This window comes from Sturnus vulgaris, chromosome Z (assembly GCF_052056855.1).
Source record: "Sturnus vulgaris isolate bStuVul1 chromosome Z, bStuVul1.hap1, whole genome shotgun sequence".
In the NCBI taxonomy this organism is placed as follows: Eukaryota; Metazoa; Chordata; class Aves; order Passeriformes; family Sturnidae; genus Sturnus; species Sturnus vulgaris.
This window is the reverse complement of record NC_142283.1, coordinates 22,500,372-22,561,319: the sequence shown is the minus strand read 5'-3', so window position 1 is coordinate 22,561,319 and position 60,948 is coordinate 22,500,372. Positions and strand designations below refer to the sequence as shown.

General features: G+C 36.9%; 1 protein-coding gene across 3 annotated transcripts; it reads left to right on the top strand.

Moving 5' to 3' along the window:
- Window positions 1-813: 813 nt before the first annotated feature.
- CEP120 (centrosomal protein 120) lies at window positions 814-37,718 on the top strand. 3 transcript variants are annotated; one of them, XM_088156047.1, is made up of 21 exons: window positions 827-984; window positions 2,132-2,288; window positions 3,221-3,335; window positions 4,206-4,347; window positions 6,431-6,579; window positions 7,670-7,867; window positions 9,865-10,092; window positions 10,382-10,553; window positions 11,592-11,702; window positions 12,919-13,096; window positions 13,719-13,868; window positions 14,689-14,871; window positions 16,533-16,629; window positions 16,719-16,871; window positions 17,507-17,596; window positions 18,001-18,093; window positions 19,681-19,842; window positions 23,348-23,470; window positions 24,888-24,986; window positions 34,671-34,816; window positions 35,500-37,718. In XM_088156047.1, exons 1-21 carry the CDS (start codon window positions 933-935, stop codon window positions 35,735-35,737), a joined length of 3,036 nt encoding a protein of 1,011 aa, XP_088012173.1. In that variant the 5' UTR covers window positions 827-932; the 3' UTR covers window positions 35,738-37,718. The 3 variants fall into 3 exon arrangements, with proteins under 3 accessions (XP_088012174.1, XP_088012173.1, XP_014729888.2); XM_014874402.2 differs by having other exon boundaries at window positions 10,346-10,553; XM_088156048.1 differs by lacking the exons at window positions 34,671-34,816; window positions 35,500-37,718 and adding an exon at window positions 33,248-33,461 and having other exon boundaries at window positions 814-984; window positions 10,346-10,553.
- Window positions 37,719-60,948: the final 23,230 nt, after the last annotated feature.

The window sequence follows — 60,948 nt, the reverse complement described above, 5'->3', positions numbered from 1 at the left end:
TTGGGAAGCCAAATTCACACTATTTTGTGATATTGCTGCTTTACTGATTATTACTTCGTATGGAAGACAATACTCTAAAAAATTAGGTATGGAGGACAAAGCTGCATTTCACTACAACTACATTTAAATTCTTCTGCTCTGACGCTCATCACAGCGGGGAAAATAAAAAGTAAAGAAACTTCGCCACTTTGATAGAAGGCACGTCTTTGAAGCATTCCTCCACTGGCAATGCAAAGTGCTTGTGAAAAACCTTTTTATACTTTTATTTATGAGGTTTTCCACTACAGTTCCACGCCCCTGTCGGACATTCCAAGCCACAGCACAACCTCTGCCTCTGTAGCCGTGGGCCCGTGCCGGGGCGGTACCGGGGCGGTGCCGGGCCCAGGAGAGGCGGTGCCGGGGCGGTGCCGGGGTCCAGGAGGGGCGGTGCCGGGCCCATGAGTGGCGGTGCCGGGGCGGTACCGGCCCCAGGAGGGGCGGTGCCGGGGTCCGTGAGGGGCGGTGCGGGGCGGTGCCGGCCCCAGGAGGGGCGAGGCCGGGCCCAGGAGGGGCGAGGCCGGGCCCAGGAGGGGCGGTGCCGGGGTCCGTGAGGGGCGGCGCGGGGCGGTGCCGGGGTCCGTGAGGGGCAGTGCGGGGCGGTGCCGGCCCCAGGAGGGGCGAGGCCGGGCCCAGGAGGGGCGGTGCCGGGGTCCGTGAGGGGCGGTGCGGGGCGGTGCCGGCCCCAGGAGGGGCGAGGCCGGCGGCGGAAGCGGCGGGGCCGGCGTTGCCGGGCGGAAGCGGCGGCGGTTGGTGTTTAAAGGTTCCGCGGCGGCAAAAGGGCGGCGAGTGGCGGCAGGGCCGGCGGAGTAGCCCCAGGGTTCCCGGTTCCCTCCGCTCCGCCTGGGGAGCGGCCGCGCTTCCCGGCCCTGGCAGCGCACTGCCGGAGCGGGGAGATGGTCTCCAGAGCCGCAGATCGGCTGCTGATCGTCGTCTCCGTGCTGGAAGGTAACCGGGAGGGGCGGGAGGGTCGCGGCCTCTCGGCTGCTGAGTGTCCCCTGTTCTGAGGGGAAGATGAGGGCTGATCGCTACCTCCGAGGAGTTTCCTCTGGTGGCGTGAGCGGGGTAAGCCGAGCAGCCTTGAGTAAACCGATTTTGTTAATAAAGCTTTGGACGTATGTATCTTAAGGCCAGGGTTGGCTACCCTCCCGTAGGTTTTCGAGGTATTTACGCAATGTATGGCTTTAAATAAATGAGAAAAGTAGCTACCTTTCCCTGAGGAATTAGGTTTTGTTGTTTTGTTCGGGGCTTTTTTCAGTAGTATTCCGTTGTTTCTATCCCGTCGTAACAATCCACTCTAAGTTTTTTTCTGGTAGTGTTGACTCAAAGGTGTATCTAGTTATTGGTCTTGAATTCCTGCAGGTTTTCGTTTCTGTGGTCTAATTTGTGTGTGAGTTGTTTGTCGGAATGTCTTTTTCTGTTTTAGGGTATTTTGAAGATCCGTGGGGGTTTGGTTTGTTGTGGCTGAATGCTTTCTCTTTCTCAAGTAAATCCTGTTATCTCTCTATCCATTTATGTGGTTTCCAGAGGAGCTTTTAAATAAGATCCTGGTGTCTGATATGCCTGTAGTATCCTCTCCCCACAATGTGATATAAATAAATTTTTTCTTCTCTTTGTCGTTTCAAATCAAAATATTGGATGATCCTGAACCAGGACCAGTCCTATACAGTTTTAGGCAGTCTCCTAATCTGGGAATGATTTTTATTTTTTCAGCAAGTAGCAGGAAAAACACCTTTCACTACTTTTATAAGATCATGTTTTTCTATTTTCATGTCGGACAGTCATAACAGCTTCACTTAAAGTAAAGTGAAACTTTCTTCTGCTTGCTCCCTTACCTATTGCCAATCATAGATTTCTCAAATAATTTTAATTGCTTACTACTTTGTTCTTTGTTACTTAACTCCCTGTCTCTTCAAAAATAGTCTGTTTCATGTTACATTCTTTTGTATTTCTGCATAATGCAAACACTTTTTCTTTTAAGAACAGAGCAGGGAAGGTGATATGGGAAATTAATTTCACATAACTGATTTATGGCATAAATCTGAGCTCTTGTATCTCTTTTAGTGATGATGCATGCAATGCCACATTTTTGCAGGTCGCTGTTTCCCAAAACGACCCAAGCACGTGCTTGTAGTTGAAGCCCGGTTAGATGGTGAACAGTTAGCTACTGACCCTGTGGAGCATACTGACCAGCCAGAATTTGCTACAGAATTGGCCTGGGAACTTGATAGGAAAGCACTTCATCAGCACAGGTGATGTTAAAACGTGAAGTCTAACTTGCCGATAAAACTTAATTTTGTTGTCTTTACCGTTAGTAAAATGCAGTTTGTGTTGCTGCAGTCTGAATTGGTTTTTAGAACCTTTCTTTTACTTTTGTCTACTATAATGTTGTGAAAAAATGTACTAATGTACGAAAAAAGGTAGTATGTGGCAAGATAAGTGATGTTTAAAAATTCTAAAGGGTATGTTTTTACCCTACTAAAAAACACTCCGCAGGCTCTTAGAGCAAATTAATAGCGCTATAATTAAAATATTGCAGCCAAGCTTTCTTATGTGCACTATGCCACAAAATTAACTTAATTTCAAATCTGAAAAGCCTTTGTAAATAGTTTTTGAATATGTCAAGTAGGTAAGCTGAGAAATTTAATATTTCCATAACTGACATTTAGTTTTACGTGTCTTACGACTTGCAGGTTGTAATATTATGACCATATTACCAAAGAAGATAAAAAGAGTATATTGTTTTTATTTGACAAAGATGCCTGCATTTGCCATGTGCTAGATGTCTTATCTGTGCCTTGAAGTAGTCAGGTGCTTTGCCGAAAAAACTTCTCCACAAGTGCTGCTTTTAAGATGCCACTACAAGTGAAATTCAAGTTTTGTGTGAGGCGCGGTGCTTATTTCTTTTATGTGCATGAGGTATTTATTTGTAGCTAATGTATTTTTAATAGCACTTGAGATTCCGAGACACCAACACACTCTTCTTAAAAAATTGAATCACATGTTTGTTCCCTCACTTAATGATAACTTTTTATATGTTCAATATAAATTCAGTTTCTGACTTAATGTAACTAGTTATATAACAAGTATATCATTGGCTTGATGGAAACTTAGGAACGATCTTTGAGAACTATTTTCAGAGATACATTTTATATTTAATATGTCAACTGAATTACTTTTTCAGGCTTCAGCGTACACCTATCAAACTCCAGTGTTTTGCATTGGATCCTGTATCTTCAACTAAAGAGAATATAGGCTATATTGTACTGGATTTAAGGGCTGCACATGAAAAGAAACAGGTATATTATGGGGTATTAAAGATTTAAAAATTTGTTTTGACAACAATGTTATTACAGATAACCTAATTTGAATTAAAGTATAGACTAAATTTTTGAGTCCCGTTTTGGAGCATGACTAAGCTGTATGGGGGATTTTGTTTCTTTTCGTAAGAGGAGAGACATCGTGACTCTGAGAACATGTGCAAATAAAAAAATACTGTTGGTACTAATCTTGCTTACTTCTGAATTGGATAATGGGATCACTAGCAACATTTTAATCTACACAATCTCATTATTTAATCAACTGGAAGATTTTATCTAAGCAATACATGTGGAACAATTGAATTGAATTGAGTCTCCATCATCAAATCAGCTCTTAAGTTGTTTTTTTCCAGTGGGCCTCCATGGAAGGAGATTGTTAGGTGGTCATTTCTAGCCCCTTAATACAGCATAGAGTAAGCACAATATAATTGTTTATATAAATCTAATTAGCTAACACCTTGTATCAAGCTTGATCAAAACATAACTTTGATATGGGTCGTATTTTGACATCTCTCTTCTAGAGAATTTTCAACTGCATACTGTGCAGTTGAGGACTTGAAGGTTTTCTGAATAAAGATTCATGGTATATTTCTCTATCTAACTTTTGCACTAAGTCAGTAGAAAAAAAACAGTATGTTCAGCTGGTTATCCAGTAACCGTTCTATAGAATATTTTATTACAATAGTGTGCTAAATAGACCAAATTTTTAGAAATAAAAACTAAAATGTATTTATGTAGATGATGAAGTATAAGTGCTAGATTAAGACTGAGTTTTCTGTAATAGTAGTATACTATTTTTTTTCTGTAGTTAATGCTTTTGAGTCTTATTTTTGTTTTTTTACTATGTAGGCACCTAAATGGTATCCTTTGCTTAGTAACAAGTACCCTAAGTTTAAACCTGAAATACAGATTGGTGTTACATTGGAGGCAGATTCAAAAGCACTAGCTGATGATTTTAAAGCAAAGGAGGCACCCCCTAGGGAAGGGAAGGGTAAGTAACATGAAATCACTCACTTTGAATTAAAAATCTTCCTGTGCCAGATGAGATATCACTTGTTGCAAATGTGTTGCTTTAAGTCTCATGAGAATTTTAATTTCACAGCAATTCCAGTGCAAATCCTTTACAACTGATTAATGTACCTTGTGGTAGTAAGTTTTTCAAGAATTCTTTACTGTGGTAATTGTGTGACTTTTAGGGGACAAGTAGCAAACCACCTGGTATTTAAAATGAAAATCAGGGGCTCATAGTTAAGTCCCTTGGGTATTTAACTTGTATTTGTGGGCTTTGGAAAGTTATGAAAGAAATAGAAAAAGAACTTCTTTATAGAAGGTAAAGTTTCAGTAGTTTGGGCTTGTAGTAAAATGTCTCATTTGTTGGGTAGGCTTGCTTCTTTTTTGGTGGGTTCTTCTTCTAATCTTTAGATATTTAAATGATGTACTATTGTTAACTTTTTTTGTAGTTACATCTGCTTACTCTTGGGACTCATTCCAGTTCTGGATTCTCTTGTTCATTTTTCTCAAAAGAAATCAGTGAAATGTGTCAAAAATCTATTGGAACTCAAATGTTTATACTAGTATGTACCTTTATGTGCTGTGCCTTCAAATCACTTTTTCATATGTGTTTCTTTTTTTTTTAATGCAAGTTAGTAGTTGTTAAAAAAACGAAAACAAGGTCTTTTAGAAACTTGATTTAAAGAGCACCAAAACAAAAACATACTTCCATCTTGCCGTGATCTCTCTCACCCAAATGCCTATCTACTTAACTTTTGAAAAATTGGTCTTTTGGTACAACTAGTGGATTTTCTCGTGCATACCTTACAATGCTTTGTGTTCTTGCTCTGAAGGTACCTTTCCCCTAATTCTAAATCTAGCATCTATCTGCTGGCTGTGATTTTGTAAAAGCAGAGTGGTCTGTGGCGCTGTTTTACAAGCTTCTGGCCCAGAATTCACTGACTTGGCTGCATTTCAAGATTGGTTAAGACAGAATTTAAGTTTCAGTGTAAAATAGCTTACTACATTCCTTCAGGTTTACAGCAAAATACAGGGAATTTTCCATATTGTAAAATCTGTTAGGGAGGCAAAGAGCTACAGTAAATGATTCCTTAGTCTGCATTTCCTATGTGGTCTTTTTGTCTGCAAGTTCTCCTATTCCTCATGACACTGCAAAACATAAAAGACCTTTCTGCCTTTACTCGTCACTGTTTCCCATTTCATTTTTTCTGTTGAATAATTACTACAAACAAGTTTGCCAGCTTTTTCATTTCTTTTATGTCAAAATTAGTCAATATCATATGTATGTAATGGGAAAAACAAACTTCTGGGTTTTCACAGTTGTGAAGGTTGTGTTCCAGGGATTGGGTATGACAAAGCTGGATTACCCACTTCTAGTCTAGTCAGTTACTTTTCCATTTAGTATTCTTATACCCTTTTTTTCTTTACTGGCTTAAGTTGTCTAAAGCTTCTGGTATTTGAAACGGACCTTTTTTGCTCACAAAATGCTAATGTGAGGGTGTAACCTGAGGGCTGAGTGTGTTGAATTACTGGCACTACAGAACAGAAACTAGCAAGCCAGAATACAGTGTTTTATGCATTGAGGACTTCTGATGAAATATCTTTAAATGAAACATTCTAAAGATCAGTGGTATGGCACACCATACTTGTTCCAATAGATTGTGATATGCAGTTACTGTCCTGCATTTCCTTTAATGAGCACAGTAAAGAAAAAACATAATATATCTAACCTAGTGAAATAAACTTCTAGTCATTATAATGCTTCTCATTGTAACACAAAATTAAAATAGGAACTAGAATTCTGTCTAGCACGGTGTTCAACATAACAGTTGTGTGAATAGAAGTTAATTTCAGAATTTTTGTAGCTGTTCCGAAGTGTACCTAGGGACTTTTATGTGTTTTGCAAAGCTTTGGTACCGGACATCAAGGTCTTTATTTTTAATTTTTCTTCCCACGTATAATTTCCATGTGTAATGCTTAAAAATAAAATTGCAATTATATATCAGCTTGCTGCAGCAATTATAAAGACCACTAGTTACTAATGTTTATTTCTTCTCTCTTAGTACTCACCCTTTTTCCTGGACTAGACGCTAAAAGTATTGTGCCTGTCTTGAATGAAGAAGAGGGCTATCATCAAATTGGACCAGGAGAGTATTGCAGAGATCACTTTGTCTTGTCTGTAACCATTGCGTTTGCCACGCAGTTGGAACAGGTCTGTTTCCTTGCTTTGTGTAGTTTTTAACAAGTATTGTCCCATGTTAGTATTTTCACACTCTCATTCCTCATTTCTAATTAGTTTTTTTTATTCTTTTCAAAGTTTATTCCAAGAAATAATGTTGTCCCATAGTGAATTTGTATTCATTTTAAAACTTTATCAAGTCCTTAACATGTCAGACTGCAGATGAAATATAATTCTTTTGAAGTGCTAAAGCTGTACTTACTTTAAATTATACGTTCTTACGAAGTGCATAGTTCTCTGCTACAATGTAGTGAAAAAGTTTGTGTATGGATAATACCATCTTCAGCGTGGTGCCTATGCACTGGGGTTCAAACAAGGTAAAATAGTTTTCAAGCATGTAAGACAGTGTTCATATATTGCCTGAGGGAAGGACTTATTAGCTTGGATGAAGTGCTATGCTAATAACTGTTTCAGTTTTAGACCTCAGCTGCTGTGTTTATGCTGTACTAACAGCATGGTTTTAATTGGTCTAGAACTCACAGTGTATGATAAACTCTCTTCAGTCTTGTAATCTTTCTTTTTTTTTCCAGGAAAATAATTTTCCATATCAGAACTGTAGGACCTTGAGAAGTAAAATTTATCGTGATCATTCTGGGGTGGCTCATGCATTTTAGGCATTGAACTCGCAGTTGCCTGCAGGATGAAGTAGATGTTCATTGTTTTGGACTTTTATTCAATCACATAAATTATATAATAGTATCTAATCTGCATTATTTATATTGGAAATACTTTATGAAGGCACAGCTTATTTCTGAGTATTTGTGCAGTACGTGATGTTACTAAACACATGTCAGTTAGAACCCTTGGTGTTAACAAGTCTTAAAGGTAATCGAGAATATTTTGGAAGTTTTTGTTACACTTTTAAATTAGAGCTTGTTTTTTTACTTCAAAAAAAGTAAAACATTTCTAATTTGCGTATCAATAGAATAAGTTGTATGTGGAGTGCAAGCTAGGATTTAGGTCAGCTGGTCACTTTAGGCTCTAATTTCCAAACTAGTGCTTCAGAATTGCTCTTTCAGAAGGAAAGAGATAGATACATTATTGTCTTCTGCATCTCTTTCAGTTAGTTCCTAGTACTATGAAGCTCCCTGATCGGCAACCTGAATTTTTTTTCTACTACTCATTACTGGGAAATGATGTCACAAATGAACCTTTTACTGATTTAATTAATCCGAACTTCGAGCCAGAAAGAGCTTCAGTTCGCATACGTAGTACGGTAGAAATTCTTCAAGTTTATTTTTGTGCGCAGTCAAAATTGCAGGTAAGCTGTAATTTCAAATGTGAATGAAAATAAATAATTCAAATTAAAGAAATAGAGTATGTCTCAGGCTGTATCTGTGAAGCATTTCTGTTTCCAAAGCTAAGATTGTATTAGAGTATTTTGGCTCAAATATAAGTTGATTCTCTTGCTGTGGGGGAAACCATAGCAGCAAGTTTCCTAGCTCAGGTGGAGTGCTGTCTTTTTAATTAGTTGCTATTACAGCAAGCTGGTTTACATGTAGTGATAAAAGGTGTTGCTGAAATACGATCTCAAAGAGTTAATGTGCTGCTCTCGAGCTCTGAGCTTTGGGGCCTAGGCTGCAATCAGACCATCTGCAACCCAGAGTCCTGCTTTGTGCTACCTGTGGTAATCCCATGCCAGCTGCTCAGGTCACTCTTGCCTAAGTTCTAAAATCACTGTCCTCAGCACTCTTTGTGAATGATAAGGGAGGTCTGTCTTTTTTCCCTGCTCTGTAGCCAAATGCTGTTTCTAAGTACACTACAGATAGTTTTGGCTGTTACAGGACATTGCTTATCTTTAGCCTTGCCTTTAAGTGGGGGACGTGGTTTAGTGGTGGGTTAGCAGTGTTAGGTTAACAGCTGGACTCAGCAGTCTTAAAGGTCTTTTCCAAACAAAATCAATCTGTGATTCTAAATATCGAGTAGTACTTAGAGTCTTTATGACAATCTGTGCATGGCTCAAACTAATTACAAAACAAGAGTCTGCTTCATTGAGTGAGGGTGTAGTAGTTTCTGATAATGTAGCTGGTAAATAAGACAGTTATGCAAGTAATTTGTGAGTCTAGAACCTTTTAAAGTTAAAAAAAATTACTTTATACACCTCATTATAGGGTTTTTATGCAGGGTGATTTAAGAATGCTTTTGTTTAAATCTTGTATTGTTCAGGGGGTTTTTTGCTTCAACTTTAAATATTTTTTGGAGCAACATATGCACAGGTGTGTTTGGAATTTATTCTTACTTTACAGTCTTAAAACAGTGTGTTTAATACAGAGTATATGATATATACGTGCATATATGGAGAACTATACATGTTTGCATCATGTGTAAAGATCAACTTTTTGAACTAAAGTTCTTATGCGGTCAGATCCAAATTTTGATTTACAATTTTCTTTCTTTGACTTCTCATTCAGCATCTTAAATCTTCAGATATAGGATCAGAGCACTGTGTTCTGATTCTTAATTTTAGCATTTTTCCAAAAATGAAGACTTTGGTTGTAAAAAGTGCTAGTTGCCAGACTAGGGTGTGTGTATAGATGTATTTTTATGGATGTGCATGTGTATATATATACACCTAATTATGTATACCGACAGCTCACACCTTTCAGCAGTTTTCCTTAAGTGCAATAAATATTAAGGATAAGGAATTACAGTGTTCTGATCTGCTGAATCTGAAGTGACTCTTATTTGGGAAAAAGCAAGTTAGTATTTAAGTTTCAAATAGTAACTGAGGAAAATAGATTACCTTAGTATGTCTTGGTTTTTTTAAGATCCATCTTTCCCTTGCATGTATAAATATTAAGCTGTGTAAGGAAAAAACAGTTCAGTCAAGTTTTCAAATAATCATATTTGCCAGGAATTAAAATCACAGTTACTTAATTCCAAAAATCCTTGCTACCTAAGTGGTGTCTAAATATATGCCCAAAGCCTTCAAGTAACGTTTTTCATTACATGCAGTCATGCGTTTTATATGCCTATACATTAAGGACAAGAATCTGAAGCCACAGAGTACTGAATTTATCCTACAGAAGGAATGATGTGACAGGTCCTCAGAAGGGCAGTGATTTGCTGCTGCCCTGTCAGTGAGCAAATCCCACCTGCTCAAAATGACATTTCACAGCTGTTCTTATTCTCAGCGTGCAGGGACTAGGTTAGGGATGATAACTTGTTGTACGTATGCTACCTTTAGTGGAGGGTGCACACATAGTTCCAGTGCAAATCACACATGCCAGTTACTTTCTAGCGCCTTTGTGTGTGCAGATCCATCTTTGCTGTGGGGACCACTCTCTTGGAAGCACTGAAGTTCCCCTGTCTGGACTACTAAAGAAAGGACGTGTAGAGATTGACCAACACCCTGTGGCAATAGAAGGACCATTTGTTCTTGTTCCACCGAATAGAGCTAAACAAGAACTGTCACAACTGCCTTTAGATCTGGCTCCTACAGTTGGGGTATCTGTAATTCTTCAAAGGGAGAGCTTGACTACCCAGGTATGTCTTACCCATTCATTGCTGGTTTAGACACTGTTGCACAATTTCACATCAAAGAATTATTAGTGTTTATTAATCATATTTGACTGGTTTTTTGTGTTAAAAAAACCCTGAAAGAATTAATTGCTTTATATGAATAATCTTTCTGTCAGCATTTTTCTATGTGTGAAAAATAATCTCATACTATGAAATGTCATAGATAGAATTTTTCAGTGCAAGCTGTGATTAATAAGAAAAATATAATTTAATTTAGCCTTTGATTCCCTTAAATGCTGCAACTGAACCCAAGCTGCCACAGGAGAAAGAACTTTCTCCTGTTAGTGGAAAAGCAGACAGCCAGCAGCAGACATCTCAGAATGTTCCATCTCAAGCTGACAAGTCTTCTTCAAAAGAAGATGTAGCAACAGAAAGTGAAGTGGAAAGTCTTAAGTTTGAAAAAGGCACAAAACCAAGGAAAAAGGGTATGTGGTATATAATTTTTTGCCCAGTTGCCAACTGTGGTCTTGAATCATGTACTACTCCTTTCTAGTATATTCATGAAGTAGTACTCATTTCTGGTGACAAATTTCAAGCAAGTCAGAATTATTTGCATAAAACAAATAACAGAAGGGGGATAAATGTTATGATTTGAACATGATCGTTGTTAAATACACTTGCAAGAGCCATATTAGGGATTTGGGGGAGTGTAGATTACAAGTGATGGGGGTGCTCATCAGCTTGAAAAATTCTAACAAAAGTTTTTGGAATTTCCTGAATTGTGAATGAGGTGATTTAGTGTAATGCCTTTGAAGAAACTGAACTTGCTCAATGAGATGAAATAGTCTAATGTTAACTTATTCAATAGAAAAGCAGGGCTAATACAGGATTTTTAAGTTCTCTAAGGGATTTACTATGTGGGTAATAATTTGTGAAGAGAAATGTTCGTATAGTGCAGATTCCTGGACAAAGTCAAGCAACTGGGTCATTTTGTTTGTTTTTACATGATCCTTTTGTTTGGACTTGGTAGCCCAAGCCCTAGGAAGACTTGTTTCTGATTTGAGAACTGGGTAGTGGAAAAGTGGAAGATGAGCAGAGATAAGAAATACCATAACAAAACAAATATCAAAAAATGTTGTTTTGCTAAGTGTTGCTGGACATGAATCTTCTTAAGAGATGGTTTATGAATAAAGTGGATTTTTTTTTTTTCTAATGATATTTGTATTGCTGGTCTTTTGAGATTTGTCCTAAAGATGCACAGTTCTGTAGAGGGAAATCTGTGTCCTAGAATGGGTTTTGTCTGCTAATTCAGCCAAATTTTCTTTTCATCTTAATTGATCTTTTCTAAGCAAGGATTAAGTCCTTTATATGGAATGTAAAAAAGAAAGTATTGTTAATCCAGCAGCTGGTTTGAATCTCTGGTTAGGAAATCCATGATTGTGCTTTTTTATTAATAGTAGTAGTAATTTTATAATTCTGTTTTGGTAAGATGTAAAACATGTCACTTCACATTTGTCTTTCAGGGCTGGTGGCTGGCTCCCCTCAAGAGATTAACAAACAGTCTTTTGAGGAGCTTCCAGCTTTGAAATCGCAGAGCAAAGCAAAATCACCTCCGTTAGATCTGCAAAATCCCAGTAAGGCAAAATTTATTGAATTTACTACATTAAATGAAATTTGACTGTGGTACCAACAGTAAGCTGTATGTACTTTTTGTTTTGTGATGACCGTAAAATTCCACTCAGCCACTTCTTTGCACCAAGCAATCTACTGACATTTTGCCTGAATCACTTAAAATTAATTCATATGTTGTGTTAACTAGCTGATGTTGAAATATTACGGCGTTTTTCTTTTTTGTAATGTTAATGGAAAAAAACAGAAAAGGGAGGAAAGAATAAAATCAATGCTAGTAATGATGTATTTCTTTAAAAATTACAAAAGTGGAAACGTTTTAAATAATTATGAAGGAAGTATCAGAACAAGTAGCACTCATAAAAGGCAGTTGAGTTTTTATCTGACACTTTCATTCTCTCTTGTTGTAGGGGCTTTGTAGCCCAAATAGCCCTTAAAGACTTGAAAAATGTTCAAGATATTTTGTTTAAGACCACCTTTTGGTGACCTGTCTGTGGAACTTGTAGTTTGATGTTTTACTCTCTGAAGGCAGTATTGGGTCTCACTGTAAGGATGTGAGAAGCCTGGATGCAACTGAGCAGCTGCTTCTGCTTCCTAAATTATAAAATGAATGCCGCAGTGTGTGGGTTCTGTGACAGAAGCAGATGTGCTTTGCACATTTTAGTTTGCTTCAACAGCTAAACCTCATCTTGGGCCAAGGGTGATGCTGCATTGCATACGCACTGTAATTGACCTGTTAATCTGTCTTTGTAATTCTCTCAAAGAAGTTAGTTAATTTTAAAAAACCCTGAATTGCTAAAAATATTTTTTCTTATGCATTTTTTTCTTACGTTCATGCCCTCGGCTATGAACAATTAATATAAACTGAAGTCTTACAGCATCTTTCTGAAGAATTTAATGTCTTTGTTCTTGGTGTAAACTTTTTCAGTGAGTTAAACCTACATAGTTTCAGAGATTAATAAAGAAAGGAAAAATATTACAATCCTATAAGAAGATTTAAAGTATATTGGGTTTTTGGTGTTTTTTCTTGGAGGCAGTAACTTACAGTAGGAGTGGTTATTTTTCACAGTATTCATTTATTTTGAGAGGAATAGAAATCTCTTAGGGAAGCCTAAACCTATCTACTTGCATTTAAAATGTGACACTAATCTTTGATATATTTTGTTATTCTGGGCAGAACAAGTTTAAGAAATGCACATGAATTCTCTTTTGTGTTTTCAGCTGATAGTGGTCTAGTAGCAGTATCTCAGTCCAACCCTGTGGGTGTGTCCAGTTCTCCTGAGCCTGTGTCAACACAGAAAATTGTCATTCCAGCAGCCTCTCACCATTTTTGCTTTTCAATAGACTTAAGAAGTATACGTGGTCTGGAAGTTGGTTTTCCAATAAATTGCATGTTAAGGTACAATTTATTTTTGTTGTTCTTGGTAAATACAAAGCCTTCATAATCTGAATGATTGTTGGCATTATGCTTCTCCACTTCTTCATGCTTTTTATGTACTATGATTTTCAGTAACATCACTCTTTAAGTGAAGAGAAAAATTACTTTTCTTGTTACTTTCTGGCTGCATTTTCAGCTAATGAATTAAGTGATTCTTTTTTTTTCTCCTGCTCTCCTCTAGTTATTGCATGTTAGTCTAGTCTGAACTGTAAGTATAGTTACAGATGTTCTCAAGTAATAATCTACACGTGAATATAAATTTTTCTGTTTGTCTGCTCTGTTATATAAAAATTGCAGAGTTCTAGTAAAATATGAGTTCATCTGGTTGTGAACATACAGGTTATTGAAACTTGTTTTGTCAAAGCAACAGCCAATATAAAGAACCTGGATCATTCCTGAAGTAAATGAAAACATGAATACATGAGAGCTAAGTTCTGTTGCTCTACGAACAAGTATAAATTTCTAAAACTTGAATAAAATTTGTGCTTTAGTAAATGGTGTCTAAACTGATTTTCCTGTTGCAGAAGGTATAAGAAAAGTTATCTATTTATAGAATTATTATCTTTGTTATTGTTTTTATTAGGTACTCATACCCATTTTTTGGCAGTGCAGCACCTATTATGACAAGTCCACCTGTAGAAGTTAGAAAAAACATGGAAGTCTTTCTTCCAAAGTCGTATTGTGCATTTGACTTTGCAACTATACCTCATCAGCTTCAAGATACATTCTTCAGGTAGTAATTTACAACTTCTTAATTGCGCTTTTCTAGATTTTGTTGTAAATGCAGTCATATTATCAGTTCTAGAATTTAGTAAATAATTTAAGGGCTAATGCCAATAAATACTTAATAGCCTATTCTTCCAGTTTCTCTATTAATTACATTTAAAGTCAGGAATTCTACAGTTCTTGATTTCATCTCTTGCATAATTAGGTATTGTTGCTTACAAAAATGTTCTGTTTCTGTAAATTTTAAAGGTAAAGCTTGATAACATCATTTTTGACAAAGTACTTCTTGAAATATGTAACTTTTTTTCTTTTTAATATGCAATGACTCTGATATCTTTGAAAATACAGCAGGTATCTGGAAAGCAGCTCACAGTGAGGGCTTTAAAACAGTTCTCCCAGTAGTTCCACCAGCTTTCAATAAAAGATAAAGATGTAAAAAAAGACTCATTAAAATAGCGTTATTTTGGAAGTAGGAGTATAGGAAGGAGATGTACTTTGGGTGACAATGCCTAAAATTCATTTGTAAGTAGTTATAAATGAAGATGATCAAGTTGTGTTAGCATTATTCTGTCAGTCACTTTCACTGTAACATTTTTAGTTCCTAATAATTGAAAAAAGGAATGATAATCTACTGAACAAGTAATTGAGAAGGTACAAAGTCAGTCAGTCTTACTCTTGTAAGTGAAAGGCAGTAAAACCAGCTCATTATTTGACATTTGTAACCATCACTGATTTAAGAAGTTACTTTTAGAACGTGAGTTTCTCTGAATAAGAATGGTTCCTCTTTCATTTTCATGCTTGACACTAAGATCACTTCTTTGTTTCAGATTGCCTCTGCTGGTTGAATTGTGGCACAAGGATAAAACAGCCAAAGACTTACTTCTAGGAGTGGCAAGGCTTCAGCTTTCAAATGTTTTGGCCTCAGAAAAAATCCGCTTCTTGGGTGGGAATGGTGAACAATGCTGGCGTCAGACTTGTAATGAAACAGTCAATTTCACAGCAGCACAAGGGTAAAACTATTTTAAAAATACTTAACTCTAGAAAACTTGCTACAGAGTTGTTTGTTTAATATTTCTCTGAAAAACGGCAAGCTGTTCCTCCTTGGCTTTTTGAATAGGTAAATAGGCTGTGGAGTACTGCAGTATGCAGAGGAAGGAATAGGCATCCAAGAGATGAAAAGCTAAATTGCTACATCATGTTCGGCAATGTCCACTCAACTACCAAAGTCATTGTAATAAATCTTTAAAGTTCACAGACAGATTAAGAAATTATTAATTGAAAAAAATGTTATTCAGGCACTTCCTTAAGTCAGTTTCTCAATTATAGAAAGCGTTAATATTCCAGAAAATAGTTAACATTGTTTGTCCATGGTATGCTTTTAGATGCAACTGACTTCAGTAAAAATTAGGAGGACAGATACACCCAGAGAACAGAGACATCTCCTGTTTTCAGGATAGTAGCAGGGGTTTCAGCTTGTGTACATCAGAAAGAGCAGTATTAGCTAATAGTCTGTCCAAAGACAGATGTTCATTTACATAGTAATGGGGTTTTATACATATATATGTATATTATATATGTGTGTGTATATATTAAAAAAAAAACCCAAATTGTAGTTACTTCTGTCTTGTGTCCTTGTTGAAGATGATTACTGTTCACAATCAGTGTCTAGACAATCATCTTTTCTGTGTGATGATGGAACTTGATAATGCACTTAAACGCAATTAGTGTTGTCTATCTATATTTGCTGAAAGTCAACTTCTGTGAAAACTTTAGCCATAGTTAATTCCTTTAGCATCTTGTTGCTTGATACGTTCTGCAGCTTCCACGTGACAAGTGATTGTGTAATTTGCCTTACTGAGTGTTTATCACTGAAATGAGAGGTTTTCTTTTGAATAAGGTCTACACTGCAGTATACTTTCACATGAAACTTCTGATAATTTAAAGTTACCGGACTTCTGTGTATTCCTTATCTTAATATCTTTCTGTGCAAAAGGCTAACTTTGTTTGCTATATTTTGACTGTGATTAGAGATGAGGTAGTTGGAACCGAACTGTTTTTAAGCAGAAACCACAACTGCTTTCAAATTAATTTATTTGAATATCTGTTATCTAAATTGTTTCACTGTATAAGGGCAGGTAGAAATTTAAGTGATTTAAAGTTTCCAGTTCCCTGTGCTGAAGCTTCCAGAAATATATTTTTAGTAATCCAAGGACAAATTATATGCTAAGGTACTTTCATTGTGGATAGCTAGAAAGTTACTGTTAAAGTCTAAACAAGGCAATCTAAGGAAATTTAATGAGTATCTTAAGTTCAAATCAGCAGCAATGTCTGTATATTAAGTTATATCATTAGAAAGATTTAAGACTGTAGGTACAATTTTAGATTATTCCCTTGTTGCAGAGATGTGTTGATTATAGCAATCTGTTAATTAAGTAGGTTTCCAATGACAAGTTATCTGTTTAAGTCCGAAAGCTTGCCATAGATCACAAACCAGGCCCTAACAACAATATACATAAGAAAGCTTGTTTGGACTCTGACATAGGCAGCTGTTTAGAGATTCTGAGCTTGCACAGAACGACTTCAACTTTGCTGTTTTGTGTGTTGTCTCACAGTTCTCTTTCTGTATCTTTAGACAGTTTTAATTTAAATAACATTCTAATGCTATTTATAGGTCAGGCAGCAGAATAGCAGAACTTTCGTATGCCATCACCTTGGAAGACTACGGACTTGTCAAAGTGCAAGAAGTTATGGTGTCAGATTCTTCTCAAGTAAATTTTATATAAATCCTTTCTTTTTCCTTTGATCATGTCTTTGAAAAGTTCAGGTTCCAATGAAAAATCCACTTTTATTATATCAGGATATAGGTGCTTGTCAACAACAGCATGTCCCTCACACTCAGCCTCACCGTGCCCCAGGAGACCATGCAGGACCTCGAGAAACTCTGGAATACAAAGCAGCACTGGAGTTAGAAATGTGGAAGGAAATGCAAGAGGACATTTTTGAAAATCAGGTTTTTTACGCTTTCCTTTTTATTACCTAAGTTACATGATTGCCAGAGAAGGTTTATCAGAATTGATACAGAGAATAACATCAATTGTATTTTACTTGATCGTTTCTAGTAAGAACTAAACTGTACTCATATAGAGTGTTAAAACTTCAGATGTAAACTACTCCATCCACAAATTCCATGCTCTTAAGGAAAAAGGTGAATTCTTAAGTAAGAGAAGAATATGCTAGGTTTGAACTGCAGAATACCATCTTTGCGATTTCCTATTACCCTTTATAAAGTACAGTAGATTGAAGAATCAAACTATTGATGTTAAATACTAATTCTGTATTCCTTTAATCACATCTCTAAAACCATTGCTGTCTACTCTTGAAGTCATTCGAAGTGTTTTTGTTTGCATGCTTCTTTTTAAAAGGCAGTGAAAATCTAGTACCTCTTTGGTTATTTTTCTCAAACATGCTTTTACTTTGCATTTTGTAGTTCAGTATAAGAAATCTATCAGAATCATATCTTGAGCTGTACAAGTCAACATACAAAACTCTCATTTCAAGACTTAGGTCTGCTAATAGTCTAAAGGTGCACTTCCAACAATTTTTATCTGGTTTGGGGGGTTTGTTTCTCTTTTTTTCCTTTAAAAGCTTAAAAAAAAGGAAATGGTCCATATGCAAGCACTTGCAGAGGAATGGAAGAAAAGAGATAGAGAAAGAGAGGCATTGGTGAAGAAAAAGGTAATGAAATTCCTCCTTATACTTGCAGAAATTCTAAATTATTGTAAATTTAACAGTACATTTGGCAACATAACAAAGGGTCTGTAGTTGGCCTTTGCACCTACTGATATGCATGCATCTGGTCTACAACAGTGCAAAGAATTAAAAGTAGCGTTTAGTCATAGAATATTTGTTAGAAATTTCCTTAAGTTAGTTTGCTCTGTATGGGAGCTCCTTTTTTGCATTTTACTTGCCTGGTTGAAAAGTCCTTTTATGGCGTGGCTGTGTATGACAACCCATTAGCCTATACCGAGTTAGAAGGATTCTCCATTACAAGCTCTTAATTAAGAGCTGGAGATTTGTTTTATATGGAAATTTCTAAATAAAAACTATCAGTATTTCATACTTTTTTCTTCTTTGTTTAGGTAGCAGAATATAATGTTTTGGAAGAACAACTTCAGAAAACCCTGAGAGATCTGGATAAGCGAGAGCGACAGCTTTTTAGTGCTGAATCAGAGGTAAAAACTGTTCATATTAAACAATGTAATTGCATTAGCTACTTCTGTAAAGTTTGAGTTTTCACATAGGGACAGCTGTGCTCTGTGTATAAGAAATAACCAGATTCATAGTGGTATGTAGGGGAATACTAATAATTAAGCCAAGTTTTGTTAAAACTACTTTTTTTTTACTGAAATAGAAATTCAGTGAACTTTTAAATGGGTTGCTAGAATTACATGACTGTAAACCTTCTATTCTTGACAGAAATATTGTCAGTGCATGCATTTATGTAATATTAGCATGTCTTAATTTTAGGTTTAGCACTGTCAGGTAAGTATTGTGTGCATACACAAGAAAGCCTCACTTCAAAAAGTAGTTGCTAGATTAATTGTTGAAATAGGAGAAGGAGAAACTTCAGGTTTTGTTATCCAACATTTTCACAGTTCCTACATCTGTTTAGTTTTTTTAATAGTGACAGGGTCAAAGTGGATGCAGGAGAAACCAGTAACTACCACTGTATTGAACATCTCCAAGCTGAGGAAGTGGGGTGTGTCTTCAGGAGTGCTGCTCATATGAAAAGAGAAAATAAACTGCCTATCCTTGTATTTCAAAACAAACTCAAAATGATATATGTGAAACACTGTGTGTTCTAGCTGTCCAACAAACTTTTTCTTTCCTCCTTGTAACTCAGATTAATTTTTCTAGCCTACTAATCCCTTTTGTGCGAGTAACAAAGTTGAGAACTCCCAACACAGGAATTGACTGGCTGAGCCTGTGTCCTGTTAAGTATCCAGGCTATCTGTACCTCAGGATGCAGTCTGTGCTGTAAATAATGTGGTGACTTCAGCATTTGTGCAAGAAGAATCTGGTGCTCAGGTTTGGCCAAGTGCATTTCAGTCTGAATGGAAGTAGTTATTTTGAATCTCGTGTATATTTCTCTAAAAATTTTCTCAAAATTTAGTGAGATTCTGACCTGACAGCTAGAGATGATAAAAATCAGTGGATTCAAAAAACATCTGGTCAAAATGATGTAGTATTCAGTTAGAAATGGCACAGTTTGAGAAATGGGCCATTGGAGAGGTTTCTATTCTGTTAGCAGTTATCCTGGATAGTAGCATCTTTCTAGAAGGTTCAAACATGGCAAGGATTGTTCTTCTGTTTAGCTTGATGAGAAATTATCTCAATATGCTCAGTTTGAACAGTGTGGTCTCACTCAAAGACATTTGCTTTAAAGACATTTTGACTGTGACTTTCAAGTCTCTGCAGTGAATTGAAGTAGTTAGCTTTTCACATTGTAGTAGGAAGGTAGAACCTGCCCTGAGCAATCATGTAGAATGTACAGAAGAGCTCCAGAGAGCTATGTTTTTTACAGCAGTCAACCAAAGTTATATTTGTAGCTCAAATATAATAATTGACAGATTGTTAGTTAAACTGAAATTCACTAAGAATATATATATAGTGAACATTTGGACAATGGGAATTTTATTGTTTCATTTCAGAAATTAATGACAATTTTTCTATCATGAATAGCAGTAACAGTTGTAAGAGACCTTTCAAGTGAAGCTCCCACTCCTATGGATTAATATGAATATGTCTGTCTTTTTAAGCTTCAAAGAGTAAAGAAGGAGCTGCAAGCAGAGCATGAACGAAATCTGCAGGTGCTTCAGGATTCTGTACGTCGAGCCAGGGAGGAATGTGCACACCAGCTAGAGCTAGAAAGGTCAAAAATCAAACAACTGGAAGAAGATAAGCTTCGGTTACATCAGCAGGTAAGCACACTTACGTTTTCTAATAAAAGTGAGCATTTTTCTATGTATACTAAGTTAAGCAGTGGTTAGGAGCAATTGTATTCTGGCAACTTTGTAACCAACATTTCATTTAAATTGGGGGAACTCTGTACTGAGATCCATCCACGTCTGTCTTGCTCAGTTGTATGGCCAGTGTGCAGTGCTTGTAATTATTTTTTCAACATTGAAAATCAAGTTTTATTTAAAAGCATATATTACTTGAACCCAAACAGCACTGTAAATTTCAGTAACTTAAAAAATTATTGGCAATTAACTTCTAAGCAGTTTGACTATGCAGTTAGTTTTATTCTTCTATTGCAAAAGAATATTTCTTGTATCCTTATTGGGACAGAGGGAGAAACTCTCTTGTTATTGCAGTCTTCTATTTTGAGACTAGTACTTTCTAAATAGAAAATTTAGACAGTGTTCTGTTGTCCTGTAAGATAACTTTGGCACTAACAACAAGGATAGTAGAGAGATTTTTCCTGACTGTAAAGTATACTATAAAAATATTTATATTTTTTTAGCTGTTACAACATTAGACACTTAATTTGTTATTACATAGATTAAATCTTACTAATGCCGAAATGTTCTGAAAAGTATTTTGTTTGTGTAGATTAATTACTTGCTTTGGTGTTTTTCATGTCTGATAAGTGATAGTGATAATCCCATATTAGCTTTCACCTTTTGAAGAACTATGTCAGACAAAGCCATATTTTTGTATTTAGGAAGCATTGTATAGATTTTCATGTGTTTTTTTAGTTCTGTGTTAAACACTAATATTAACGTACTTATTTTCTTGTTAGCAGATGTTAACCTCAGTACAGTGAAATTCTTAAAAAGGTAGCTAATACAAAAATGTTGCTAACCTCAAAGATACTCCTTTGACTATTCTACTCAAGCAGTCAATGAATCGAGATGAACAGTTTCAAACTTCAGAATGCAGTCCTCTTCAAAGTGATAAGTGGATTAAATGGGTCACTTTTGCATTTTGTGTTATTCACGGTTACCAGTCCAGACCAGACTAGTAGTTCCTCTTGCTCTAATGGCCAACTGCCATCAGCTGGTATTCTTATTTTAAATTCATTCTTTCAGCTCCCACTGACCATTTTTGCTTCAACAGACCTTTTCTAAATAAAACATCACAATCATTTTATTTTTCCTTTTCAGAAACAGACATACAGTTGTCAGACCAAAGATCATTTAGCTCAGTATTATGGTGCAGCAATGGCTGAAATTAGAGGATGAGAAAATAAGAAAAAATTGAAATTTTGCAATTGCAAAAAATATAACTTTGGTATATCCATCAGTACCATCAAGGGTTATATGTACTCTTACGTTATATGTACTCTTAGCCAGAATCATGTTTCATGCTTACTTACTAGCCATCAATGAAAGTTTTCTTCGTGATCTCATATGATTCCTTTTTAAAAGTATTTAGTATTGCAACATCCTATTGCAATGAGGTCTAAAATTGAATTATGTCTTGTATTTTTAAAAACTTATTTTTGTTCATTGAAGCTTGTTTCTTAATAATTATGAAGAATCCTTTAGTGCCTCTGCAACATACTGTTCCTGACTGCATAGGTGGCAGTCATACTGTCTCTCTTCCAAATACAAGCTCCACTTCCCTTGTTTTATATGAAGGCCTTTTTTTCCAGAGCATCCTGGCAGTCTTCCTCTGTGCTGTTCCTGCTATGCTTCAATATGTGGTGGTTGTTGCCACATATTGTGCGTGAGACAGGCTTTTTTATTTTGCTATGTTGGGGGTGGAGTTTTGTTTGCTTACTTTGGAGCTTCACTCTAAGATCCTGTGTTTTGTAATGCACACAAACAGAGTTTCTGTTGCTACCAGATGAATCTTTTTTTAAGACCTTTTTGGATGTGGAGTTTTTGGTTTCTGTGGGGTTTTTTTGTGTTGCTGCTTTTGGTTTTTTAACACAGAATGTTCTGGAATAAGTGATCTTATTTCATACCTTTTAAAGGTATTTGTCAATATACAATTTCCACACCTAGACGTTTAGAGAACTCTAGAATTCAACTTGTTTTGAGGTAAGCACCACTCTGTACAAGAGAAGGTCCTTGAAGCATCCATCTTGAAGAACATCACCCTTACTTTCTGAATAAGGAAGTTGTGCTTTATTTGTGGGATTTTTATAGTTTCCTCATGTTCACATTTCTGAGGTCTCATGAGAAATTCAATTTTTGAAAGTGTTTCCAGAGCCAAGCAAAAAAGTCAAACATTGTTCTAGAAGTTCTAGGGAGAACTGATATTTCTAATACTATCTTTGGCATCATGTCTGTATGTCTGCTTTAAAAATAAATAGGTAAAAATGAAAGGAATTAAACAGCAGTATCTTTTGTTCAAGTTCAATAGGTTATTGTAGTTCTGTGAGAAAAACAATGGCAGTGAATTCTGGTTTTGTATGGCTCCACGGGAAACATCTTTGCTTTCTTATATTCATTCTGTAACAATTAAAAATGCAAAAAGCAGAAATTTGGGAGAAAAATGGAGGTGATCCAGTTAGAAGATCCAAAAAATTAGAATATTGTTTTACTTGTAGAAATTGTTGTCTTTGAAACAGAAATGAGTTCTCTGAAGTATTTTCACCCAGTATTTAAACTGTTGGATACAATTCATGGAAATACTTGCATTAGCTAGTTGGACATAAATACAAGATCAGCACGTAGGATCATATTCTGGTAAGGAATACTTCAGTTCCATCAGGTGTATTAAAGTTGAATAATATTTAACAGAAGAAGAGAACATTACAAAAAGTTCTTAGTATATTTAATGTATTACAAAAAATGCTCTTAAACATTTGACTTCCTTACTTTCTCTGTAACAAGTAATTGTGTATTTCATCATTTTTCAAATTACCCATTTTGTGTAAAAAGCAAAGCACTCTATAAAAATCTTCTTGAAACTGTGGAAGTACACTGTGAGGGCAGAGGTACTCGGCATTAAGTCATTAGTCACTGAAGCCTTTCTGCTTCAGGCTTTCTTCTAAATCATTTGGCTGTACAAAGTATTAGTCGTTTCCTTTTGCAGACATTCCTAAAAAAGTTTTGCTGTGAAATTGAGTAAGTAATAAAACTTCATATAGTAGATAACGCTGGCTTTCTTTAAAAGATGTGTAAATCTTAGCATTATGCTTTCTGTATTGCTTTTGCAAGTTGTTTTAGAAATGTGGACAAAAATGTGCGTAAATCTTGATCTTATGTTTATGAGGACAGACTTGTTTTTTTTCTTTCCAGTACTGAGCAAAGATTCTCTTTAAAACTCTTCCTATTAAAACATTGCTGTGTGCCATCATCAAGAAATCATTAATTATGAATGTGTAACTTTCAGTGTCTGGTTTATATCAGCTTATTGACAGTAAAATGTTTGTTCCAGGACCTAAGAAGTAACTTAAGTTCTATAATCTAATTATTTGTCTGTGAATGGGCTTTTCTTCTAACTTGAATTTTGGTTTCTTTAATGTAGCTTTATGAAGCAGAAAATAAGCATAAGACTTTGGAGAAGGAGTTCCAGCAATACAAAGAACAGCAAAGTAGCAAACCAGAAATCCAGCTACAATCAGAAATAAATCTTCTCACCTTAGAAAAGGTATATTGGATTTTTCAAGTACTTAAAAATTGTCACGATGGTGTGTTCAGTGATAAAGGGGATGTAGAATAATACTGTAAGATGAAGTGGTTAATTTGTCCATTTTGGTTTACTTTTTCCAATTATTTCTTTGGCATTTAAATATTCAGACATAAACAAGGTCAACAGTGGCCTTATTTCTATAGAGGAAGCAGTAATGTCAGAGGCTAAAACAGGAAAAAGTCTAACCTGTATATTTAAATCATGATTTATGCTGGGGTCTCTGAACATTCTGCTTAAAAAAACTAAAGAAAGATCATGATTTTCTTGACGATTAATTTAAACTGGTTTTCCATTATGTGCCTTTTTATAATTAAGTATTTCTGCAAAGAGATTGTGTTACTTCTCAGTAAAATGGAATTGCTGTCATAAGTTGATTTTCTTAAAAGCTGTATATTCCCACAGTAGCGAATTTAATTAAAACCACAGATATGGGCATTTAATGCTCAGAATTATTGTGAGCTTTGAGTAAAATTGGTGAAATAAGCTGAAAAAAAATTAAGCCAGGCTTTTTGCACAAGTTACACTCAGTGCTATGGACAGTCTGTATGTTACTGTATGGTTTAATAACTTCTAATTATGCAAGCAACTGATGCAAAATATTTTTGTGTTTCTACAGACTTTTAAAGTTGTATATTAAATATTTTTAGATTTCCTATTTTTGTTAGATTAATTAAATGAATCACTGCTTTAAGATCTTCACAAATAAAATGAAAATTTTTGTTAGATGAAAAAAAATCCACTTCCTCGGAGATGTTAATACCTAATTTTGTATTGTGTTTTGTGTGCTTCATAAATATTTTCGTTTGTCTTTTAATAGGAAAATTTTTTGCACAGATAATGAAATTTTAGTGATAAAATCTTTTAAAGATTTATTTAGTTAGTAAAATCAAAAGTTCACACTAGATACAGAGATTTGAAAGAATGGTTTGAGCAGATGGGTATTTCAGAGAAAAGAATGTTGAACATGTCTTCTGTCAGCAAACTAAAAAAAATCTATGTACCTTTTTAAGAGAGATTTATCCATCAGCATTTTTGTTAAATTAGTGTTTATAGCCTTACTTTGAATAAAAAAGGGATGAGGAGATGGCTGATTTGACAGCCTTAAATTTAAAGGTTACATCAGCAGATTTAGTGCTAAAAACTAATCTTCTTCTTTTTGTATAGACGGCCATCCAATAAAAATAAGGTTATATTTTAAACAAGAAAATGTTCTTGTGCCATAATATTTATGTTATATTGTATAACAGCTTTAGATGATGTTGTATATTACGCTACATAAACACTTTTCTTAAACCAGACCCTTTGTATATATACATCTTTCAGTGATTGTTACTGCTGTTATTTCTTCAGCTGATATGATTTTAATTGCTTTTAGGTTGAACTTGAAAGAAAGTTAGAGTCAGCTACCAAGTCAAAGCTCCACTACAAACAACAATGGACAAGGGCTTTGAAAGAACTTGCAAGGTTAAAACAGGTATGCAGGTTTTCTTTGGTCATATGAGACAACCAAGTTATTGTCATGTTGGAAGCTACTAGGATTACCATTAACTACCGTTTTCATGTTATTAGTGTTTGTTTTTGCAAAGTAAAGCTCTCAGCTATGCTTTTAACAAAAATGAGAACAGCAAAACTGGCTTGTGTTTAACTTTAAACTCAGGAAAAGCCAAGGCTCAGACCTGCAAAGAAGGCTGAAATAGTTAAAAGCAGATGTGATTTTAAAAAATAAAAGGTTTAATGTAATCCCAAATAATTTTTCATGAGCACTTCCACTAAAATATTTTGACACAATCCCAACCGTCTCAGTCAGTTACAGTCTTAATAACTGTTTTGTATTTTCATTGTATAATGAAAGGTAAAGGTGAGAAACAAATCTTCAGTTTTAGAAATAAGGGTTTAAGTTTTGATGAATGCTGTAAAATGAAGAAAACTTAACATAAACTGGAAGTGAAATTTTTCTGTTTCCAGAAATTCTGACCTCATATTAATTTGACAGACTATTTTACTGCTAGATTTTAACGGAGCTCTTGTGTGTCTGTGGGCACCTATCTAGAGACAGTTACATACTTTTGACTTAAAATTTCTTTGAACTTACAGTAGCAGCAGCTTCATATATTTTGAATCTGTATTACATGTTGTTTTGTCATCATCTGTCTTTCATGAATTCCAGTAAACATTAGCTAAACAATGTGCTTAAGAATGGCATTTCCATTGGCCCTGAGAAACAAATTAGTAAATCATTAATCCCAATTCATTCATGAACAAGCCTTGATGTCAACACAAAGAATTCAAGTTTAGTCAAAGGTTTTTGTTGCCTGTATTCACACTTACTTCCAGCTTGAGGAAGAGTGTTGAGTTTTCTTAAAGATTATGGTACCTACTTCATTTTACTGATAGAACATTCAGATTTTGGAGAGTAAGAAGTTAAGCTCCTCTTCTACCATGCTCTTCTAATTTTATAAAGCTTCTTTAACCTGTAATTGTTTGAAGAGAGTCGATTATTAATAATGACAATAGTCATTATTAGTAAGTTAAAACTAACCTTCATTTGCAGTCTTCAAATTGTACCTTTTTGCCAAGTGATAAAAGGAGTCATCTCCAATTCGTGAAACATCTATGCTTGAGAAGGTGATAGGAGTAAGAATACAAATCTTAGCCCACTGATTAAGATTTCTTCAGCAATCACGAAATATCCAGCCTATTTTTTCTTGCCATGTTTTAAAATTCTTGTGGAATAAAAGCAAAGATTGTTACTTACCACACTAACACTAATGTATATCACTATCAGGTTCTTGTAACAAAAGTCATCACAATAGACCTGATGATCTGAATTTGTTAATATCTGTTGATGGTTTCAACTGAGCCTCTTGATGAAAGTCTGAACCATAAAATAAGTTGGCATGTACAGTCTATTGTGCTACCTAAAACTTCTACAACAGAACAAACCCTTGCGAAGTAGTTTGTGGTTTTTATACTCCTGTGCTTCGCCTATACTCAGTCTGTTGATAAAGGCCTTAATTGACTTTAAAGAGCCAAATAAAAGTTGAAGCAAATCTGATCAAAAAAATTTACTGTGTTTTAAATATAAATTTGGAAACTGTAGCTTAAGGAATTCTAGATTTCCTTTAGTTCAGATGATTTGTGCAATTGTGCATAGTCTGACCAGTTTCTTGTTTGAATTGGATTAGTACCATGTTAATTTTGCATAGCCTCTGGTGAATAGCTACAGGGCTGTAATCTGTGCCAGTAATTTGTCACACCAAAGCTCTCTAGAGAACTATACAAAACATTTGTGTAGTGAGGATTAGACGCTGAAAGCCATATCTTAGATTGTTAATAAATGTTAATGACAAAACCCAGCTGGTAAGTCTTGGAAATGAGATCTAATGCTTTGTGCCCATTGCCAAAAAAATGTTTAAACAGAGATTTCCATTACTTAAAGGTGACCTGGTGCAGTCAATTTGTGAATTAAAGAAGCATAATCTACAAGCTAAGCATTTAGTAAAATGCTCTTCTGATTTGCAACCATAAAAGTCAATGTTTCCTTAATTAAAAAGTTTTCTTTTACTTTGGAACTAGTTCTTAGCACACATCTGGCATAGTTTTATATTTTGCAGAATACAAGAGACATAGCACATAACTTAAAGTACAGGACCGTTAATAGAATATGATCTGTGCTTCTTCATGGGTAGGATTTTGAATGCCAAACACAGTGCCAGTTTTACTGAAGTACATGAGCGCACGCATACATCATATTTACCTGTACTTAGAAAATACAGAAGTTAGTGAAATTTAAACAGTTTGTAAAACTGAGTGACAGTAGACTTCACCCAGCTTACTTTTCTCTGCTACTCTGTATTAATACTGTTACTCTGTAAGTCTGTATTAATACTTTATTTGTTATAACGCTATTCAACTTCTAGGGAGACAAAAATGTTACCAAATTAGTTATATACCTGTGCACCCAGGTAAATATTTTCTGGAGATTTCACAAACTTTTTCAATGTTTGCTGATTGGGTGCTCTTAATACTGCACAAATGAGATTTACTTTTTTTAAAATTTATATGAGTATTATTTCTCAGAGGAATCTTAACTATTTACATGAAATTGCATCCATGCTTACGTAGAACTTAGGTATCAAATTTAGTATCTATCTGGGTGTAAGAAACATTATATCAAAACAAAAATCAAAACTGGCAGAAATGTCATTTTCAGCAGTTGGTAATCTTAGTTAGATTTAATCTAAATAGCCAAAATCTCAAAATTTACATGCATCCAGTGTTCTGGAAATATTTTTAGAACTTTTCTAATGTGTTTGTGTCCTATAGACCTGTTAGAACCAGCACTGAGGTATTTGTTTAAAAGAGCATAGACCATATTGGCTGGCTGACAATTCATTCTGTCTTGTGCAGTATCTTGCTTATCCACTCAGTAATTAATTTGATTAATTTTTAAGTAATTTAGCCAAGGATAGGATGTAAATCTTTGTTGAAAAAATAAAAAGACGCACACAAAAAAGCCCTGCAGTTGAAAGTCTAAGTCTTGGTTAAAAACTGTGTCTTGAAACCATCCAGGCCCTCCTACTGACTTGTCAGCTCTGGGTTATTTTCAGAAAACTTTACTTGAGTTCCTTAGTTTCAATCGTAAGTTTTTCCCACAGACTTGCATGGTATGTATGAGTGGGAGAGTGAATAGTGGCTGCTATTTAGCCATTGTTTAGTCTAGTGTATGTATGTTTACATCTCCCTTTTGGATTTATAGGCAGCTATGGCAAAATAAAGATTGTGCTTCCTTGATTGAAGAGCCTCTTAACTAAAGCACCTGGTGGCATACAGGGATTCTTTAATGATCTGATTATAATTCAAATTTTGATGATTTTTTTATTATTGGTTGATTTTTATTAAATGCTGATGTTTATGTAGAATCATAGGTTTCAAAACGTGATTGAGATTTCCACTGCACAAGCTTCTAAAACAGTATTCCATTTCTGAAGCACTACATTATAGATGAACACTTGTGAAGAAAACTAGTAAAACCTTGAAGTAAATTATCTGATAATTAGAATGCAGATTTGTTTAGCATGATTTATTTTGTTTGTGAAGGAGAATGGCAAGATGAAATTAATAAGTGAAAGGAATATTTGTGATGAGTTTTATTGCAGGAGGAAGTGGGGGGCTGAAGAAAAAGGAGCAAAAGGAATAGTAGGATTAGCAGTGCTGAGAAAGTAGTGCAGGAGAAGGTACCTGGACCAACTAATACATATTGCAGAGAATTCTTAATATTCTTGCATACAATATTCTTGATTCATCTGTTGCTGCCTTACTGTGGAATAGTGGCTGATGAATGGATGATGGTGCAAGTGTAATATATTTCCGACTGTTCTGAGTTTCTGGTTTTATATTCTATTTACCAAGTTGCCTGTAGTCCAACAGCTGATGATTCTGGAGTGTTCTCTTAGATGAAATTTAAAAATGCAATATGTTTTGAAACAAAAATTCTAATACTTCTTACTGAGATTTAAAATAGCCTGGCTGTCTAGAATAAGCAGTTGGGATTAAATCTGGAATGTTCCTTATTTTAGGATATATTATAAGAGTAAAGTTTAAAAAGTTAGCCAGAAAGTCTTGACTGAAAATTTTCAGCATGCAGCATGTATAAACTTGTGTGCAACTAAGATACACTTGAAGAATACCAAGTATTCAACTATGACTTAATTTTTAAGTATGCACAGAATATAACAAAGGGAAGGTACAAGGAGATTTAGAAATTATGGACTTAATTTTATGTGTAAAGTAAATGTGCAGAAGTGTTTTATTAATACTGCTTTTTTTGCTTCGAAACATCTCATAGTAAATTCTACTACATTTCAAGTCCTGCTATACAGTAGAGATCTGTTCCTTCTCTATTTAAAAAAGGAAAGTGCTTGTTGCTCAGTGGATTCTTATATTGTCATGGGAAAAGTGGATTTAATACCTGAGTATCTGATGAAGTGACGCCAGTTTCATCACTGAGATGAATAAGAAATCCTTCCTTCTCTCTCACCATAACAAAATACAGTCTTTTTATGTTCTCTCAACATATCATAACAAAATTGCATATAAATTAATTTAAAGTGAGCATGCCTCCTTTCTTATCAAACTGTTGTAAATCCTTTGACATCTTCTTGTATTGATGGATTATTAGGAAATGGGTTTCTCTTGCTCTGCTATGAATGGTGTACATAGAACAAGTTTTCTGTTATGCACCCTACAAATTGTTATGACAGACTTTTTAAAGGAGTCAAAGACTAATGTTGGGAAAGACATTTGAAAATCACAGAATATGAAGTGTGTAATGTAAATTGCACACAGGATCCATCATGAAAGAATCCCTTCTCACTTATTTTAGTCTCTATTTTCCAAGCTGAACTGTCATGAACTGAATGATAGAAAAATCTTGCTTCAGCAAATGTTGATTTTTATTTTTTAAATTTAATATCATTGTGCCTAAATGTTGCTATTCAGGGCCATAGCATGGCATGCCTCTAAAATTCTTGACTTTCAGTGACTTAAATTAATTTGGACTTTTCTCTCTACACACCAAGTAAGTACATCACAATTGTATTAGTAATCAAATTAAATATCAAATCACATTTATCTGAAAGGAATTGCTACCCAACATTAGCTTGGAGACAAAATGTACTGATAAAGGTTTTTCTCTCCTCTAATGAGAAAACAAGAATTAAGCTCACGCTATATTTAATCTTGCTGCCCTACAAATCTAGGACTATTATCCTTAGCAAAGGGCATGCTCACTAGTGACACTAGTTTTGGTTAGTTTTGTGTTTGATGGGTTTTTTGCTAGAATTCTTCTCCAGAGAAAAAATATCAAAAATAGCAGGAACTGAACAGAGGATTCTGCAGAAAAACCTTGCTTTTCCTTCGTCTCTCCTTAGCTTCTTCATCATTCTCTGTTGTCTTTTTCATGGTTTAATTAGATATTATTAAAAATATTTCTTGAAAAGTTATGGCTCTGAAATGAACTCTGATTTCCTGCTGTCCAGCAACATGCACACAATGGCATATATGGATCATTGAATTTCCCTGCCTCAAACAGTAGTACACCAGCGTGTCATGAAGCCTGTGGTCCTACATGCTGCTTCTGGCCAGCATGCAGTTATGCCTTCCTTCTGCAATGCCAGTGGAAGAACACTTTCAAAATTTTCCCTCATAGATCTTCACAAACTGAAGGACTGGATTAGAAGGCTTCTACTCAGTGTAATCACATCTATGTGATGATTTGTGTTTATGTGAAAGCATGCTGCCCTAGTAACAAGTGCTACTCTGTTTTGCATTAGTTTTGCAGTATTTAGATTTTGGTCAATTTTTACACAATGTACCTTCAAAATTAATTCTCTCATAAAATTTTTGAGATACACAAATTTGACAGATTTAAGATGAATATCCCAGCTTGTAATGATCAGTACCCCAGTTTAAAACGGGACAATGAGAGCATGAATAAATTGAATTGCAGAACAAGGAGTTTCCTAAAATTAATCCTTGTCTCATGATCTGCAAAAAAATGTGTTGGACTGAAACTAATCATACTACAAATCAGCATAAGTTGAAAGGCTGATAAAAGAGATAATGGCAATTAAAAGTCCTCTCTTGTGTAAAAGTGTTACATTTTTGACATCATCTAAGAGGAAAATGTCATTCTCATCCTCCACAGCAACAAGATGGTTTTCCTACAGATAAGTTAGTTTCTTGTAAATTACATTCTTTTATAATTTGTTGAGAGTCCATCAAGGCTTACTGCTGTAAGATAAAGCCAGGATGTACTAGAACAAATTAATTTCAGAGCCACAAATTTGGTTATGCAGGGTATACTGTATCTACTTCAGTGATATCTGTGTTAAGTTTCTTACACTTGTTGTTGACTCTGGAGAAGTAGCTAATCAGCAGGCTGAATTTCTGGATTCTTACCTGGAAAGACAGATATTAAACATAGGAATTTCTGGATTTGTTCTACATATACAGGTCAAGAGGTCCTCCCCTGAGACTAAATAGGACTCCACAAAGGTGTTTTAGAATACTCAAAATTCTAGGTCTCATGTTTGAGTTAAGGTTTTAGTCACAAAGTTTTGGGGTTTTTTTCTGAAGCAGTGGTGTTCTAATTTTCTTAACTTTGTAAAGGATTTAGCCTAGGAAATTGAATGGGGACACTGAGAATAGGGATTGATGGTATCAAGAAGATGTAAATATTAGCTTGTCCTCATACTTCTAGATTCTATGTAATTGAGGTAATCAGATTGACTGTCAATATATATACTTGTTCTGTTAACTGAAGTTGAGCTGGTTTTGTAGCAACCTGCGTAAGACAATATCATGCTCAAAGTTTTTTCTTACTACCTGAATTTAGCAAAATAAACAACATTATTTCAGCTGTCAAAATAGTTATGATAATTCTATTCTTCCTCATAGCCTGTTTATTCCGTTATTCTTTGTAGCCTGTTTTATACTGAAATATGGATTTACTGTTTGGGTACTATTGCCTATCTCCATATTTGGGAGCCAGAGGATGCTGTTGTGATATTTGCTGGGACTTCAGAGAAAAAAAAAACCAACAAAACCCACTCTGCCTCTTCTTTCAAATACTTCAACAGTACTGCTTTATATGTAGTATCTTTTTTTTTTTTTCCAAGCATAAATTTGTCTTAATTCAAAACTTTCTGTGATCAAGAAGCTCCTAGCATGCTCTAGTATATGTTTAAGTGATTAATTTCTACTCTTTTAATAACTTGAATTATGTCTCTAGTTGGAATATACCTAGTTTTGAGTTTCATCCATGCTTTCATTGGGTGGGAACTAGTAGAACTGATGTGAAATGTCAGTCTGGTCCATACAGAGGCCAGCAGTAGATGCATAAGAAATGCAGCTTGGGTATCTTTGAATAGCCTCCAGCAGCCCTCAGTCAGTCAGTTAAGTACGTTGTGATCCAGTCAGGCTATTGTCTTTAATGGACATAAGTAAATGTATATTTACCTGTTTCGTTTTCATTTTTGTGTCTATAATGTCCCATTCTTTATACCTCTGCTTTTTCCCCACTGAATTGTATTATATCAGCAGCAAACTTCCATAAATGAAAAAAATCCCTATGTATATGTTGAAGAGTAGATTGTTGTAGAATTCCACTGTTACCTTCTTGCTCTTGTGGAGATGATCAGTTGCTGTTCTTTTCCTGGTGTTATAAGCCCTGGGAGTACTTTTCTCTGTGACTGCTTAGTTGTGTGTTTGATAGGAGGTTTCTTTGCTGTTTGGTTGGGTTTTTTAAGTTCAGCAGGAAGAGTGACATTTCTATAAAAGTTAGATTCATTCTTCCTGCTGTACCCATATACGCTATTAGGTTTGGATTTAGTTGTGGTTTCAACCAATTCAGCTGCTATGGAAGTTAAGTTATGCTGGTACTTTCTGGGTATTTCTAAAGCCTCTGTTTAAGGACAGAGTAAAATAAAAAATGGAAAAACTGTGGTGTCACGAGCAGTTTTGGTGAAGGATTAAGACTAACCTCCAGTCAGTATCACAACTTTTTGTTTGAATTTCCTTATTGCTCTTGAAAATTCTAAATATCAGCAGTCTGTAATAACTTGTTTAAACATTTACTGTATGTATTTGTAGATTATTTTCAGGCTAAAGCAGAATAGGTTTTATAGTATTCTTCAACTCTTTCCCACATGAAAAAGTGTTTCCCTCACATAGGAATGCCCTTCTGCAATGAATTCTTGATGGGGAAGGAAGGACTATGGCCTTATCTTCACCAAGTGCTTTTTCTATGCTTCAGTCATCTATCAGCTGTAGACTCTTTGGCAGGATTCCTGCTTCTGGTTTTTTTATTAGTATGTATCTCTTTAGCAAGATGTTCTTCAAGATTTATAACCTGTCTTACTGAAGTTCTAACATTTAATTTGGCTGCCTAGTGTATGAAATATAGTATAAAAACAAAGTTTTTAGAGTCTTTAAGGTTGATTTCTTGTTGAGTACTTCTCTATTGCATTGTCTGTTCACATTAACAGTTAAAGTCTTTTTTTAGTACCAATTCCTTCTGAAATTCAGAATTTTCTTGCCCATTATTGATCAACAGGGAGTGTTTAAAATGCTGGCAGCTGGAATGCAGGAAACTACCTGATTAAAGTCTTTAAATATTATGAGGTTGACTGTATAAATAATATGCTTATCAAACAAAAAAAACCTTTTTTTTTAACCTGCATTATAAATACAATACTGATTGTATTAATAATCAAACACTCCAGATGAAAGCAATGTCAGAATTGCATAGATAAGCTTGCAGTTCATGATAGGCCCAGATCCAGGATGTTTGTGTAACCTCCTGTCTTATTTTTTAACTACCTGAGGTCTTCTGCCTTATTCTGGGTGTAAGACTGACTGTACTCAGTGCACAAGGTCATATGGAAAATAAGCGGAGAGAGGACCACATTTACTAAACCACTTTAATGTCATGAAGTGGTAGTGGATTCAAACCTTAGTTTTTTTAGTATGTGTATAGAGCTTACAAACTTAGAGCCAAGCAAACTTTTAGAATGGATAGACTGATTTCATTAAATCCACAAAATAAGTTATCTAAAGTTTTACACAGTGCTATACAAGTGCCAGAATTTTGTTTCCAAGGCTTACTTTTTAACCACAAGTTATAATTTCAAGAAGCGGTTCTTGAAGCTTGGGTACTAGGCACTATGGGGCTGTTGATGGAAGTTTCCCGCAGTTCTTTAGTTTTTCTTTTCTACCAAAAAAAAATTCATATACCAAATAGTGAAGAAAGACATCTCAGTAGCTTGTGCAGTTCCAGAAGTGTAAGTTTTCTGTCTATCAAATTAAGCCAGAGGTGGTAAGAGGGTTTGTTAATAATTTTGCTGTTTTGTTAATGGGAAGATATCTGTGTTTGTGCTGTAGTTGATCCGGCCTGGACATGTTTACTGTGATGGTGATAGTCATTAGTCTTAAGCATTATAGATATCTAGCTAAAACATTAACCCCTACGTTTGTAATACTCCTGGAGATGTAATTGTCATTACTTCATTCTTAAAGTTCTGCTCTGTTGCTATAATTAGCACTTTTACATGTAATCGCATAGTCAACTGAGTTATGTTCACCCTTTCCCACACAGCGTGAACAGGAAAATGCGATGGCTCACCTTAAAAAGCAGCAGCAAGAGCTGGAGCACATGAGGTTGCGCTATTTGGCAGCAGAAGAAAAAGAGCTGGGAAAAACAGACCGACAAGAGCTGGAGGATATCAGAAATGAACTTAACAGGTATAAAAAGTATTTGTAAGATTCCTCTCCAACTGTCCCTTTTCCTTCTTTTTTCTTGTTGTCACTCTCAAAGCAGGAGAATATTCAATTAAACCAAGATTGTAATTGGCCATCAGTTCAGTGAAAGAACACAGTTTAGTGTCCCTTAGGTAAAGACAGGACAGTTGTAAAATGCAACAACAGTAAAGCAGTATAGAAAAATCCATGTTTAACACCTCTTGGTTTAGTTTTTAAGGTCATAGATGTACATTACTAAGCTTTTTTTCTATTTCAAACCTTCAGTTCTAAGCATAGCTGCTGTGTTAAGAAAAGAACAGGGCACATTTTATTCTTATTTTGAATGCATTAAAATTTTAAATTTATCTAATGTTGTCCTCCAAAAACTGTCTGCACTAGTTTGTGTCTTGAACCCTTTTAATTTGAGTACAGTTTACATTACCAAGCAGAAGCCTTGATAGTGAGTATCATAGTTACATATGCACATACAAAACGTTTTGTTAATATTTTAGTATTATATTAGTATTTCTTTTAGTTGTTGTTTTCCCCAGAGACAGAATAATTTTTACCTTTTACAGATTTCTTTATTTTACTTAGTAGTTCAGTAGGTAAACTAAACACATAATACAAAGATATTCAAACTGGGGATTAATATTCTCTAATTCTTTCTATTTTATCAATATCAGGCTAAAGCAACAAGAAGAGAGAAAGAAATTGCAGGATGCTAGAGATAATTCTGCTGGTAGAGTGGATAGTCTTCATTGTAGAAAACTAAATGACAATGCAGGTGATTACCTCTCTCGTCTGATAGAAGAGAGGGATACCCTGTTGAGAACAGGAGTCTATAATCATGAAGATCATATTGTAAGTGAACTTGATCGTCAAATCAGAGAAGCTATTGCAAAGAGGAACATCACCGTTTGAAAGCATGCAAAAAGTTTTTAGAATGAGCCAGAATCTGAACAGAGTGACTTTTATAAGCCTACAGTACTTTGCAAATTATGTAACATCATGCTTTGTTTTGCACATTATGGTCAGCTCTCCTTGAAGTCAGTGTAAATATTTGCAACATGTCAAGTTAAGCACAGTTGTAAGTTTTAGGGGGGCAATGACTGTTTTTTAATGTTTTTATACTCATATGTATATATATAATTGTGTGTGTGTAAATATATTTATCTTGTGTATCCTCTTCTGAAATATTTCCTACTTCTTTTTGCATCATCCTGACTAGGTTTATTTGTAATATTCTTGATATTGATTCTAAGAGGTTTTTAGTCAATGTTATGATTTCATTCAATTTTTAAAGATATCTCTTCAGCTATACTAGGGCAAAATTACATGAGCTGTTTTCACTGACAAAACTCTTAATTCTGAACTGAGCTAAAGCACTGACCCAATGTTAGTTCTTTTACTAAATGAAAAGTAATAAATTTTTGCTTCCCAGTCAGAGAAGCAGTCGGTAAATAAGAGACAAGGTTTTGAGTATAAAGGGGGAGAAAATCAAACTTCATGAAACTGAAGCCAAATGAGTTATTAACTAGCCTGATTGTACAGGGTTGCCCTAGCAGTTTCGCACATGTCCTGGTAAGGGTATACCCAGGAGGATGAAGACCTTATTCAAAAGTGTACGTGCATTCTTATATCAATCCCTAATGAGGAAAGCTACTTGAAGCCATAATTCTGAATACAAACATAAAGCAAGAGCTTTTCTAAGTCAAGATGTTTTCTTTAATCAGAATGTAACCACTTAAAGGTTACTGAATGTGTATTTCAAAACATGTTACCTCCTTACCACTTAAATTGTATGTAAAATTTTGTTTGGTTGTGGAAGTACAAACAGCATGCAAGGGAGAAATCCACAATTAAAGTCAGTTTGTGCATAATCACAGTTGAAAAACTTTTGTTTTCCAGCTTCCATTCCATTTCTGTTAGGTTTGGTAGATTGACCTAATAACATTAATTTACAACACTGTCCATTCAATAGGCATTTTTGTCTGTCCATAGTCAAAAGTGTTTCCATTTGAATGTCAAGTACAAAAATCATCTTGGGATTTATTACTTTTAGAATGAATGAAGATACCAATGGAAAAAATAGTAGTTTTGGTTTTTTGCATAAAATCAATGAACTTTCATAGAGAGGCTTGTATACATACGACCTTCCTGTTGAGTGTGGTGTTAATTATAAAATGGGAGGAGGGGTATTTGTATCTGGCTTTACCTCTCCATGCATTGTTTGTCCTCCTCCTTACCATGAGTGTAGGTCCTGCTAAATAAATTATTTATTTAGACTCCTTAGAAAAGTTACAAACAAGCTGTATAAACATTGAGATCATATTCCCTGAGGAATACTTGAATACTTCTCAATACCAGACTCTGTAAGAAATGCTTTTATAAATGAAATTTTTCTAAGTAGAGTGCTTAGAGATCCCTCTCCACGAGCAAAGAAAATATCACCCTCTTAAATCCCACAGAAATCCATGAAATGCAGTTTTATGATACTTTTTACATCATGCTGTGTCATATCATTGATGCAGGGTTATATGCAATTATTGTAAATTATGCAGGGAGCTTCTATCTTGACAGGAAAGCTTGTTCATGGCTTTTTCTCTTCAAATGCTCGCTCACTTGTGTAGTTTCTTCTCTAGACACTGGAGGGTGCCTGAGACTTAAATATTGCAAAGACAGTGTTGACTAAATTTTCTTAACTGGTTGGCTTTTGAACTGGTATTTTATGACTTTTCAGGTGTATTATTTTATGAAATAAAATTCGATTTTCAAGTAAATATTAAGGACTTTGCCTTTATTTTTAAACTATGTATTTGAGCAAATAGTTTTGTTTACTATTTCCAGTCATATGACAGTCTTTAGTGCTTGAATTTATAAAATAATAAACTTGTTAATCAAAGTTGTCACTTTTTGTTTTTAATAATTACTCTTTTAACTGGGTCTCTTCTGTGGCATGTAAAAAATTACAATCATGTTGCTGTATGTTTTAAAAAGAAATGAGTTTTCTTTCTAGCAAATTAAAGTACTGAGTAAATGAAACATAGAATGCTTGTTTTTTAGCAACATTTTTAAACTTCATAATTTAAGCTATTTGAGTTCATTTAGCCATTTGAAAGATCACAGCTTACAAGGTGCAAAGCATAAATTTTATTGTTATTAAAACAATTTAAAAATGGAATATTTGTTTTGTTTTATTATTACTCATAGTGTTCATTGTTTGTATTAGAATGAGGAAATTAATCTAAGTTGTATGTTTCAATTTAATTTTTTCCAGCGCAATTTGTCTCTGCTTCAGTCTGAAGTAGTCCAGAAGCAATGTATATGTTTATAGTAGATATGTATAGTAGACATGAGCTCAATATTGCTGACTTTCAAAGAAAATTTTTATGGTGGGTTCCATTTGCCTTTTTATTATCTCAAAGCCATTTTAGAGCTTAGAGTTATTCAATGGAAAGACCAAATACCGTTTTTTAATCAGAAATGTCTCAAAATTTTTATCTTAATCTCTCTTCATTGCACAAGAAATGTAATTTCAAACAAATGCATGGGATAAGAAGCCCATTTTAATTTACCCAGCATGAAAAGGCTGCTGGAAGTGAGACCTGTGTTTACAGGTTTAGTCCTGGTTCCGTAGGCCAGAGAAAACAGTGCTAGATTGTCCTGGAATTCTGGCAAAGTGCTGTTGATTTTTTTGCACCCAGGTTTCACTAGGGAAGCTGATGAAATTATTTCAAAACAAGTTTTCCTGCTGATACATTTATGTGAACCTGGGTGATGGGGGTGTCAGTTCCATGTCAAATCAGTTCCAGCTTCATCTGCCTTAGGATTTGGGCCCAGAACTTGCAGTTCCCTTTGAATAAGGAAAATTTGATTATAGCCTGTACTTACACAGTCTAGTCTAGCACAAGCATTAGTCCACTTTGAAATCAGGACATTTAGAAACACTGTTGTTTTTTCATTATGATCTTCAGGCAGAGGATCCCTCCCTGTGTCTTTATGTGGTAATTTTTCTTCCAGTGGTGAGGACTTGCTATTGCCTCAAATTACTTACTACAGGCTTAAAAGTAGGGAGTAGTGTTTGATTGATGTGGAATATTCGCTAGGATTTGAGAAACCTTACAAAGGAATAGATCGTTTTCCCCTGATAATTGTTAGACTGTTTCATGGAAAAATTGTGTCTAAATTGTTATTTACATATTAAAGCAATGGAATGCTTATATTTATGAAAAAAATATGTCCAATTATTTCAGAAACAGTTTCATTTTGCTTTGAGTCTGAATTATTTAAGTGTATATAGTTAAATTAATGATCTTTATAGTATTTTTTTTATTTTGGAGTGAATCTCTAACTGGTGTTCTATAATATTTCAGCAGTGATCCAACACTTCTAATACTAATACACTTTCTAAACTGCTGTTGCGGAAAGGAAGGATTGTTGTATCTGGCACTGAGCTTTCAAGTGTTCAGTCTGCAGATCTCCTTCATTGCTGTTTAAATGCTTCTCCCTTCCATCCACCGAGATAAACGTTAATGCACGGCTAAAAACAGAAGTCCTTTATCATATCTTCTAAGTGCTACTGGAGTATTTATACCAGTTATTACATATTTACACAATTATTTATTTTGCTACTACTGTGCCTAAATGATCGTGACCTGTGTCAAGGCTTGGATGGGTAGCACTAGCCTCACTATTGTTAAAGACAGAGCTGTAGAAAGGCGGCTGCATACTTAGATCTCATTTCATTTGTTTCTCCAGGGGGTTGTATTAGTAGTGTTTTCATTAGAAATGTTTTTACAGATGTCGGCTATCCAGATATGAAGTCTCTGTAGTGGAGAAGCAGTCAAGAGTTTGGCATTCAGAACAGAAAGGGAAAAAAAATCATCTTTGAGAGACTAATTTATAGAAAAATAATTTACTGACTTTCTGATGTATAAATGTACAGTAACCCCATGGCAGCTTTAATGCAGAGCAATTGAATTCTTGCAAGTACGGTTATTTTCTATTCTGAACTTGAAAAAATGCTACAGCCTGTCGTTCCCTGTCACTGAAGACTAAAATAGTCTCCATTAATAATGCTGCTGGAAAAGTGATGTCCCTTGCTTTGTAGTCCAGTGCTCCTTTTTCCAAGTGAAACAACTTGTGGTAGTTTGACAGCATTTTAAACAATTTATGTATTACTACAAAAAGTTTTGTTCTAACAATATACGTAGTGACTAGATGGTTAGGGAAGTGTAGTGTCACTGAGTGTTTGATCAAAAGGTTTTAATGCAGTTACTGAGACAAAACTGCATTGACAAAATAATATGGCATCAAAATTTAGAGTGAGTTTACTGGGACAGATGGAGTCTAAGAGAACAGTCCACAGCCTAATACTCTTTCAGCAGTTACTGTACATTCCTCATAGCTTTAAATGCACTATGAAAAAAAAGTTAAAATTTGAAAATTGTTATGTACTGTGAATATCAAATTTTGGTTTACAAAGGCAAATATAAATAGAGCAGCAAAATTAAATCCCCAGAGTTTGAGGAGCAGGCAATCAAGCTAATACTTTTACCATTACCTCTTAAATTTTACAAAAAAAGTCTTCAACACTTGTGTATTTGCTTGATAGCAGAAGTGAGGGTGTTTTTTTGGTTTGGTTTTCTGATCTGCAGGTCCAGAAAATAATTTTATTGTTCTCATGTTAAGAGATGTTTGTTGTACAGACTCCAGACCATCAGTATGTTTGCCTGAAAAGGCTATTTTTTACTGTAATACAATAGGCCATCCAGATCAGGGCTGGAAAGCACCATGAGCTGCTCTTTGCTTTATAATTAAATGTGGGCACAGCCAAAGTTGTGTCCTATTCATGTCAGATACGAAGTGGACATGGTGCTTCTCATTCAAATGAATGCCACCATTTAGTGGTTTATTAGAGCCAGCACTTTGGGTATCCTCTCATGAATACCAGTATTAGGTGTATTTGGTGTAACTATAGAGCCTACCTGCTGCTCTAGGAGCCCTTCAATGAGGTGTAGGGCATATTTGGTCTAGGTAGCATTTTTCATGTTTCCATAGCAATAGTGGTTTTTACTCCAGTTTTCCCGAATGTGGATGCAATGATTTAAATACTATAACTTACTGGTTTTTCCTGCCTCTCTGGTAATAAAAAATTGGACTGAATAAATGGGGCTAATAACCCAAAGGAAAAAAACCACCAAACATAGAATATCAGAAGCAAGAACACACCTGCACCCTAGGAAATTGCTAGGTACATCTCTGTAAGAGGGCACTGCTATTTGTGGAAAAAGTTGCACACCTTAGCAACATGATTATGTGTCTCTGAAGTGAGTTTTATCTCCTGTCCCATCCTAATACATCTTGCAGAACACGTGGCTATTTTTTGGGGGGGCTCTCCTACTATCGTCTTGCTGCATATATATATAGCAAAGCATTATAATGTTCCTAAATTTTTATGTGAGTATACCGATTTTTATGCTACCAATCCCACTTAATTTACTTACATCATCATCAATGCAGACGGCTTGTAACTGCCTAATTAGAAATAGGTAGGCTTAGCAATAGTGAATCTTAAAAGCCATTATCTCTCAAACACTGTGTAAGGGGGTAGTAATGCTTTGCCATCCTGAGCAAGAGCTTGTGTTGCAGTACTTTGTGCAACATAGCAAAATCTCTCCTGAGTTGCTCGTGAAGGTGATCCCACTGGTAGGCTGAGGGTTGGACGCCAAGTCTGTGGTTTCTCTGCCCATCCTGGTTATAGGGGTGTTGAGTGATCTTAAACAGGGCTCTAGGCTTTCACTTCCTATCAGCAAAATGAGAATAATGTGGGAAAAGCTTTTCTGTGTAAGTGGTTCACAAACTGCTTTAAACTCCAGCTATTTGTGTTGTTTGCAGTTGTCTTTATGCCCTTAAAGGGGTAGATACTGGCTTCTACTGAGATGCTTCTTCAGAAACGAGCTATTTACTTTGCTCTTTTATAGTAGATAAATCAGTCCATTCTTTCATTCTTCTTGATAAATTCCAATTCACCTGAAACCTTTAGAAAAAAGCAAAAATTACTTCAATCCTTCTGTATAACTCTAATTTCTGGGAAAGTTAAGGAAGTCTAAGGCTGCAGCATTCCACGAAAGGCTAGGTTAATCTTTTTGTTAAGATATTAATTAAATAAAATTATTTGATGAGGGCAGGAAAAAGGACAAAATATCTGAAGTTTTGGGTCTGCCCCAAACAAGAATTTTTTTTTTACTGCAGTGAGGTAGTACTACTTATTCTTGTTTCTCTCTTGGCAAGATAAAGGTGATTCCTCATTACACTGATGCTTTGATGAATAGCTCGTTAATGCTTGGTTGTTATATCTATTTGAAAAAGAAAAGGTCAAGCATTTTTTGCCATATCCCATTTATTGAGTAAATAAGTAATTGCAAGGATTTTAGTGAAAACTTTTATAGGAAAATCATTTCATGACTTACTAGTATTGAAATACTAATAAAAGCAAATCCCTATTATCCTAACAAACATGACAAATACTTCTGGAAATGAATCTTGAAGGTGGGGGGAGGCCAGCTGTTATCTAAATAACTCTCAGATGCTGTGAAACCAACAGGCCACTGCCCACATGCCAAACGTGACTGTGCCCATGAGATGGTCACTCTATCCTAATCTGGAGCTCTGTAAAAAAACTCAGGGTCTGCTGGGCCACAGTGAGGGGAGGAGGTGACTTTGCATCATTACACTTTCCATCACATGGAAAAGGTGCCTTTACTGCTGCTCACAAAACCTTAGCCTTGTCCAGTATGGCAAGAAATTCCCATTTCTTTGCCAGAGTGGACTTTTGCACACAAACTCTTTTTTTTTTTTTTTCACCGTCTCCTTTTTCTGTTATCAGATATACACATGATGATGAGAATAGCAGATTTCTCTAGCAAACAAATTAATTGAACTGTTTCTTTACAGTGAATAATAGAAAAATTTGATGATTAAACATGCAGAGAAATTGTGTTCCTTTATTATTGTATTTGATCAAGCAACCTTGTTCAAATAATTATTATTTGAAGAGCAGTATCTACATAAAATATATTTGTTTGCTTGTTAAAGATCATTTTCATGCTTACTCAAGCAATCTTTCACAAAGATAGGAGGGTTTTCATGAGTTTTCTTTTTTGCCCTTCCTTTTATGCTCCTTGACTAAGTCATTAACGTCATCTGCACCATTATTCCTGGAAGTATCTCACCACTCTAAAAGTAGAATAGCTTAGCAAAAATAAATGCTAGTGGAATAAAATAACAACAACAACAAAGAGAGAAAAGCCTGCCCAGGTGTTTAATTTGCTGCTTATTTTTCCACTCAAGTGTCAGATAAAAAGGCATTTCATGCTTTATGGAATGAAATTTTTTACAGAGCATGGACAGCATACTAACTTGTGTACCACAAAATAACAAGCTTGTATGAGTACAGGCAGGGCTGTTGTTTATACTGCCAGATTCAAACTTTAAGTCAGATAGTTTTTGGCAGTGAAAGCACCTAGTCTGTTACTTCTGCACCAGTTAATCCTGAAAAAAAATTAGGAAAAATTATAGTCCATCTAGGAGCTTTAAAACCTTAGCTAACTTTTATACTGCACTAAGAGATGATTTAGAGTATGTCACATTAAAGACTATAATTCTTAAAATCTTCCCACTGTTGTGGGCATTAGGTCTTAAAACGCTAACACTTTTTTTTACACAGAAATGTAAGAATTGATACTAAGCCAAACTACAAAGAAACTTTCAGTGGACTTAGTTCAAAATTTGTTCTATGCTAACACAGAGCAGAGGAGAAAGCAGGCATTTTGTGTTGTCTGCTTTTTTAACAGAGGAACAAGGTCTGCAATGAAGAATAGCATGAAGGAAATGGACTACACTATGTGGTTTGAACAAAGATATAGATGTAGATAGATACATATATATGTGTGTGCTTGTGTGTGTTTAAATATGCTGATAGAAGAAGGAACATAGTAAAAAGAATCCATGCAGCTTTGTTGCAGTTTTTTTAAGGCAGAGAAACTTGCTTACCTCATGGTGCTTTCTTGATTTTCTTCTATAGCACAGAGCAGTACTTCAACGGCTCAGCAGCCAGAGTACATAAAGTTATTTTAGAAAGAAGCAAAATTCTCTTTGGGGACACAAGAGGCAACATGTAATCTGGTTCACAATATCTTCCATTTCTGATTCTCTGCTTATGGAAAAAAAACCTAACTAAACTAAATCCAACCATCATTTGACGGTTTCCTTACAGAGATTTCTCAAATCTTGCATTTATTCATGTAAGTCTTATCAATACATATTTTTAAAATATCACAACCTTGACTCCCTTTTCTAACTCCATTTTTATTATCACAGTATCTATTTTAATGGCTATTAAGCTACAATGTCCCTACCTTATCTTTGTCAGTTAATGTATCTAATTCCACCATCCCAGAGGGAATAAACCTGAAACTAAAGCCTGCAATATATTATAGAATCAAGAACGCTTATGCAGAACAAACAGAGGATTTAGCTTGGATAAACAGCAGAGAGCTCAGTGTCTTTTATGTCCAGAGCTCAGGACTGGATGAAGAAAATGACTATAAATCATCCCTGAGAAACAACATAACATAAATGTTGTATGTTTATTTAAAACTTTATACAATCATTTATCTGGGCTATAGCTCAGTTTCAAAAAGTGGTCTGCTGTAATGAGGTACTGAGTCTAGCAGTGATCAAGAGCAAAATGATATATAGTCTTCAACCAGAATTTGCTTATGGGAAGAATGGAAAGCACTTAAGCAGACACCAAGTATCTATAGCTAGTAGATCAAGCGGGAGGATAATGCAATAATAACAAAAACTTTGATAAATTTTTTCCTGTTTCTCTTCAAAATATCACATTTCTTGTAACGTGACATTGTTTTGAGAGCTAAGCAGCCAACAATTTATGCCTAAATTTTCACATTTGAATAAAGGCTGATTTGTTGTGAGTGACTAAGGTTTGACATGTTGTTCCACCAGACTTACGTTTAAAAAAAAAGAGCCTAAATCTTTGTCTGGCCTTGTGTTCCAGGGACAAGCGTTCTTTAAAATGGGTTGCTGTTTGTTCAGGTTTTTTTTTTTTTTCTCACAGGAGCAAGCACGTCTGTGATTTCATGGCTAGTAATTGCTATTTTTTTTAATTCGGGAAATTCAAGAGCCACTGATGATACATTTACTGCCTAAAGCAGACAGGCAAAAAAAATGACGCAGATTTTACTGGAGAAGGAGATTTTTCCCGCAGGTACTTTGCACCCTGGAGTGCTCCAGAGGAGAGCCCGTGATATCCCAGGAGATGCCAGTGTTTGGCCCCAGGAGTGCCCAAGCAGCCTCAAGGTTCCAGGGCAGGGTTTAGCCGTGACATCCCCGGCAGGGATGCTGCACCTCCCGTGGCTGTGGGCATGCTCTGGCACACCACAGTTCCCAGCGTGGTGCCTTTTATTTGCATCTCAGGGTCGTTCCAGCAGCTCCTCCTCCGTGGAGAAGTTTCTGTGTCCTATGGCACAGCAGGTCCCACCCAACCCTTGGCAAAGTGTCTTTGGCAGTGTCAATTTCTGATGTGACTGCAGCCACTGTTCCTCTCCCCAGGTACTGCATGCAAAAATTTTCAATCCTGCCTGACAAATCTCCCACAGTACATTGGGGAAAAAATTCTATAAATTTTTCGTTTCCTCCAGAGGTGACCTGCTGGCAATTTAAAGCCTGCTTTCTGTTGCCAAATTAATGTTAATTCAAGCTCTCTGTTACTAAATTAATGTTAATTAAGCTGCTCTGTGTTACTCTAGCAGTATTGCAGGACTGCAGGTCAATTTGTTAGTCACAAAAGAATTAGCTATCAAAAAAAAAAAGTAAATCAAGTCACACCATTTTCACCTAGAAATTTTTATTTATTTTGTGGTCCATGAAGATGAGGACCTGCAGAGATGGGGCTGACTGAAGCACTGTGTCTCCTGACCAGAACATCAGAGGTGAAACCTTCTATCTCCTGTTTCTGCTCCGCAGTTGACAGCACCCTGTAAAACAGTGCTGCAAAGAGCACAGGCTCATAAATACTTCTATGCCTATGCAGCTCCGGATGTTTTCAAGCAAATATATTTATTATGTCAATAACTATTAAAAAAAAGATTACTTATTCAATAATTCATAATGGTTTCAGAGCTGCTGGAGGCTAATATGGCTCACTTTACTTTAGATAACTTATAAATGTAGATTATTTTCATGACAGACTGAAATTACTTTCTGGTGAATATTTACTTGAGTTTTAATTTTCTTATTAACCCAACATGTACTAGAAAAGAAGATGATGGTGCTACTAGTCTGTCTTGTGCTGCTCTTCCAGATGCAAATAGCAAACTCTCTGAGTATTTAGTGGAAGCAAGGTCTTACAAATTACTCCATGCCATCAGCAGCAGAGTAAGCTCTTGTAGGTTTTTTTGGTAGCTGAAACTGTTTTGTATTTCCAGCATCTGAGTTTAATCTCTACAAGAAATAGGGAGAGCTGGGCCACTGCTCTCCCCGTGAGAGCTGCTCCCAAACACTGCAGCAGCTCTTGCACAATGCCCAGGTGCCCTGGACAGCCCTGGAGCATCCTTTGCATCCAAGGCACCTTGAGGGAGGGATGGGACAGCAAGGGGCAGTTCAGATAATGTGTCAGGCACATCAGGCACTCCCATATCCTGAGGGATGCAGGACACTGCTGCCATCAGACCCCTCCAAACTTCATCCACATGGGATGATGGCCTGATGCTGGTCTGCTCTTTGCTTGCACATGGCACATACTGAAACAGAAGAGGCGTCCAAAATCCTAAAATAGTTTAAATTACCTCTGGAGTTTTCCTCTTCAGAGTAAGCAAAAGCTGAAATATCTTCTGGAGAGGAGAAGGGTCAGGAAGCAATTGGAAGAAGAGGGGCCCCACACAGAAAAACTCAGCCCTTGTCCCTACAGCAGACTGACTTCCTTCTCTTTTACCCTGGGAGAAATACCAAATTCAAGATATTCTGCTGAGCATGTGTCTATATCCCAACAATTACAACATTTTAAGTGAGAGCTGCTCTGATGGTCCTTGAGCCATCTGAAGAAAGCTTTAATTTTACACACAGGAAAACATATCGGGAGCAAGTTTATGGTGGCTTTTCTAGCTTGTTAGAAGTTAATTGTACCAACAAACCGATTTTGAATTTACTAATGTCTTTTCCACAATGTCTTTATATCAAACAGGACACATCTATTCTATACTTCTTCAACATGAAATTGTTTTATTAATTTAATTTTGCACATGCAAGAAATATGCAACCACGGGAATCCATAAATACAGGCACGTTAAAAATAAACCTTGCCCTTATACCAATAAAAGCTAGCAACAAATATTTGAAAACTTGAACTCTGTACAAATATGCAAGAAATCCACTTGGAGCCAGTTTAGAGCCAGTTCCTGGGCAGACAAGGGTGACAGAAGAGCGTGTCTGAGGCCGTGCACCCCTGGCTAGAGCCAGGATTGTCCCCACGTGGCAAACCTTCCCAAAGGCAAACTTTCCCAAAACCGCGCTGCCGCACCCCGGGCTCCGCTCCCCAGCCTGCCGGCTGCCTGCCCCGCCGGCACGGACAGAGAGCACCCTCTCTCTTTAATCACTTAAGAAGTTACTTATGATATGCAACTAAATATTTAGTTGTGCAGAGGACAGCTTGTCACAGACAGCTTTGTTGCTAATGTATACAAATGCTGGTATGGCACTGGCTTCCTCCCTGCGCACACAGAGCTGCACACACACTGACCACAGCCTAAATAACCTGATTTATTTGTTTCAGTTGTTTGATAAGTGCATCATACCTCAAACCCTACGAAACCACTTTAAGAGGATTATAAGTTTTATGATGTGAAAAGATTACCCTGAGTGTGCTGGGCAAAGTTTATATTCGGAGACTGGGCAGGAGGTGAGGCATTCACAGAGGCTGGAGAAAGAGGACTTGATAGATCAAAAAGGGATTTTCTTTGTTGCTGCACCACTTGCTGGAATTTTTTCTTTCTCTTTTCTTCCATTAAAAGAATGGCAAGCCTCAGATTTGCTTACCTTGTGACACTCCTCTGCCTTGCACTCAACAATGGGCATTTCAGAATCTACACTTTTTTAAAAATAAGAAGCCATCATTTCACTGGCAAATGAAGAGAGGGGAGAGTTGAATCTGGGGGTGACCTGCAAAGTGTGTCTGTGAGGCTCGTCCCGAGCTGGGAGTGTGGGGAGAGTGGCTCAGCCCAATTTCCCTCAGGATTCCATGAGTACACTGCTGCCAAGCACAGTGCCCCAGAGAGGCTGGAGCAAACAGGGTATCTGTAGAGATGCCAGGTACTCACCCAAGCTTTGGGAGGGCTGTCCCATCACTCTTCCTCATGGTGGGAACCAGCATGCACCAGCCTCAGTGCAGCTGAGAGTCCAGAGTCAGCAGGTGAAGGCAGAGGTGACAACAAGGTTTGGCTTTGGCCTTGAACTGACAAAGTTGTGGTCATCTCGTGTGGCGTTGTTAGGCTTGACACTGGTGTCAAGACATGGCAGAGAGAGGAAAATTATTTAGCCTTCTTACCCTTACTGTTTAATATTCGACAGATGCTCCAGGAATAATTGTAAATAGGAGGAGGAACAAAATTCCTGATGTATGTTTCCACCCATCCTTTTCAAAGGAATGTTTTTTCACAGCAAATGTTTAATACTGTGCTCTAATGATGTTCTTATATTAATAGGGCCATTTGGATGAAAAGGGTAACACATGAAAGAAAACTGGAACGGCAAGTGGAGGAAGTGCACACAACACCGTAGAGGTCTGCTGTTCTCAGAGGGCTTTGCCCAGGTGCTGGGGCAGCATTCAGGGAGGGTGCCTGGGGGTTTTTCTTTCCCACAAAGTCCTCTGGGTCCTGCCTGACCTCATCCCTTCTGTTCTGGCTGCATAAAAGTGAGGTCCCTTCTCACCCTCACCCCTGCTTCCCCATCACATGGTTGGGCAGTGCTGCCCCATGGAGCTCTATTAGAAAACGTGCTTGTGCCCAGCACTGCACAGTCCACAGTACTCTGCTGTTACTAAAAAAGCATTTATATTATATTCTGTCTCCCGTGTCTTTCATAAGGGAGTTTTTATGTGTCACCAGAAAATACTGGGTAACACACTTTATTAGCCTCATGATACTGTGGCCCATCAATACTTGTCGAGGCCTGATGAGATCATGCTACGATTGTTAATCAGAGCAAAGGAAGGAGGTGGAGTAGTGGGAAATACCTTTAGGAAAGAATCAATTAGACAGAACAGTACTGCAGGTAAGCATGCAATGTGTTTTCCAGTGTAAAACAGCAGGCAGCTGCTCAGCCTAACACTGAAGTTTAAACATAACTTTCATTTAATAACAAACATTCCTTTATTCAAGGAGAGAATAAATACTGAGTTAGTAGAATATGCTTGTGATCAGTGTGTGGCTCTTTAAACCATTATCAGCCTCCTTAAGATCTGTTATTTAGGAAAGTACTTAGGTGCACAGCTGGCTTTAAAGAGATGGAGTGTTGTTGGGACAGTCTCATTTATTCTTTGTTAGACTAAAAGGTTTCATCTTAAGAGCTTGCCCGGCACAGTTCAGCATTGATTACTCAATTGGAAGGGTGCTCTTGACTTGGGTTTTTCCTCTTCAGTGCGGACTGGTTTCCTGGAGAGGGAGGTGAATAATTTTTTCTTCTTTGCATCTTTGTAAAAACTCAGAGCAAAGGCTGAGCCTGCTGCCAAAGTGACCTGAGTGTCACACAGGCGAGGTGAAGGGTGTGGCAGGACCGGTGCCCCCACACAGTGATCACCAGGATGTATCGAAACAGCACGGCTCCAGGTGATGTTTGGTTTTCAAAGCCCACTGCTGTTGCTTGATACTGATAGTGCACGGTTCCTCTCTTATGTATTTTTGATCCTGTCCAGGTTCAGAGGAGAGTAACATTTTTGTGACAGAACAGTGAGATTTAGTAGTTATATGACTTTTCTTGGACTGCAGCTGAAGTCTACAGCTCTAGTGCTGCATCTCTCATCCCTCCAAATTCTTGCTTGAGTTCCTAGGACGATCCTTTATGTTTTGGTCAGTGTGAAAAGCCCGAGATACTTTGATGACACCTCGGGTGAAAAATACGGAGTTTATAGAACCGGTAAATTTGCACACCTGGCTAAGAATGAAACAAGGTGTTCAGTGGTTTCTGTCCCTCAAAGTAATGCAGACCAGGCTGATGACATGCCAGGCTGATTGCTCAGTGCTACCAGCTTAAGTAGCACTTTGTCTGGTTTCAGGAGTACAAATATCTGTAACTCAGAGATTCCTTGGTGATTTGGTGCCAAGTGGAGAATTTCAGGAAAAATGAGGAAAGAATCAGATCAAACCCTGGTAACTCACACTGGCTTGAAACAAATCTCCCTATACTTTTCCAAAGATACAAGTGGGAATGAATTTTGCATGTCTGGAATCAGCCATTCTTGAATAGGAGAAACCTGGAAATCCTATTGCATTATTAGTATAGCAACATCCTACTCTATTAATTTGGATCCTAGGGAATTCACGTTGAGAAAAAAACCTGGTGCTTAACAGTCCTAGCAGAATAAATACAGAGGGCAATTAGGTTGGGGTTTTTTAGCGTATTTCTCCACGTTTAAATTAAATGCATGAGCTCAGTAAGTACAAAGAGAGCAAGAAATCTCAAAAAAAAAAAATTGCAAGTGATAAAAACTCCACACCACCAAAACAAACAGAACAACAGAACAACCACAAAACAGAAAAAAAATCTCTCTAGAAACCAGAGGGCAGCAATCATGAATCTGTAGATGCTTTCACAAGCCAAACATATTTAGTTTTACTAAAAGGCATCTTCCTGAACTACTGACCGAGGGAATAGAAATCAGTGCATCTCAATTAGATGAAAATATGTTTCCCTATGACCCCCTAGGAGCTGCTTATCTTGCTGTCTATCTGTACTCTCATCTGCCCTAAAAAGAACAGGGACTCTACATTTAACAATAGCAACCTCATTCCATGGCTCTTCTAGAGCAGAGGTAGTCAAAAGCATTTCTGTGCAAGTCCACTGGGTACAGGGACAACAAAGCTGTTTAAAAGTATAAATTTACTGTCCATTGATTAGAACAATTCCTGAAGGCCCCGTGATTTTTTTTAATAGATATCAAGCTGTGAAATAAAATACCAATGTGCTTTACTCAGGGCAAAATTCTGTGTTCAGAGTTTATTCCTATGTGTTGTAGAACTATTCCAGTTAACAATGCATCTGATAAATGGGAAAAAAAAGTCCTAAATACTCCAGTTTTGATGGAACGTTTCTGTTCAAAAAGGGACCATTAGATCATGCAACCTCATTTTTGTTTATCAGGGGGCTTTCTATTTAATCTAGCTATACTTGGATAGAGCCCAGTGGTCCCTTTGGCTGCAGAACACTTGCTTTGACTTAACCATATCTTCCAGAAATATTCTCTAGCTTAATTTGAGTAGATGGGCTTAGCATCCTGCCTGCCCACATGCAAATCCTATGTATCCCTGCTAGGTTGATGGGAAGAGAACTCTTCAGTAAATCTGAACAGGGCCAGATCCTGGAGCAGCCAGCATAAGGGAGAAAATTTTTCTAAACCCATTTGCAAACAATTTTCACTAAACACTTCCGTAAACCTTCTGGGCTCTGTAATTCAACACTGGCTTTGAGCTCCAGCCTTTTATTGGCAGTGTATCTTGGCTTGATCTCATGCCTCCAATGTTAAAAGCCAAGTTCTGGAAATTAAACTGTTGGGTTGACTATGGGTTAGATACACCCTTGATCCAAGTACAGCAGTTTTTGAATCTGTACTGATTTACAATGAAATCAGTCTTTCAATCTTTCTTTTTTTTTTCTTTTTTTCCAGTTTTTCCTCTTTTTCTATAAGAATAAGTAATAAAATCTGTTCATTTAAACTGCTTTGCTTTCAATTGAATTCTACAGTCCTTATGGACATATGTGGCTCTGACTGTTGTAAGACTGGTGTTTTCAGTGCTTTCACTCAGGTAATTCCCTCTCCCAATCCCTCTCCTGGAAAATGAGTATTTGCTGTGAGTAGAGCAAAAGCTGATGGAAACAAGTGTGAGTGTGCAACGGAGACATACTTTAAGGATCAGATAAAGATGGAAAGAGTGAAGAGCAAAGACATCATCCATATTCCTCCTGATCAGCAGTGAGGAGAAATTGCAGTTTTTTATTTAGATCTTGCAGTTTACTTGTCATGGGCAAGAGAACCTGGTGAGATTAACTAGTTTAACTTAGTTTTGAGTTTAATACAAAGAAATCTTCACACAATTTTGTTTTATTATCTGTGGGCCTCATGTGACACCTCAGTCTTGTGTTTCCATGTGTTCTGCTGCTGCCATACACTGACATTCACTTTTCATTTTGTCCTTCTCACCGCCAAGAGGTGATCTCTCTGTTCCCAGCTCTCAAGGCTACTGAGTGTACTGGCAATACATTGGACTTTCTGTGCCCTTAAAATAAAATGCAGACAGGAGGTAAACGATGAAAGATTTTCCACCTGTGACATGGGGTAAGGGCAATTTAAATCAAACAGAAGACATATGTATGTATGAAATATGTATATACTTGTCCAGATTTTTTTTACTGGCTTGTGTTACTCCTTTCATTTTTGCCTAATAATACAATACCTTGTTAGTTTAAAGCTAACTTAGGAAACTATGTAGCATAAGGGACTCATAACTTTGTATTCTTCTGGGAACTTGCGGACACACTCAAAGTGTTCCCACAGTAAGGTGGACTAAGTGTTTGCTGGTGAGACATCATATGGCAGCTTTGAGATGTCTATCACTCACCATACCAGTTTTCTAATTTTTTCCTTACAATTCACTACATCTCTTGGGAAAGTTTACCTTAGAAAACTGTTGTGGGAGTAGAATGAAATGTTTTGGTCTGGTAAATGGAAATGTGAAGTTTTGAACACTTTCCTCACCCTAAATACCACAGAAGCTCAGCGCAGCTCTCCTGTCAACCATCCTCATCAACCAGACAGGTGCTGCTCTACTTTTTTGCTCATTTAATCCAGGACACGTTTGCATTTCTCATTAATTTGTCAGCTTCCATTTGGGAAGCATTCTTTTACAAATATTTGCAGAGGCTGTGCCTAATAGGATCATTCAGGCAGCTGCTGACTATAGTGTCTCATGGACGAGAACACATCCTTGGAAAAAAATTCATGCACATTTGTGTGTGCACAAACTCGTGCACTCTTCCTCACACACCCCTTCTTTCGTCTTCTCCTAGGAAACCTGTAGGGGCACACATGGCCTCAGTGCATGTGCAGTGCTAGAATGTCACTGAAGCTAAAGTTTAACTTCCTCATATGAATAAAACTAATGATGCTATTTAAATACAATAAAAACATGCAGAGCCTCACTGCCAAGTTGTGCAAGGTCACATTGCAATGTGTCGGCTGTAAAGATTTCTGAGGAGCCTGTTTTCTTGAGTAATAGCAGTTGGAGAAATGCACTTATCTGGAGAATGAGACTGTTATGGGTTTCTGTAAATCAAACCCTAGCCAAAGAGCAGTTCCTTAATTTCCATTTTCCACTTCAACACTTTGACTGTGGCACATACACTGGGCTAAATCCTGCCCAGCTCACACAAGCAGCCCACTCAGATTGATGCCAGTGTGACCAGCCCTGTGTAAATGTAGGAGGTAGCTCGAGTGACTCCATGCAGGCAGCAATAGAAGGGTTTGCTGCTCTCTGCTCATGAATACTGGAAGTGGTGCCAGTCCCAAATTTCTCTTCTAGATGAGCTCAAGCCATATAGGGCTCCAGATAAACCAAGTTCATGGGAAGTGATGTAAATCTGATGGACTGAAGTACAAAAAAGCAGTGGATCCACAACTGCCTCCTTTTGGGTTTCTATCAGCCCTCCTGCACCCTCAGGCAACACACAGCATTAGTGGGTGTCCTTGGGATTCACACTGGGTCATCACTGAAAGCTCTTCAAGGTGCTGTTGAGATGGCTGTAAGTACTTTTCCCTTTAAATTTCCAGTTGTGGTTGCCAGTACCAGGCAAATGAGTCTCCCATCCAACACAGCTTCTTGCCACAGGTGTGCACGACACTCTCTCAGCTTCCTCCTGTTTGGGGAGTATTTGGGCAGGATAAAAAAGAGCTGCTTTGGGGAATCCCCTCTTGTGCCGAGCTCCCACAAGCAGTAGGTGTCAGCTGGGAGGTGGTGTGGCAGTGTGAGCCCCCGGAGCTGGCCCGTGGCATCACGCTGCTCCCCGGCACGGCACCCAGCCACAGCATGTGGGGCTGCCCCTGTGACAGCCCCGCCAGCCAAAAACACGGGCATCTGTAAAAGGGCTTTTACAGATTCTATTAAACGCTATTATTCACAGGAAGCCTTAGAAAAATCTAACACTGCATTCACTTCTGAGGTATAATAGATGTAAAGTCTTTTTTTTAAATCATTTTAATGCGATCATTTGTTGGGCCTTAGGGTAAAATTACATTTCACAGCTCCCTTGTTCCCATGCTATGTTAAAAAAGAGATTGATGTCTGAAATTTCAACTGTATTTGTCTTACGAATTTGTCCGACTCCCTGGAGAATAATTGTCTCATATCATTTGAAGGCTGGTAATTCCTTTGGAATGACCTCTGTGTTATAATTACAGCAAGAGTACTAGCATGTAGCTAGGCAAAGTGAAAGTTAATGTTCTTGGTTTCTAGCTTTGTTATTTTTATTAAACTGTTCCCCTTTAAAAGAAATACCTGGAGATATGGACTCTTACTCAAAGGGGCTTTTTGCAGATAACAGAAAATGTCGTTTTTCCTGCAAAACACTTACATGCATTAACAATTATCTGAAGGATGCAATGTATTCTTAAAGTCATGTGCATTTCTGGAATATATTAGAAGAATTGGAGACTTCAACATGTCATTTGCCTCAGGATTATTTATTTTATCCCACTTCAAATGTTTTGAAATTTTTTGAATATATATTCAGCCATGGCTCATGTCGTTTTTCTATCATGATATGGGATTGAACTGAGAATAACCTAAATATACCTTCTCCTTAGGAAAGAAAATCCTGCAGAGCTGAGAAGAAATCTGGAGAAAACTGGTGAGCAGATCAAAAGGCACAGAGAATTAGAGATGCACTTGCAGAAATAATGAGAAAGAGGATGTAATTTGGCATACAGCTTTGTCCTGTTTGTATTGGTCCTTGTGGACCATCAGCCCTGAGTCTGAGCTGTGCTGGGGCTGCAGGAGGGGGTGCAGAGGGAAAACCCTTCCTGCAGCCCTGGGGGCACTCTCACTGATGTACAGGCGCTGGGATGTAGAATTACTGTTACCATTACAACGATTTACATGCTCAAATCCTGTCTGCCTCAGCAAGGTGATAAATACCTCAAAATATTACACATTATAGGGCCTATTCTATTCTTGATTTACAGGGTCAATTGCCTATACTAACCTCTCTTAATGTTGGTGAGAATTTATTTTATAAATTTTCAGCACACCCAGAAAGGACATAGGAGTTAATCTGTCGTGATTCTTCTCTCTACGGGGAGGACCAGCATCTTACTTCCCCCGGCCATGGTCCTTATGCACATTTTTGGGTGATATTTGAAGGTAAAAATGTGATTTGGTGAGTGGGATGGGACTGCATGCTTCATTTAAAAAGAAAACATAGACTCTGCTTAATACATTTACTGCATTATAGTTCTAACATGGGAACATTTATCACTTGTTTTACTAATAGCTGATATTATTAGTATTTTTTTAGCCTCTGCCCACTGTGAAACTACAATATCTTATAGTGGATATCCATTATTTATTAGTGGATAGGTTTTCATACAGGTTATGGCCTTAGACCAGCCCAGTTACAGCTGTGAAATGTTAGAGTAGCCTATCTTCATTATTGAGAGATGCATATCTATTACTGTTTAATAACGACTAAAAGAAGTAACACTCCATCTTCTGTATTCTCTTTTGTATTCTCTCTCTCTCCTCGCTCAATGTCCTTGAACAATGTCTTCTTTTGTCTAGTGAGCACAAAACCAAAACTGAGTCTTCTGAAACCAGCTGATGAATCTTTAGGGATAGTACTTGCTCTTGTAGGCAACAAGAAAGTTTTGATCCATGTTTCAGCAGTTGAGTTACTCTCTATTTTTTCTTTATATTTTCTGATAATTCTAGAGGGCTATGCCTAGTCTCCAAGCTAATAGTGACAATATATAATTTCACATTTTTTGGCTGATTTAAAACATATATGCTTTTTTTTAAACTTAGAACAGGAGGGTCTCAAATTCGTGTCATAAATGGCCTAGAACGCTCACAAATGTATGGGCATAAAGTCACTAAAAATAAAGCTTCCCCAAGTTCTTTCAGTTAAATGACTGGATATATTTGTAAAGCAGTCTTGCATGGAGGCAGTGTGGTGACAGAATTAAAGGAAAATGAGAAACTTTGCTGAAGCCTAATGAGAATTAATGTTTTGGCCATTGAACTTGATGGATATGTTGGAAAAATAGTTAAAGTGCTTGCTGTGTTAATGTCAGCTGACATAACAATTGTTTCCAGAGAACCAGACTTCTGAATCCTCATATAAAGCACTGGGGAACTTGAACAACACAAAAGAATGTAAGGTTTGGAGAGAATGGGGGCAGGGGAAGGAAAGAAAAACATTATATAAGCTTAGCTACTTCCAGCTCATTTTTCCCCATTGAAATAATGAATATAAGGGTGTCTCAGCAGCAGTCCAAGGCAAGTTTGGAGAGAACTTCAAGACTGCTATCTTAAGCATAAGAACCATCCCATGCACTTACCAAGCTGCACCACAGAGTCTTTAATTCATGTTTGTAGTCCTACATTGAAATGAAAAATGGGCTATTTGGATGAAAGGTAATAATGACCTTGGGGAAAAAAACTAACCTCTTGACTAGCTGAAAACTGCTCTCCTCACTGAACTCAGAGGAGCCAAAAACAGCGCTCAGAGCCTGGTGCTGTGCATGCACGGCAGGGAGGCAGAAAGACAGCCCTGACCTTTTTACACACACAGCACAAGCTCACCACTGCCCTGCTCAGTGGAGATGGAGGAGGCAAGAAATATCTTGAGTGGTTGCAGCCCTGGACCCAAACACTCCATTGCTTGGAAGTTCTCAGTCTTCATCTGTGCTGTGCTTCAGCACCCAGGCATCAGCCATGCCCTAGGCGTCCCTGATGGCTCCCAGAAATCTCACATCCGTTATAAACTCCTTTCTGCAAGGAAATTTGGATTTTTTTTTTCCTAAGTGCATCATATAATTCAAGATGCTATGGAACAACTTTATTTGGTCTGGATCAACTGGTGTTTGAGCTGGCAACTGGTCCCACAAACGTCCTCTGCCATAGTTATCATGTTGCATACACTCATTAACCTCCCTATATAAAATAATGAGTAGAATATGCACAACGTTACCAGTTTTTTGTAGTTCAAAATCCAGAAGAACACCAGAGGAATAGTTTACAGCACTGGGGTAAATTGGAGGACACATCTATTAATATGCCAGAACCAAAAAAAAAAGCATTTTCATTGTGAAGAAAGATGTCTTCATTCTCACACCACAGATGCACAAATGATGATTTCCCATATACTGGAAACTTATCAGTGGAAAATGAAAAAAGATATACTATCTCTACCTTCTCTCCCCCTCACATTTTTGAAGCCATCTAGAAGCCTCTATGCCATTTGTTTAGATCCACTCACTGCCCTGACACATGAGCAATTCCAAACAACACATTTTGTGCAAAGAGGAACTTTGTAGCTCTTGCCTTAACTCCAGTGCTCAGCTCATGTGATCCAGCACAGCTGAGAGAGGGGTTTTGATGGAATAACCCCTGGTTCCCACCCACTGCTTGGGCTGTGATAGTCCAGAGTGTTCTCCCAGTCTATTTCAGTGACTGCCAGAGACAGCTATGAGCCATTGTGCAGTCCTTACTGCATGTTTTTTGAAAAGCCTGACCCAGTGAGGGCAAGTTCTCCATTACAGACTTAAAGTTTAGGTTTTAAAGCTTTTCTGGTCCCCATACAGGACAACCCTGTAGGCTCCTACACCCATGTTGCTCACATATAAGGCACTTCCATCAATCTTAAGGTAGCCAGACTTCATTCTTGAAAATGCTTAAATAGCCACAGATCGTATTTCACAAGATAACAGCCCAACTATTCCCAACTTCATATAAGTTGCTTTGGTCATGAAGAGTGCTAGCTGTTTCTTGAAAAGCAAGAGTTGTGACCCTGGTAGGTGCAGACCTGCTAGTCTCAAATCTCAAATTACTGGTAAAATTACAGAGATTATTCTGGTAGTTACTGAAAAGTATCTCAAAGAGGTGATTGTCCTGCTGTGCTATGCACTGGTATGGCCTCACGTCCAGCGTTGTGTGCAGTTTTGAGTGCCACAACCAGAAAAGTCATTGAGCTGTTGGAGAGTGTCCAAAGGAGGGCCATGAGGATGGGGAAGGGTTTGGAGGGGAAGCCAAAGGTGTGAGGAGTGGCTGAGGGCACTTGGTCTGTTCAGCCTGGAGAAGGGGCACCTGAGGGGAGACCTCACTGCAGTTACAGCTTCCTTGGGAGGGGAAGAGGAGGGGCAGGCACTGATCCCTGCTCTGTGCTGACAGTGACAGGACCTGGGGGAATGGCCTGAAATTGCATCAGGGGAGGTTGAGGTTTGATATCAGGAAAAGTTGCTTATCCAGAGGGCGGTTGGGCACTGAACAGGCTCCCCAGGGAAGTGGTCACAGCACCAGCCTGACAGAGCTCAAGAAGAATTTGGACAACATTCTCAGTCACATGGTGTGATTCTTGGGGTTGTCCTATGCAGGGCCAGGACCTGAATTTTGATGATCCTTATGGAATCCTTTCAACTCAGGGTATTCTACAATTGTATGATTTTTAAGCCCCATTGCAAACCTCATTTTAGAAGGTTTCACCTACCCTGGTTCCAACTTTTCCATCTTTCCTCACATAGAAAACGTGGAAAAAAAAAAAAAAGAGTCTCTCCATGCATGGGAAACAGATTGCTGGCAAACCAAACCCTACAGCAGCCTTGCAGCAATTCCAATACTTACCAAGAGGAACATAATTTCTGTTTGGAAAAGGCCCCATTGAACATCACACTGGCCACATCTTTTCCTTTTCCTATCAGTGTTCAGTACAGGTTGAACTAGCAGGACACAACTGTGCTCACATCACAGCCCCTCTTTCAGAAGGATGGTAGTGGCTAGGATGTTGTTAGCCTTAGAGGCTGAGTTCCCCAGGCTGCCATCAGAGACTCTCTGAAGGGAAAATTTAGGAACAATTTAGAAATTATAGACCAGATCATAGAGCTACCATAAAGCTTTCATCAGTCAATAAAATAGGCTTTCCTTTTCATAAAAAATGCTCTCAAACATTTTTGTCTTATAAAAAGAATATTGATGCTGGAACCCTGAAAACTTCATCTGAACTTTTATTTTCTCTGCTTCTCTTTTCATTTCCTGTTTTTCTTTTCTTTCTATGTGGCAAGTGCTTTCATGAGACCTTTAATGCTTTTTGATCCACTTATGGGTGAGGTGTCTCAAATAACACCTCCATGTTGCCTATCTCTGATTTCTACCAGCAGGTCACCAGGCAGCCGTGACCTCTCAGAAGCTGTGAGAGGGATGTCATCTTCAGTCCTCTGCATCATGCAAAGCCGAGGAAGAACGCAAGATTAGGTGGGGAGAAATATGGCAATTCTAACTCCTCTACCATTTTTAAGGCTTCTTGAAAGAGCATCATGAATGCCCTGAATGACCTTGCTGTCTTTGCAAGAAAAACATTCTTTCTGTGAAGCGCTTGAGCCAATATCATCACAAGATACTCCAGTCAATACACAAAGCATGTTTTTTGCCATATTTTTCCATTTCAGTTAATTTTCCCTTCACAGGTGGAAAACACAAGCCAGTTGCCTGCAGAACTGCTGGTGTTTTCGCTGCTGAGGCTGAAGCCCCAGCACTAAGCACAGGGTAAATGCATTGTGACCAACTCATTCATGAAGGCAGTATTCAGGAAATACTTGGCTATGTTTCCCCAGTGTTTGTATGGTGGTTAGTATTTTTTAAAAAATTTAAATCTTTCTTGTTGGGATAAAGGCAGTGTTTATGCCTGTTTGTGTTATACCCAGAGGTTTAGTGTCTGCTTTTAATTGCTGACAATCAAATATTACTAAAGGAAATAATGATAGAAAAGAATTACAGCTATTTTCCCCAAGGTGGTGCTGCACAGGTAAAGCAGAGAGCTTTTCATATGATTTGATTGCTGTAATATACTCATTTAGCATTTGTTGACACACGGGTATTTCAGCACAAATCCTACTATGAGTTTTGACAGCATAAATATTTTAAGTCTATTTGTCATGAAGATATATAAAGAAATCAGAAACACAGAAAAAAAAAAAAGAAAAACAGAAAAATTAATCACATAACTTATTCACAGTGAATTATTTGGTTCACTCCAGCTCTATCTCTGTACAGGCAATACTGCACAGCAGTTGAAACCCCCGGGTTTGTGACAGTCAGGAAATCAGTTCTCTACACCATTGTCGTCTTCCCATGACTCAAACTTTTACAATTTAATAGTAAAGGATTTTAAATTATTGCTGGACAGTTGATTGAAAGTTGCTGTACCTGTTTTCAAAATGTTGTAAGTAAAAATTGATGTGATTTTGAAAATGGAAAACTATTGTATGAAACTCTCTAGCATCAAGAAAGCTTCCTGGACTATGGCCATAAGCTGCATTTGCTCAAGTCAATTTTGCATTAATCAGTGTGCCTTGAAGATTACGTCCTATGTTTTTTTATTTAGTAGGTCATATATTTTAAAAAGTGCCTTTAAGTGTTTTGATGAAACACATTAAAAATCCACTGTAATGCCTAGGTGGCTGACAGTGTTAATATATAGCAGGTACCTTTGCCTTTGCTGTTTAAATAATCCAGAGGAGATGTTTCATTATTTATTTTTAAATTTTATCACCAGAGATCTGTAATATCTGAAAATCA

Bases quoted from the DNA above. Each gene is read 5' to 3' on its own strand.
- CEP120 (XM_014874402.2), top strand. From the start codon at position 933: ATGGTCTCCAGAGCCGCAGATCGGCTGCTGATCGTCGTCTCCGTGCTG. The intron at 2,289-3,220 runs GTGATGTTAAAA...TTACTTTTTCAG, and splicing joins AAAGCACTTCATCAGCACAG to GCTTCAGCGTACACCTATCA. The intron at 14,872-16,532 runs GTAAAACTATTT...TGCTATTTATAG, and splicing joins AATTTCACAGCAGCACAAGG to GTCAGGCAGCAGAATAGCAG.